We start from the raw sequence: 72,089 nt of genomic DNA, 5'->3' as shown, positions 1-72,089 counted from the left end.
TAACCTTTGACCCAGCCAGTTAAGTTTTTCAAGGATTCAGTGACATAAGATACCCAAGTACCACCTTCCTTTTTCTTATACTCTCTGAAACGTTTCAAATATTGGGCCGGAGTCTTCCCAAACTTTAAAATGACAGTTTGCTTTAACATTGCGAAATCAGCTTGCTCAGCCTTCGACATTTCCATAATGGCACTACAGCCAGAATGGGGCAGTCTGCTGAGTAACCAGGCAATCTTATCAGCATTGTCAACTTGTTGAACTTCGCATGCATACTCAAACGCATTTAGCCAGTCCATAATGTCATTCCTTTCTTCATACACACTGAGCAGATCTTTCGGAAACCGTGGATGAGAGGAAGCCCCAGACCCATGTCCAGGACCCTTGGACCCATTTGTAAACTGAAGCTTGGCCAGTTCCAACTGGTGATCCCTGTCTTTTTGTTTTTCTGCCTGTTCGATTTTTAGTTTGGCTATGCTGAATTCAAGCTCCTGCTGCCTAAACCGCAGCTCTTGCTTCTTGAATTCAAGCATAGCCTCCCCATCAGCACTGGCAGAGGAAACATTAGACATCTTGTCCTCCCTGTCCTCGTGGTCGCGATGGATCAGTGCAGCGGCAGAACCGTCGGTTCTACCAGTGAGAGCAGCCCCACCACCTTCCGCACTGTCCTCAGAAGTTATAGCGTCAAGCTGCGCTTCTTGCCACGCCACGATTCTTTGGATCATTTCCAATTTCGTGCCTTGAGAGGAAACACCTCTCTCCGCACACATCTTTTTCAATGTTTCTGATTTGGAAGCATTTAAAGTTAACAAGGTATTTGTTTCCATACTGTTAGATAGGACTATGGCCTTTTTAAAGTTATACTACAACAATTCACTACGTGTCCTGGTTGGAATAACCTGAAATGCCTTAGTTCGTGCGCAACACTGGATACCTTCAGTCATATCCCACCGCTGTACACCAATTTGTTAAGACGGATTTCTGAACTCTGTCCTGGTGGCGCAGAAGTTCAGAAGGCCAACCTAATTACTTGGAACAGGGTAACCTCTGGACGAGCCAGACCAATCAAGGTAGCGATCGCGGCGGTCAAGACTAGGTCTCAAGAGGGGTGAGGGTGACTGAAAGCCCGCAATGAGCACACAAAGCAAGATCACTTACAAACTACTCCAAACAGTTGTTATATTAAAAATATATACACATTTATTTCAAGGCCTTTAAAACAATGACCGTAGCGAGAAAATCACAATATAACGATAGTAAACCAACACATACCATATCAACACAATATATATACAAATACGACAGTCTCAAGCGTTAGATGCACGAAATGGGTAGTCCACCTAAAAGGGAAGGAAGACAGGCAGTGCGAAATAATGCTTAGACCCAGTTCGCCTTCAGAGGCACCTAACTAGATGGAAGTCCGAGCCCTGCGAAGAGTGGAGCCTTGTGCTCAAAAGTACCTGCACGCGCTGGTGCCAACGGTCAAAAGGAGAAGCTCTTCGAGGGAAATCAGGCAGTTCAGTTTAGTGCACAAAAGAAGAAGAACAAGTTCCGCGACTCAAGCGCAGCCTCCACAGTGGGCAGAAGCAGAGCGCGAGTACGGAAAAGGGTGCTGTTTGACACAGCGGGGAAAAGCAATGGGCTCCTGCAGGAGGGCGACCAGATCCTAGCTATGCTACTCACCGGTCCCCGATGCAAGCAGACCCAGGCTTCTCCGCGTCCGTTTCAGTAGCTGGCAAGTTCAGAAGAGCAGGGAACACCTCGTCGTCGTGTTGAGTAAAAAGACGTCCCAATCGAAGAAACCCGCACAGTTTGTTACCACAGCAGGGCAACGGAGCGGCCGTGTGTATCTGAGCCAAATGTACACTACTCACTTCAGACCTGGGAACGCCAAGTGTACGAAGCGTGTGAGAGTGACAAGGACTCGAAATACTACACAACCTGGCGGCGGTTACAGAGCAAGACTCCCGTGTAAGCTGGTCAGTCTACTGGATGGCCCAGAGACGCTTCCGAAGGCTTACTGGCAGGAGATGGTGAAGATGCCGAGAATAGCTGTTCCCGCTATTCCAAGGGTCGAAGTACCAGTACAGGCCTTCTGGTTCGATCAAAGGTGAAAAGGGTTTCACAAGGCGACAGCAGTGCAGAGGAGAAGTCCTTCAGCGGGTCACCAGCGATTCCTCGGTCCAGCCTCGTGGTTGCAGGATACTTGGCTCCTGTATTCCTTCGTTCGTGAGAACTCAGGAGATCGACATGGTAGTGGTGTTTCCAGCCCCCTCTTATCCACGGTTCCCTTCGCGCCAAAACGGAGGGGACCCAATGGGAGATCCGCTCATCAACACTCACACCATTCGTGGACCATTCACGGACCACTGTGGTCCCAGGCATTCACACCACCCTAGACTCTCTGGCACCCAGGATGTGTATTGGGACCAGACATCCCAGCCCACATCCCGGAGGCACACACAAGACATGTAGAAGCCTGCGAAAGCATCCGTGTTTCGCAGGAAAGTACATGCCCAAATAAGGGAGGCCCGGGTCGGCTCGGCCTGGGGAAGGTGAAGGGAGCAAGATGGTCAGCGGACAGGACAAAGGAGCCTCGTGGTCTGGCCATTTTGGGAGCTAGGCCACCATTTTGGGTTAAGCGCGAGAAACGCGCTTAGAACGCCAAAAGGAGCTCAAAACACAAGAAATGATCGCTGCCACCATTCCCGTCCCTGAATCACTTGCACCGATCAGATACAATCCTAAACGAGTTTCTAGGGCCTGTAGAAGGCTAGAGACCCAAGAGAGCTGTAACTTAGCTTACAGTGCCCTCTTGTGTCATGTTGCACGAAAGCCGCAACATGATAAAAGAAACTACGGGAAACAGCCTTCCCCGGTACTGACAGTCTTAAGGGCATGTCAGTTTCCCCGTAAGAAAGGAACGAAAGCCCAGAGGAGTGCGGCAGAAGGCTGCACTTCTCTGGCAAAGTCAAGAACAAGGTGAAAAACAACAGCAAAAAGTTTAGGGGTTGCCACATGGAAGGAAAATTACCTACAATTACGAAATCTTTCCTAACAGAAGGATACACAGTAAATAAGAACCCAAGTTCCTTCATATTTGTTCTCATGGTATAAGGGACACAATTACTTATAACTATTGAAATTACATAAGTATATGCAAGAAAAGAAATTAAGTATATGCATTTTCAATCTCCTACAATGTTTGTTTTTATTTGTATTGTGATACAGTGTCGTTTACAAAGTTTCAAGGCAGTGACAGCGTATACAACAAAATCACCACTTTACACTTTTTACAAATGCCTAGACAATGCATTCAATACAATTACACAATAAAATACAGATAAAATGACAAACATCAGGCAACAATCAATGTCAATAAAATTACCAGGTCATAAAGTACAGAGTGATAGAAGGACATCTTTAGGTTTTCTTTTAAAATATTGAAAAGTCAGTTCTAGCCCTTGACATTTTCCTGAAGTGCACTCCATAATATAATGCAGGCCACTTGTAGTGATTTGCCCCAGCCTGCATTTTGTTAAATCTGGCGACAAGAGGCTTAGAATTCTGACAGGTGTTTAAAAAAGCCACCGGATTAGTCAATCAAGTTTCCGAAATTCCCCAAACATCTAATTTCTAATGCTAGTCTAGCAAATAGTATATAAGACTACAATGTTTAATGACAGATCTAACGCGCAAGAGTCCCATGCAACCGGTTACAGTAGTCGATAAAGTAGGCGGTGCTACACGATCAGCTTGTGCCAACCCCTCTTTAGGATCCAGATCTTGCATCCTATGGACCGCCTCCATGATAATAATTTGTTTAGGACACATTTTAGACATTGAATATACTTTAACGGCTCAACCAGCCATGAGCACTCGAACAGATATGAGCGAGTTGCAGCGACCTTAGCCACTCTTTGAAAGGACACCCGGGGTAGACGCCCTGCGACGTACACTAAAATAAGACGATCAATACAGACGATCAAGTCGCATGATCACCCACAACCCTTCCACTCATTCACCTGAGCTGTCAGGGGAGCAGGAAGTCTTCTGCAGGAAAAGGCAGTGGTGAAGTCTGGAGAAGGAACCCGAGGTTGTGATGTGAAATGGGACGGGACCACCTTTAATTGGGAGAGCCACCTTAAGGAGGCAAAAGGAAGTTAAGGACACAGGGAAAGGAGGGAGGAAGAGGAGGGGCTACTAGAGCCTGGCACAAAGTCTGGAGAGGGACAATAAAGAAGGTTTGCTTTCACAGTGGCTCCAATATGATTATTGAGAGTATGGTGGATGAAGTATACAACGAGTGTGGTCGAGGGATAGCCTCCTCCAAGGTAACACTGGACACAACACCCGATATGCAGCATAGCAGCCGCCCACACAACTCATGATCCGCAACCCTAGTTCAGTTCAGAGGGTAACCAGAGAGAAGGGATGTGGGACAGTGAAAGCAGAGCCAGCAGTCCAGGTGGAAATAACTACAATCACACAGTAGCCCGTCTATGCTTTTGTTGACTGAGTTGTCAGGGGAACGGGCAGTGTGCTGCAGGAGGAATGAGTCCAGGATCCCCAGATCCAGTTTGGAGGATCACCGGACAAGAGAGATGCGGGACAATATTGACTGAATCTGTATAAATGCCATTTTCGAAGGGATGGCTTTATCTTAGCCACTGAAAAGGAGTGTGGGAGCCTCTCTACTAAGGGCCCCTGTTCGATGGAATTTCTTCAACTTAGTAGGGTCTTTAGCTCACTGCACCCTTCACAGAGGAGAAATACCCATTTTCATATCAGTCTTTGTGCCACCCACAACGGCAGACCATCAACAAAATGCTACCTCAGCCACTTCCTGGGGACTTCTCTCCCTGCGGATGGAGATGGTGGCTATCTTCAGCAGGTCCTTTGTGGAGCTGTGTGTGTGGGACGCAAGTTTCCCTACATTCAATTGTAGGAAACGATATATTGCAATTAGCTATGGTTTGCACTATTACATCTTTTCTCTGGTTAGGGCAGTGGAACGTGTGGTGTCCTGGACAGGGTCCAGGACACTGTTGCTGGGAGCACCCAGCAAGATCAGCTTCAGTGGTCACGGCGGGCTGGCTCATGGAAACATGAGCCAGCTCGAGGGGTGGTGGGTGCACCCACCATACTCAATTACAGGGGTCACACTGATGGGCCATGATCACACAGACCCGGACAATGGCCTGGGGGCAACCAGGCTATCGGAGCTGGAGTTGCCCAGCAGGGGCTCTGTTACACACCAGCGGACAAGGCATCAGGTACAGCGTTGGCCAGCAGAGGTACTGTTCAAGCATAGGGCCCTGCAGCAGCATGCCCTCCTCTGCCTGCCATGCAGCGCCAGCATCGCGCTGCAGTAACACACACACACTGCAGGTAGGAGTCAGGTTTCGCCGACTGACGAGATGGAACTGGCTCGTCCCTTTTATTATTTTAAATCACATGGTAAACGCCATGTGACCTTAGCACGAGCCCTCGGTGATACCATGCTCCCAGGAGGGGTGCCTCACCACAGAAAGGACCCTGCCTTGATCCTAAGCGTAGCTTTCTAAAGCTTTGGTAAGAGGCTGGTCCAGCTAGGGGCACTGCACCTGCGAAGCATGAACATGTGCCGCCATCACCTCACCTGCAAACCTTCAACATAATGCACTCATGTCGCGCAGGTGCTTTTGGCCCAAAGATGGCTCCCGTCAGGAACAGCTCGTGCTTTGCTGGCCAACCAATAAGTAGGGTTTTGCACCTCACCACATGCGCTTTTGGATGTTTCAGAACACTTCAATCCTCTCACAAGGTCACCATCCTAAGATGGGTGTCTGGCCATGGAAAGGAAAACAGGACTTCATTTCTAAATCTGGTAAAGAGAAAATATGCAGGTAGAAGGGTTAGAAGAGTGAATATTACTGAGACTTGGTTGGGGGAGAGGCAATCCGAAGCACAGTCAGGGTGGGTTTACAGTTGCCCGTACAAGTTACCATGGAGGATTTTTCACACAGTGCCTTTCGTTAGCTAGCATGCATTCCAGGCAACAATGGCAGGTGAATGCCGGGGATAGAGGGACAACTGCATACCCACACACCAAAAAAAGAGAGGAAGGAAAAAAACAGGGGTCACAGTTTTGTCTAGGGTGCAACTAAAAAGATCAAACTAAAAAACCCAAGCAAAAGCAAGGCAACAGAGAAGACATGCCTACCCGAGGCAAGTGAGCAAAGTGGGTGCACCCAGTCGCTGGCTCCAGAGCAAGGAGGAGCAACGCTTGAAATCTAAAACAAAAGAAAACAGGAGTCGAAGGGGGCTGAAGAGAGGCAATGAGGATGGAGAGGGTTATGGGTCGGGGTACTTCCTTTGTCTCTAGAGGTGCAGCACTTGCAGCGAGAACTAAAGAGGGGTCGCCTCTTAACGGGTGCCACTGCATGAAGGACGGTAAGATTCACCAAGCCGTACCTCCACAGCCTCCTCCTCTGTTTATTCTAACTGCATCTTTCTCTGAGCCCTCTGTCTTGTTTCCCTTCCACCTCCCCTGCTTTACTGTTCCCTCCATCTGCCCACGTCCCTTTTTAGGCTCTTCTATGGTTCTAGATCTTCCAATGCACTCTCTGGTGATGAAGCCCATGTTCAACTTCCCTTAAATAAATGCAAATGAAAGGGAAGAACATTTGTGGAAATTCCACGGTTGGGCATTTAAATAATAATTTGGCTAACCACTTGCCTTATACTCGATATTGCTTCAGGTGTGCAGATGACAGGGTTGCTGGACCATAAAGAACATTTGGGAGGAGTGTTTATATTCAAAAGATGGCAAGAGGTTAATGGACCATTACATAAAGTAAATATCACAGTTGCAGTGCTGCTTCTGCCAGAAGGAAGACAGCACATGTACATGATAAAAACGAAAATGTTCAAGGAGTCTTTGTGAACCTTTTTTATTTTCTGTACATGGCCTCCACTGACCGTTGTGCCATACGGTTTTCAGCTGAAGGCCACCCCAAAATAAACACCTGGCAAAATAGTATAAGTTGACAAGTGGGGGCCAAATTTTGAAAAGATTTTGCTCTTCTACAGCAGAGGTCCCACTACGAGCATTGGTCATCTAGGAGGGATCGAAAGCTTTGCAGTGTTGAATGCATGTCCTTTTACAGTCTTGATCTATTCCCCAAGGTCACCCAAGGTCTTCCTGACTATGCCCTCTGTTTAACTACCTCCTATACATTAAGGCCCTGATTCATGGAATTATTTGCGTGTAAAACAGGGATTTGCGTGCTATTCTGCCTGCAAATCTCTGTTCGTCAAACAGGGATTTGCTCGCAGAATGGCACGCAAATCCCCATTTTACACGCAAATAATTCCTTGAATCAGGGCATAAGTGTTTAAACTGAGAAAATTATGTTTTATATATAGCGCTTTGCTGTGGTAACACCCTTGTTAAATGGCTGACTACAAAGTAAAACGAGAGCAAGAGCGAGGAAGCTCAAAGCAAGCACTAACTGATGCTGACTTCCTGTGTGAATTGTCGATAGGGCATTCATGAATAGGCTTTCTGACCCCTCTTGAATGACAAGAGACTCCTAGTGGTGAGATTATAGACAATTCCTCACATGGCTTCGTCCCGAAGACTTTTTAGTCAAAATAGTGGTGATGTGCTTGATTGAAATATGTGTTTTGGGCAAGAAAAAGCAGGAGTGTATTCAAATGCCGCTCTCAAGTACAGTAATTCCATACTATGGATTCCTCATCGTCAGTGCTCTTTCAACATTTTGTAGAGCACCCGACACCCAGCAGTCATCCAATGTACCCTCAAACACCCACAGTCAACACTCTTGCACACACATTCTTAGGAGCACCCCACAATTTGTTCTACATACACTCCTGCTCTTACACTGAAACCCACAGTTCTTGCACAGCAAGCACAGTTAGGATACTTGGTTACAAAAGTGTTACGTGAAAGGCAGCTGATAGTTCCGGTAAAATGAGTCCATTCTGGGTGCAGTGAATGGTTTGATGTGATGAGTGTTCATCGCGCTGGTGCCCTATAATGCATTTATTTATGTGTGTTATACAGCAGCAACATGTTTACTTTCAAGGCCATTGTCATGGTTGTGATTACTGAGGGGTTATTACCTAGTGCAGCAGGCCAATACTGCCTGTAATGGCCCACCATCCAAGTTAATGGTCTTATCGAAGAAAGGGGCTCTTAAGACAGACGTCAGTGACATTTCTGAGAGGGTCAGTGTGTTGCTCTTGGTAATCAGACTACTAGCACCTGCAAACACAAGACCAGGTGCTAAAGCTTTGTATAACTCAAATAAAGTAAATAAAACATAACTTTTCTATTTGCTCTCCTTAAGTCTGTTTTCTGTGTTGATTAGGGTACTGTTATTAGCACAGAAAACAGACTTAAGCAGTGTGGCTGCTCATATATAAAAAAAGGTTTGATTTTATTTCTTTTTTGGAATACCATCTTTGTATTGATAAACAAAGTCTCGGCATCTGTCTCTGCTGTTTGCTGAGGCCCCTGAGGCCGCAGGGAGTGAGGGAGCCATGCTGGTGACTGTTGTGTGGGCAAGAGACATGCAGCTGACAAGCTGCTCTGAATAAGGACTTGTACTGGTGGATTCGGAGCAGCCGGATTGGCTTTGCCCCTCATCCTGGGTGCCAGTTATAGACAGTATTTTCAGATCATATTTGAAGGTCATGTGACCAGGCAGAGACTGAAGATTGTGGTCCATTGTGTTCCTGGTCTGCAGGCTCTTCATGTATCGTGGTTGCAGGCGACTCCAGTAACCTCTTGTGAAGAACTTTGAACCTGAACCAATAGGTCTTGAATTCAATACTCTGTTTAACTGGGTGTCAGTGAATGGTATTTTAGGCAGTTTCCCCTAGATGCATGCAGATGTTGGGTTGTGCATTCTTTTTAGCTTCAGTAACTCCTATTTGGCATGCCTGGGTAGATGACATGGCAGCAATTTGATTTTGTTAGTTTCAAGGCTGTGGTGAGTTCAGTGTACTGATATGATGTCATAAGTCATTTATAACACGCCTGTACACATGTGTTTCGAGGCACGACATGTAAGAGGATTCAATTCAACACTACAGCTAAGTCAATGCCTAGTCTGGGATACTGAATGGAAACACTTATTGATATATTTTTATGTCCAGTTCATGCGTTCTGGATGACTACCCCTATATAACACCCCTCTCTTGGAATCCTCCTGACCCCACTGAGCCAAGAAGTAGTTCTGTTTTGCAAGTTTAAAAGGTTTATTTGAGAATTTAAACAATATAGATATATATCACACTTTATAATAAATTAATAATTGGATATCACACTTAATCTGATCAGTAATCAATAATGGATAGTCTGGCACTAGCACACTTGTGAATAGGAACAGAAGAATAAGGTGGTAGAGAATGCTTTATATAAGTTCAGATGGATGTAATGTTGAATGAAAATGCAATACAGAAAATACTCAATATGATTTCAACAAAACAATGTAATCACTTTTCTCTGGCAATCCCCTCCCCCCTTTATGCAATGCAAGGAAATGGAAGGAAAGCACACAGTTCTCAGAAATGCAATCAACTGTAATTCAGTTCACCCCAGCAAGCTTAGACTACAGAAGTTGGAAACACAGGCCCAAAATGCTTTTATATGTGCTGGCAATGAAGTGAAAAATATGCTAAAATGCTTTTAATTCCCTCTAGAGGTTCAGGGTGAGTGGTATCAAGTTAATATTAGTCCAGGCTCACTTTAGCAAGGATCTAGGAGTAACTAGCAGGTTAAACGAATTTTTGGCAACTGAAAGCAAGAAAACTGCTGTTTTCACACGTTGAGAAATTTTCAAATCGCGGCAAATTCGCGCGTGCGTTTTTCGCGATTACAGGGGTCCTAGGACAGCCTAGGATCTCAGCTTCCAGATGAAAGTTACTGCAAGTCTCTAGGACAAACGGTTACGGAGATATGAGCGATTAAATAAAGGTAGTTTTTCGGATTTGGAATGTTAAAATTCAAAGTGACAAGTGCAGCTTGCAACTAGAAAATGACAGGTGACAGCTTTACAAATGACAGGTGACAGTTAGGAGACAGTTCTACTTAGATTAAAATAGATTGAATTATATTATTTTAACTAAGAGATTGGTTCTGCACAGTTCTGCTATGTACTCACAATATATTTTTGAATTAGAATGGGCCTCGCCACGGATCTGGTCAGATTTTCTTCACTCGCCACGGACGGTTTCTGCGCACAGCGGTCTGGGTCAGCTCTCCTCTGCTGGTCTAGCCTCTCTGGATTCTGGAGATTGATGGATTTGAAGTCTGGATCTCTGGATGTTGTATGGTCCGGAAGAGCGCGTTGCAGCAAATGGAATTGAATGTCCCTATCTGTCCTGACTGTCTGCTTTTATGTGTTTTGAAAATGGGTGTGTGTGCAGCATCACTAGGCTCTACCCCTCTCCACTTGTCATTGGCCACTTCATCCTCTTCCACTTGATTGGGGGAATGAAATGAAGTGTCATCATGATGAGGTCTGTTTATGGTACAGAGAACCCACCCCTGTCAAATTACACACAATCTATATTTTGACCCAAAAGACATATTTGCACAGGTACACATTTGTTTAAAATTACATGCACCCATCACATATCACAGGAGGTATACCCTGTCCAAATCTGCTCTTCCTGGGAGCTTGCATTCAGAAATGGCGACATTTGCACTTTTTAACTGGTTTCGCAATATCAGACATTAACCCAAATTTACAAACATGTGCGCAAGGAGTATGGACATTAATTGATGAAGTGTCAGATTTTTAACATGCATACATTTTAAGTAATACCCTCTTAACTGCTAGCTTGCCCCCAGATCATGCCACCGGTTCTAAAAACCTCTTAAAATGTGGGCAGAAAAATCACAAGAATTATGGTATCATTTAAATAATTTTCACAAGTCCGCTCTATGAGTTATTCATCTTTTTCTAAAACCATATTCTGGCTACAGGGGTGTGGTTTCCCCCCAGCACAAGGTTGAATTTCTGGTTTTTCCAGTTCTGCCAAGCCAGCTTGCTCTCACAGGCAGTGCTCCTCCCCTTTACTTCCAGGAGGAAGCCACTTTTTACGACCCCCATAATAAAACATTTGCCTGAGTCAGGACAGGGCTTTGTTCAATTTCCTGCAGAGCCCAGGTAATTCAATCAGAGAAGTGTCATATCCCTTTTGGTGGGAGCAGCAAAAGGGCAGCTAGGCCTGGGAACACAGCTGTTGTGCAAGTCTCAACTCCTGTCGGGGGTAGCTGGTGGGCAGAATTCAGTTCCTTAAACCAGGCCCCAGCTAATGTCACTTTTGTTCCCCAGTTTAAGCCAAGACAATTTTTTACATATGCAGCTAGAATGCTGATTCTAAGTTTAAAACTATGACATTGAAACAATTGCAACCTATGTGACACTCAAAAGTAGGTCACTCATTTGTTTTAAACATTTAGGTTTTTAGTGTCTTTCAGTCCAAATTTACTTAAACTGCTGAAATCCACAGCTCAGCCAGTGTTGTTATAAACCTTCAAGTCACTTCAGAATATAACTTTAGATTGTATCCACCTCTCAGTAAGTCTTTCTTTGGCTTGCCTTGAGTTCATTTATTCAGTTTTAAACAAAATCTGGTGGTTTTAAAACGCCGGCTTTCTGATAGTGGTGAGTACTGGTACTGCACCCCTTTTTGGGATTTAAGAAAATGAATTCCCCACAATTCTAGGTTGCTTTTGGAAGTCAGCATTGCCATTCCCAATGGTTTCAGACTACTGTGTGGGTAGTCCAATGGTGGTTTTAGGCAGTGCCCTTCTGTGCCCATAACATCGGCAAAATGGGTGGCAGCCTATTCTTCATGCATTTCCCTGTGCATTTTCTGGGAAGCTCTGGCCATCATGATGTTTTCCATGTCAGTACTGCACAGTTTTGAGGTAGGGCTTGGATGCATGGATAAAAACATCCCACAAGCCCCCCTCTTGCGATGGCCATTCTGTTTCACTGATGGGACTCACAAGACCTGGGATGTTTCCTCATCTTCTTCCAATAGATGGCACAGTTCAGCATCTTTTCCTCCATCCGGTACTGATCGATCGGTTCTCCTCGCCGGTCCTGATGGGAATATTGGGCGGTACACTGGGCCCTCTTGCGTCTCTGCTCCCGGTCTCCGGATCGTCCTCCTTGGCCTGTCTCCAGGTTTTCTTTCTCCTAGGACGACAAAGGAAGAGCGGCAATACCTATTCATAGACATTTTTCCCCCACCATTGATATAGTGGGGTGGCATATGAATTTTAGAACTCAACAGATATGCACATGCACATTAATTTTAAATTAAGAGACAGGAACACATAAACTTGAGAAACACAGAATTTGATAGGCTATATGTAGGATCTTTTAAGTTAGAACTGAATTAATCTGAGACAGTACCATCTAGGATTCCAGAGGATTCCTCCAGTTGTTGCAGAGTGTGCCTGGGATGGCAACACTTCAACTGGTTAATGTGGACCCACTTGTCTTCCCCCTCTGCCAAACCGCCTTTGGGGATGCGGATCTTGTAGGCCACAGGGGAGATTTTGTCTATAATCTCAAAGGGTCCTTTCCATGTAGGCAAACATTTTCGCTGTTTGGCCTGGTTCCTTTTGAAATTGTATAGATAGACCCGGTCCCCCACCTGATATTCCTTCCTGGAACTTTTCAGGTCATAGTGGGTCTTCATGCTATCAGCTGATCTTTCTAGATTCTGCTGAGCATAAGCAAAAGCATGTTGAAGGTGTTTCCTTAAATTCTCCACATACTCATGAGTTGTGGAGGCATTTATCAGTGTCTGCTCTTGGGTCCTGTAGAGCAAATGCTGAGGAAGCACCATCTTGCGCCCAGTCATCAACTCAAATGGTGACATTTTGGTTGCAGATGAAGGGGTAGATCTGATGGCCATTAGGACCAGAGGTAATCGGATATCCCAACTTGGCCCAGAATCTGCCACAAACTTCTTTAATATGCTCACAATGGTTCAGTTATATCTCTCTACTGCCCCAGACGAAGCTGGCCTGTAAGCAATGTGTAGCTTTCTCTTGACCCCCAGTATCTCCCACATCTTTGTCATTACTTCACTGGTGAAGTGGCTACCTCTGTCTGACTCAATCCTTTGAGGTAGACTGAAACGGGAAAAGATGTGGTTAATCATCAGGGCAGCTGCAGTTTCTGCCTTGCAGTTTGGGGCTGGGAGACATTCCACCCACTTGGTAAACAAGCATGTCACAGTCAACATGTACTTATTCCCCCTAGCCAAGCGAATCACGGGGCCTACGAAGTCGATTTGTAAATCTGACCATGGCAGGGTCATCCCCCTCTTTTGGAGAGGCGCGCAGTGTGTGAGGGACGTCGGCTGAAATTGTGCACACACAAGACACCCCTTCAAGTATTGGTTGAGGTCCTGGCCCATGTGTGGCCAGTATGCAACCTCTCTTAAGATTTCCAGTGTTGTGTGAAACCCCCTATGACCGGCGGTGGCCGCATCATGGGCGTGACTTAACATCAGGCTTCGGAATGAGGTAGGAACCACCCACTGATCGTGGCCAGCTTTGGATTTCCTTACCAACAAACCGTCTTGGATCCGGAACATTTTTGGACATTTCATCAACACCCTTAGGTCCTCTTTCCCAGTGTAATCGGTATCCGTCAGGGGAAAGTTCTCAGGGTCCTCAAGGTGTTGGTAAAACTTACCAATAATTGGATCCCCCTTCTGAGCGGTAATCAAATCAGCATCAGGGGTCTCCTTGCTCCATTGTGCAATTGAAAGGTCGTTGTGAGCATTTGTCTGGGACCTAGTGATAGCAGTGACCTGGATTTCCCCCAACAGGGACTCAATCTCAATTAGATCCCCTTGGATGGCCCCGGTTTTGGCCAGCTGATCAGCTAAGTCATTTCCAGTTTTGTCTGGTCCCTCTACTTTGGAATGACCCTTGATCTTTTTCCAATAGATGGTCATCTCATTCGAGGTGACCAGATCGTCAATGTTTTGGATCAACTTCCCATGTTTCAAGGGTTTGTTGTTAGCACATAACATGCCTCTAGTTTTCCAATTAACCAGGTGCTCCACGAACCCGTTCCGTCCATAATCCGAATCTGTGATTATGACCAGTTCGTGGAGTTGATGCTGGACAGCAGTGAGGATGGCCTGATGCACAGCCATCAATTCTGCCACCTGACTACTTCGGGGACCAATTTTGTACCCAGCGGAGGGTTCTGGGAACTCCTTCACCCATGCATTCCCTACGCCAGCCACCAGTTCTTTCTCCCCGTCGTTGTCAACATGGTAAGAGCATCCATCCACATAGACAGTGGGCATTCCCTCACACTTGTCCTCTTCAAAGACTTTGTGTGGGGAATTAAGGTATGCCTCCGTGTTGTCCTTCATTTTTAGACTTTCGTCCTCGAGACAGTTTTCTCTGGCACAATCATGCAAGTCAGCCAGACCTTGCGCGAGGGGACTCTTCTTGTTTTGGCCATATCTGACCTCCACAGGAAAGCCTTGCATTGACAGAATCCAGGAAGTAATTCGGGAATTACTCACATTTCCGGCCCGGATTCTGTCACTTTGGAGATATTGCAGAGGCTGGTGTGGAGTCTCCACAATGATGTGTTCCCCCTGGATAAACGGGCGGTAATTCTTCAATGCCCACACCGTTGCCAGGAGTGCCTTCTCACAATCGTTGAATTTTTCCTCCACAGAGGATAAAGTTTTGCTCGCATAGGAGATTACTTTATTGACCTTGTCATGCTTTTGGTATAATACTGCTGTCAAGCACGTATTAGAGAACCCCGTCTCCAGGAAGAACTCCTTGTTTCTGACAGGGTAAGCTAGGCAAGGCGCTTGTGAGAGGCTTCTCTTTAGTCATTTTACCGCCTCGGCATGTTCTGGACCCCATTCCCACTTGACCCCCCCCTTCAGGAGATGAATCAGGGGTCTGGTGATCTCTGCGTAGCCCTCAATGAACTTTCTGCTGTAATTAGTTAGTCCAAGGAGGCTCCTTAGTTCCCGCAGAGTTGTGGGGTCTTTCAATTTTTGGAGGGCTTCCACTTTCTTTTCCTGGGGACAGAGACCCTGAGGAGTGATCTCATGCCCCAAGAAATTAACACTGGTTCTACACCACTGTGCTTTCTGAAAGGAAAGTTTTGCTCCGGCGGCCCTCAACTGGGTCAGAACATAACGGATCTCCGCTACGTGTTCCTCCACAGATGAACTTTTGATGAGGACATCATCTACATAAGCCAGGTTACCCTTCGCACCCAGGTCGGGCATGTCCTTATGTAGGAAAATGTTAAACTCATTACCGGAGTTAAGGTATCCGAAGGGAGTCCGGGTCCATGTGTACTGCTGGCCCCCAAAGGTAAAAGCCAGCTTGTATTGGTCCTCCCTACTGACAGGCACAGTCCAGTATCCATTGGTCAGGTCTATTGCAGTGAATACCTGTTACCCCTGGATCTGGGCCAGCCCTTGGTCAATGTAGGGAAGAGGCCATCGGGAAGTATGGACCCGTTTGTTGAGCTCCCTGAGGTCGGCGCAGAGTCTCCACTGGCCGTTTGGCTTTAATATTCCCAGCACCGGATTATTGAAGGTGCTGTGGACTGGACGGATTATTCCCCGGGACTCAAGGTTCTTAATTATTTCAGTAAGGGACTCCATTGATGCAAGAGGCAAGCGATATTGCTTCACAAACACAGGAGTCATGCCAGGGTCCGTGGGGATTGTTGTTGTGTGGATGTCAGTGCGACCACAGTCATATGAGTCTACCGCAAAGAGATCTTGGAAATCCAAGAAAACTTGTTTCAACTTTTGCTTTTGTTCCAGAGTCACACAGGTTGACTCTCTCTTCCACCATCTGCCTGAAGCCTGGAAAGACTTCTGGTTTGGCTATCTCCGCGGCCTCCTCCAGCTGGGTGGAGAAGTCCCTGGTCAGAGTGCTGATTTGGACTGGAGGCTTCATGTGGGAAAGGCAGCCCTCATGGACCTGGAAAATCACCTCATCCCTCCTGAAGTCACAAGTCACATCTTCCTTACCATAAGGGCAAGAAGTGTACACCAGGAAGTTCCCCCCATGGCGGGTAAAAATCCTGTCTGGTGTTGGATTGTCATCACTGTCACTGTCAAAGGAGTCCTTGGGGATTGGCCCTAACAGTTCATTACCTAAATCGATGGAAAAATGTCGGTCATCAACCGCCATTCCAATAATGGTGCCTGCGGCTAGAGTAATACTCTTTAAGTCGCTGTTATCCACCTCTATTAGAATGGTGTCATGTTCTATGTTGACTAATGGAGTTGGGTTTACCCCCAACCCTTGCTGTTGGAGAGAAGCATTTAGATGTATGTAAGCATCAGGGTTTTGCAAATATTGTCCTCTTTTAACTTTCACTTCCAGGGAGAATTGTCGGGTCCTTTCTGGGATGGTGACTTCCTCTTTGATCTGAATTTCAACTGCATAAGGTAGCAATTGAGCTGACCTAAATGCTTTTTCTGGATCATCAAAGCCCATGGGATTATCCGCTAATCGGGACCAAGCTTTGAAGTTTATTAGGTCCAAACTAATGGCAAAGCGATTGAGAATGTCACTGCCTAAGTAAAAGGCGGCAGTGACGTCTCGCACGACCCAACAATTATGGACTATGCTCTTGTTGCCAATGGAGATTTTGAGCATACACCTGCTTGGCAGGAGATGTTTGGAATTGGGTGCTTCCAGGTCCATTTCCCATTTGTCTATCAGTTTGAATGTGGGAATGGCTGGATCTTTTGAGAGTTGGCGGAACATGGCTTCGCTGATGAAGCTCTTACCGTTGTTCACACACACTCGAGCGAGAACAGAGTCCTTCCCATCATTTAATTGGACAGGGATGAACAACTGCTCTCCAATTTGCTGAATATCAGCCAGGCTCTGAGCTGATTTCACATCTTTCTGGACTATAGGAGTGGGAGTTTCTGATTGTGGATTAGTATAGAATCTCAGAGTGTTTCCTTCCAGCGTGGAGTACCACTTTAGACTGGAAGGAAGGTTGATTTTCAGAAATAGAGAGGACCCTCCATCACCAGTCTGTTGTCCTACTGCTATTACCGTCACGTCTGGAATTTGGCTATTCTGGAAGTGAAATTCTACTTGGTCAGATTTTTGTTCAACCATGTGGCAGGTGCCGTTTAAACTAACATGGTTGACACTCTGTTTTAATTTTATTGGTCGGCTAGTCTGGGTCCAGAGGACCTTGTTTACGCAATCTATTAAGGGTGACAACCTCCTCAGGAGGTCATTCCCCAGTAAACAAGGGGTGCCCTCTAGAGTCACTACTATGACCGGGTGTTTCACCTTGTGTCGCCCGATCTTAATGTCCAAGTCTGCAGTCCCCTCAACGGGAATTTCCTTCCCGTCAAAGTTCTGCAGTTGTCCAGGAAGTGAGGTGAGAGGAATTTGGTAATTCCCTCCCCTTCCTGCATTCAGTTCATCAAAGGCCCTTCTGGACAGAAGGGTAGCTTGAGATCCCGTGTCCACCAGCGCTGAAATCGTACCCTGCCCCTGTACTTGTACCGGGGCATAATATCTTCCCTCCTTCTCCTCAAGGAGGCACAGATAATGCACATTTTTGGACAACTGGTGGGCTAACTTTCTGGTTTTGGACATCGCTAGCGAAGAGATTTGGGCAGAATTCTGTGGAGAGCCTTGGGAATCTGAAAGAAAAAATTGGCAACTGGAGATCAGAGTCATTGTGGGTTCCCCTGGCTCCGGTTCTGGGCCGCCCTTTTTGGAGGCAGTCATCAGGATGGGTTTGAACCAGGGGATTTTCTTGCGGTTGGTTCTGGGATGAGATGGTGGGCGGCGGTAGCTCAGTCTCCACATCTCCCCAGTCTGGATTTGCATCCCTAGGGACCCATTTTTCTTTGGGAGGAGTTCCCCCCTCTCTGAAGGAGAAGATCCTTTTCCCAGGATCCTCTGAGGATCCCTCTCCCTCAAATTGGAAGATCTGTACCTCCTCCTCAAACTGAGTCTGTTTGGGTCTTTTGTTTCTCCTACCCCCCCTCTTCTCCTTAGGAGGCAGACTTTTAGGGGCAAGAGATTTTGTTTCCGGTTCCTGGGTTTCCAGGGGCTGTTTACAAGTGAGGAAGGAAGCTTCCTCCAAGGCTTTACACCCCCCTTCCCTTTGTGCCTCCTCCCTGGGAACCGGTGAGTTATCGGGGTGCTACCCCCGTCATTGTTCTGGAGCACCAGGTCCAGAGTTGGGTGCGTTCTGCGCCGGCATGCCGATCTGAGGGTTCTGCTGAGCCCTCAGTATGTGACCCAGATCCCGCGCCATGTTTTGAACCTGGCGCTCTAACTGGGAAACCCGCTCAGGCTGATACGGGGCCCTGTTTTCTCCCCTGGGCTGATCCCGGGAAGGGTAGCTATCCCTTCTCTGGTAGTACCCCTGGTTGGGAAGATTTTGGTACCCCTCCACCCTTGGCCTCCCCTCTCCCGGATTAGGTTGTCTGGGCTCAGGGAATTGGGGAAAGAAGGATGGATGATTTTGGGGTTGGAAATTGGGTGGATACCTGGGGAAAAAGTTCTGCCCAGGATTTGGAGAATTTCTGCCCTCCTGTGGGAAGTTGGGAGGGAAGTTCCCTGGGTTAGGTGCTTGGCTGGATCCCCCCCCCCCTTGGGCTGGAGGAGTCCACACATAACCCAGGATGGGTTGACTTCCCTTGTAACGGGGACTTACATAGTCAGGAGAGCGAGGGACCCCATTTGTGGGACTACCTCCTTGACTCCCTGTTTGTGACTGGCCCGAGGACCTTCTGGGCCTAGCATTATTAGGTGCAGGTAGGTTTTTAGGCCCCCCCATCTCCAAATCCAAAACGGGGGTGACCTTTACCTCTGCCACCTTGGCAGCAGGAGGGGTGTTGTTGGCTTTGGGGTTTTTGGGCGCATTATTTTTATTTTCTATTGGCTTCTGCACCTCATAGATCCGGGTCGCCTGTTCAATGACCCAGTCTAAAGATCTTTTCTCGTGAAAATCCCTCACGAGCTGGGTCATTATGTATTTGGGCAAGGCATGGAAAAACGTATTAATAAATTCTCTGCTATCCGTGCGCACCCTTCTTGTGGTCTGTGCAAAAGCACGCTTTAACTCCTGCACAAATTCTTGTGGGGCCTGATCCTCCCCACATTGTAAATTGTAGGCTGCCTTGCGAGCCTCTTGAGGATTTCGGTGCACAGAGAAATGTTTCAAGATGGCCGCCTTATAGGTGGACCATCTTAAATGATTTTGGTCCTCCAGCCCCGCAAAGAAACTGGAGTATTCTGGGGAGAATGTCCATTTGACGTACTGGATGCAGCTACTGCTGTCCTTCAAATGGAAAGTCTCCATCATTTGCTCCTAGAGCTCCAAGTGTTCCCAAACAGAGTACTTGGCGTTCTTATGATAAGGCGTGATGACACTCCTGATTGCCTTAATCTGCTTCAATGGGTCCTTAAGCAAGGCCCTTTTTGCCTTATTGGCCTTTTTGGTCCGCGTAACCCTGGTCCATTCATCCTCTGACTCAGAGGCACTGCTCCCAGAGGTTCCTGTCTGATCTTCCAGGTTTTCCCGGATTCTGCGAGCCTGGGAATGGCTGGCAGAATGTGGGGACCTGGTCTCCTGTGTCCTGTACCGTTCAGAGGAGTCTTCAGATTCCTCTTTGCTGCCAGGATTTGATGGGTACCCCCCCACTGACCTAACTGGGCAGAGGTTTTCAGGATGCCCTTAATGGGCCTACTCTCCTGGGGTTCCCCACTAAATTGCACTGTGCTTGGGTGCCCATACCCGGATTCCTGGGAGGTACTGGCCTATGAGCCCCATGCTTCTGGCTGGATAGTAATCTGCCATCCTTGTGGCCCGGTGCTCATGTGCGCCAGGGGACATGGGGGTGGCAGAGTCCAGGGACTGAGAGAAATAAAGGCCTCTGGTACTAGGGCTCCTGGGGTTATGCTCAGGAGTTTCTCTTTCCCAGCGAACCTCATCTCTATCCGCCCCTGCTCCCTGTTGCAATGCAAGAGCCTGCGCCTTCAGTTCCTCAGTTAAGGCCTTACTAGACTCTATCAGTCTCTCCTGCATCGCTACCTGTTGTTGGAGCCTATCATTGTGCTGGCAGAGAGCCTCATTCTCTCTCTGCGTTTCCTGATTGGTCCTGGAGCACTGGGCCAGTCTTTGCTGCAGGAGGGTTACCTCCTGAGCTGTGTCCCTATTGGCCTGCTCCTTTCTTGCCAGAGCATCCTCCACCTTCCTGGTGTGCTCTAACAAGTTCTGGTGTTCTTTTTGGAGGTCACCCAGTCCCTGGAGGGCCATGTGATTTTCTTCCATTTTCCTTTTTAAGTGGCAGACTTCCTGGCCTAAGGTATCCCTTTCCTGACTAAGAGCCTGCATCTGTGCCGCCAGGTCGTCCCTTTGCCTTTGGAAGGCACCAGCTTTCTGGCGCTCCTGGTCAAATTCTGCCTGGGTATCCAGGTCTTTCAAAATCAGTTTATTGCTCTCTGCCTTCTCCCTATCTAGGTGGCTTTGCAGGGTGACTACCTGCTCAGCACATGCCCTATTGAAGTCTAACTGTTGCTCCAGCTTTTTCTGGCTCTGCAGTAGGGAGTCCAAACCTTCTTGGTACTCCTTCTGCAAGGCCAGAAATCTGGTATCCTGGTCAGCCTTTTCCTGTTGCAGGATGTCCATATCCCTCTTTATTTTAATGGTGTGCTGTCTACTCTCATTTTCTGACTCCTGGCTCCCCTGCAGCCTCTGCTCGGAAGAGACCAGGTCAGATTGGACCTTCTCTAACGCCATCTGTCGCTTATTCGCGAGATCTTGGCTTTCAGTACATTTATCCTGCATGTCTCCCATATATAGGTACAGGTATGCCGCTATCCTAACCATCTTGTCTTGTTCATCCTTAGCTTTAGGAGCCATGTATAGTTCACTCAGGGCCACATGTAGGGGACCCTGATCTCCCCATATATCTGACCCTGTTTCCGTGATCTGGGGTGTGATTGCTTGCAACCAGACCGTCTGGTCCTGATGAGTCCCCTCACCTCTCACAAATAGCTTATGTAAGAAGTGCTCTCTGGCTATTTTCATGTCTACTAAGGTCGTCATTCTGGAATTTGAGTTCCTTCCTGACTTACAGAAGTTTGTATTTTATTTTTGCAAAACAGACCTTTTCCTTAGAGCGTTCCTTTGAGGAGTGCTTTACAGCGTAACACAGCATGGTGATCCGACCGAATATGTGTATCTGGTCAGCTGGCACACTGTATTAATCTGCACAAATGGTAGATCTAACCCAAACGTCCGGCACGAGCCCCCAATTTGTAAGAGGATTCAATTCAACACTACAGCTAAGTCAATGCCTAGTCTGGGATACTGAATGGAAACCCTTATTGATATATCTTTATGTCCAGTTCATGCGTTCTGGATGACTACCCCTATATAACACCCCTCTCTTGGAATCCTCCTGACCCCACTGAGCCAAGAAGTAGTTCTGTTTTGCAAGTTTAAAAGGTTTATTTGAGAATTTAAACAATATAGATATATATCACACTTTATAATAAATTAATAATTGGATATCACACTTAATCTGATCAGTAATCAATAATGGATAGTCTGGCACTATCACACTTGTGAATAGGAACAGAAGAATAAGGTGGTAGAGAATGCTTTATATAGGTTCAGATGGATGTAATGTTGAATGAAAATGCAATACAGAAAATACTCAATATGATTTCAACAAAACAATGTAATCACTTTTCTCTGGCAATCCCCTCCCCCCTTTATGCAATGCAAGGAAATGGAAGGAAAGCACACAGTTCTCAGAAATGCAATCAACTGTAATTCAGTTCACCCCAGCAAGCTTAGACTACAGAAGTTGGAAACACAGGCCCAAAATGCTTTTATATGTGCTGGCAATGAAGTGAAAAATATGCTAAAATGCTTTTAATTCCCTCTAGAGGTTCAGGGTGAGTGGTATCAAGTTAATATTAGTCCAGGCTCACTTTAGCAAGGATCTAGGAGTAACTAGCAGGTTAAACGAATTTTTGGCAACTGAAAGCAAGAAAACTGCTGTTTTCACACGTTGAGAAATTTTCAAATCGCGGCAAATTCACGCGTGCGTTTTTCGCGATTACAGAGGAACTACAAGGACTAGCAAGTCTCTAGGACAAACGGTTACGGAGATATGAGCGATTAAATAAAGGTAGTTTTTCGGATTTGGAATGTTAAAATTCAAAGTGACAAGTGCAGCTTGCAACTAGAAAATGACAGGTGACAGCTTTACAAATGACAGGTGACAGTTAGGAGACAGTTCTACTTAGATTAAAATAGATTGAATTATATTATTTTAACTAAGAGATTGGTTCTGCACAGTTCTGCTATGTACTCACAATATATTTTTGAATTAGAATGGTCCTCGCCACGGATCTGGTCAGATTTTCTTCACTCGCCACGGACGGTTTCTGCGCACAGCAGTCTGGGTCAGCTCTCCTCTGCTGGTCTAACCTCTCTGGATTCTGGAGATTGATGGATTTGAAGTCTGGATCTCTGGATGTTGTATGGTCCGGCAGAGCGCGTTGCAGCAAATGGAATTGAATGTCCCTATCTGTCCTGACTGTCTGCTTTTATGTGTTTTGAAAATGGGTGTGTGTGCAGCATCACTAGGCTCTACCCCTCTCCACTTGTCATTGGCCACTTCATCCTCTTCCACTTGATTGGGGGAATGAAATGAAGTGTCATCATGATGAGGTCTGTTTATGGTACAGAGAACCCACCCCTGTCAAATTACACACAATCTATATTTTGACCCAAAAGACATATTTGCACAGGTACACATTTGTTTAAAATTACATGCACCCATCACATATCACAGGAGGTATACCCTGTCCAAATCTGCTCTTCCTGGGAGCTTGCATTCAGAAATGGCGACATTTGCACTTTTTAACTGGCTTCGCAATATCGGACATTAACCCAAATTTACACACATGTGCGCAAGGAGTATGGACATTAATTGATGAAGTGTCAGATTTTTAACATGCATACATTTTAAGTAATACCCTCTTAACTGCTAGCTTGCCCCCAGATCATGCCACCGGTTCTAAAAACCTCTTAAAATGTGGGCAGAAAAATCACAAGAATTATGGTATCATTTAAATAATTTTCACAAGTCCGCTCTATGAGTTATTCATCTTTTTCTAAAACCATATTCTGGCTACAGGGGTGTGGTTTCCCCCCAGCACAAGGTTGAATTTCTGTTTTTTCCAGTTCTGCCAAGCCAGCTTGCTCTCACAGGCAGTGCTCCTCCCCTTTACTTCCAGGAGGAAGCCACTTTTTACGACCCCCATGATAAAACATTTGCCTGAGTCAGGACAGGGCTTTGTTCAATTTCCTGCAGAGCCCAGGTAATTCAATCAGAGAAGTGTCATATCCCTTTTGGTGGGAGCAGCAAAAGGGCAGCTAGGCCTGGGAACACAGCTGTTGTGCAAGTCTCAACTCCTGTCGGGGGTAGCTGGTGGGCAGAATTCAGTTCCTTAAGCCAGGCCCCAGCTAATGTCACTTTTGTTCCCCAGTTTAAGTCAAGACAATTTTTTACATATGCAGCTAGAATGCTGATTCTAAGTTTAAAACTATGACATTAAAACAATTGCAACCTATGTGACACTCAAAAGTAGGTCACTCATTTGTTTTAAGCATTTAGGTTTTTAGTGTCTTTCAGTCCAAATTTACTTAAACTGCTGAAATCCACAGCTCAGCCAGTCTTGTTATAAACCTTCAAGTCACTTCAGAATATAACTTTAGATTGTATCCACCTCTCAGTAAGTCTTTCTTTGGCTTGCCTTGGGTTCATTTATTCAGTTTTAAACAAAATCTGGTGGTTTTAAAACGCCGGCTTTCTGATAGTGGTGAGTACTGGTACTGCACCCCTTTTTGGGATTTAAGAAAATGAATTCCCCACAATTCTAGGTTGCTTTTGGCAGTCAGCATTGCCATTCCCAATGGTTTCAGACTACTGTGTGGGTAGTCCAATGGTGGTTTTAGGCAGTGCCGTTCTGTGCCCATAACATCGGCAAAATGGGTGGCAGCCTATTCTTCATGCATTTCCCTGTGCATTTTCTGGGAAGCTCTGGCCATCATGATGTTTTCCATGTCAGTACTGCACAGTTTTGAGGTAGGGCTTGGATGCATGGATAAAAACATCCCACAGACAAGACAAGGGAGGGTACAGAGGAAGGACAACACAACGATCTTACTATGCCTTGTATCATTCAGATCATGCAAGTGCGGAATGCAAAGTGCAGGGGGAGGGGACTGGGGAAGTGCAAAGGGGAGGGGAATGAGAAGTGCGGTCAGGGCAGCATTGCTCTGGGTAACTGCAAGGAGGCGGGAGACTGTAGGGGCTACAGTTACAGCTCCTAGTGCGTGACAGGCACATAGGCAGTGCGGGCGGACTGGTCAAAGTGTAGCCTGGTGCCCAGTGAGACTCTGAGTGTAACCTAGCAGCCATTCGGTGCAGCAGACAGGTAGGTCAGCAGGGGAGCGAGGTAGAGAAAATGGAGGAGAAAAGGAAGGGCTTGAGCTGCTTCTGAAACTTCAGGTGGTCCGGCTCAAGTTTGAGCGGGGCATGGAGGTCATTCCAGAAGGGGCACCTGCAGAGGAAAGTGATCCACCCCCTACTCTCTGCCTGGAGAAGCATCTGACACTAACAGAGTTTGAAGCAGCAGAGCAAAGGGTTTGAGAAGGAAGGTATTTAGAAAGAGAGTGGTGAATGTAGTGCAGGGCTCAGACCCAGAGAGCCATGTCAATGATGCAGAAGGTCTTGAAATTTATCCTTGCTGCCATCGGGAGCCAGTGGGGGGATTTCAGGGCTGGAGAGATACAGTCCCAGGGCTTGAGGCTATGGATAAGTCTTGCAGTCCTGTTCTGGATTAGTTGCAGAAGGCGAAGAGTAGAGCCGGGCAGATTGAGAAAGAGGCTGTTACAGCAGTCCAACCTAGAGAGAACCAGGGCTCTGGAGACAATGAGCTTCTGGGGGAAAGTGAGAAAAGGCCAGCAAGACAGAGATCCTTCTCATTGGGACACCTGCTCTCTACCTTCTGCTCCAACTTTCAGTGTTATGCGGATGACACACATCTCTCTTTCAGGGTCCCTAAAGCCTCATCCACTCTCTCGCTCATTCCTGACTGTCTATCCGCGATTCAGGATTGGTGTGCCTCTAACAATCTCTTCCTGAAGCAAAGTGATCAATCTCTGTGCATTGGCATCTATTTAATTCTACCTGAGACTCACACTCTTGTGCCCAGTAATGAGTTGCACACGTTAGGCTCCAGTTGAAGTTCAAACCAACGCTAAAATGTGAAGGCTACAATGCTGAGTATGAATGTTAAAATTCGGAGCCCATACTCCTACAGGGCTTTGGGTGCATCCTCTAACAAAGTGGCCTGCCACCTGCTCCAAAGGCAATACAGACTCTCTATCCTGTCCAAGAAGAGAGTCCACTGTGAGCCGTTTAGCTAGAGAGATTGAATGAATGTGCAGTATTTCAATTGCATACTTTACATTTGTTGAAACTCAGCCAAAAGGGCGTAGTGTGGTATTGTACATAAGGTACCACAGGAGGGCATGAGCCATCTATTCAGAGTGCATCAAGTCTAGTATTTTGTTGTTGTGGTGACCCTGGTAAAAATAATCATTATGGCAGCATTCTGAAATCAGTCGCACCACTATAAAATTACCACCAAATACCACCATAACAAAAAAATAAAAAAATACCACCAAAATACAAATATATCACAAAGTAATAGATATAACCCCAAAATATATCTACCAGCCCTCCAATTCCTCTCAGCCACCCTGCACTTGCGTTTCAGGGCAGCGAGGTCAGAGTTGCACTTAGATGTGGGCTTCAAATGGATTCTCATGGCAGGGGCAAGGATGTCCAGAGTGTTGGAAATGGCAAGATGCAGGTTCGAGAGGGCTGTGTCAGGGTGTGAGTCAGCCACAGGATTAGGAGGAGCAGAGAAAGTAGAGGCAAAGGCTTCCACTGACCCAGGCTTCATGAGCCGAATGACCGAGAAGGTAGGTGACAGTGCTGGGGTGTGGAGAGGTCAGCCTACTCTGAGAGGAAGAGGACAGCCTGGTCATGTGGCCTGTAGATGGTGGCCACAGCTAGAGAGAGACCAGGAGAGATAAAGAGCCTGCAGATCAGGAATTTAAAGGAGTATGCCTGCGTAGGAATGACAGAGGCAGGGACCAGGCTTTCCCCTCTCTCCAGGGAGGAGAGTGTCAAAACTTGTGACAGAGCTGGCCGTGAACCATGTCGCAGTGAGAGCTAGGATATCCAGGTCAAGCTCTTCGAGGGGGTGGCAAATGTCAGAGGAGTGCGTGACAGCAAAACAAGAGTTGAGAGTGGCCACGTGGAGCAGGTTGCCAAATTTGAAAAACTCTGGGGAGGGGCTAGAGGTACCTGTGGAAGTGGTATAAGGGCCCTAGAATGGGCAGAGGTGATAGCAGGTGGTGGCAATGTAGCCAGAGAGGAGGAGGAGGAGGGCGCCAGGGAGGAGGCAAATGAAGGAGGTGGCAGAGGCGCCAGAGAGGTGCTAATAGGAGTAGCGGGAGAAGGAAGGAAGTTGATAAGACGCAGGAGACACCTCTCAAAAAGGAGGAGCTTGAGCTGAGGGCCCTGGACCAAGACTGTGCCATTTAGGTAGACATTAATGAAGGTCTTGGAGGACTGGACGAAGGCCAAGTGGACCTCCCATTGAGTGCCACCATTAATGGGAGAGGGGAAGATAGGAGAGAGAGCCGAGATAATATGAGGGGTCCATAGGTCTGGTGAGGGACGACAAAGAGGATGTCGGTGAGAGTCTGTGTGGAGGAGGCACTGATGTAGGCATCAGCAATAGGGAGGCCAGGGTTGGCGATCAGGATGTCCCTCTTGAACTTCTTCCTTCCAAACTTGGTGAGAGGGATAGGATAAGAGATAGAGTAGCAGTTAGAGAGGATGGGAGACAGAGAGCAACATAGACGGTGCGAAGGAGGAAGGTGGGATGGGGGGGCATGAGAGAAGAGAGAGAGGCACACAGTCCAGCGTCACCAACACAGGAAGTGCAGAGGTAGGGGGACTAGGTCACAACAATAGGGAAAACACAGGAGGAGAAATCAAGTGACTGAGAACAGTACAATGGCCCCTTTGCGGGCTGGGGGACCTAGAAGTGGGTGAGAGTCTAATGGGATGTGCAGGGGGGGTCACACAGTAGGGCATGGGCAGAAGGAGCGGAAAGGTACACTCGGAAGTACAAAGGTACTGCCACGGGGTGGGAACCAGGAGAGAGCCTAGAGAGACACAGTCTGACTCGACCAGTGGAAAGGGGAAACTTTATGAGCGTCATGAAATCAAGTTTATGCTTTTGATCTCCGGGCATGTCTTTCAGCTAAAGGAAAGGTCAATATTTGCAGAGACACTGATGTCCCTTACTTTGTTCAAGAAAATCGTTACCTTATGAGGTTGACCTCGCTTACCAAAGATATAAGCACTGGTAGACACCGCTGGATTTGGGTGCCCCCTGTGTACCATATAACAAGGTTAGTGGCACCACCCCAAAAAAATGGGAAACGGCACACTGAATTCGACTCATTGTACAAAGCCAGTGGACATGCCGAGGAGCGTTGAACACCAGGGAGTTGTGGGTTCTGATGGAGAACAGAGGTTAAGGCGAGGAAGCAGATGGTGGTAGAAGGGGCATAGGGTTCACCAAAATGTCCCGTAGGGTGGCAAAATTCAAGCAAGAGTGAGCGATGCAACACTAAAAACCCGTAATGGAGTAGAGATACACCATTTTACAATGGGCTGCGCTAAAATGATCCAGAACTGTTTAGACAGAGATCATATCCCTGTATTGAAAAACATATGTGTCATAGGAACTCAGTGATGATTTGGACCTGCTAGTCGACTAGATTTGAAGGCTGCCAGCGTCCATTTGAAATGGGACCTTGCATTGGGTAGTCAATTGTGCCAGGAGTCGCATACAGACATTCAATTGCTATACAGACAATGCAGAGCCTTGGGAAACCCTGCATGATATTATCTTGACCTATGAGTGCTAGTTGCCCATCCTACTCTGCTGAACGTGTCCAGCTGGGAAGAACCCAATCCCGTTCAAGGCCAAGGTCAAGGATTGGCCACCATCTTCCAGGCGGATGAGTAGGCCTTGCATAGGTTTTTATACAGGGAATTAAAGATAAGGAAAGAGTTTCAAAAGATGGCATGTTATATATAATCATGTGTTGTGTTAAATTTTGTCTTAATATTTTTTTCATTGTGTAAAAAAGAAAATGCTGAATTCGATCATCATCAAAATTGTTCATCCGGATTTACAAACCCATCAACATACAAACGATAAAACAAAACACAGAATTTGAATGTATGCATTTCCATTTATTTTGTTTTTTATATTTTATAATGTTGCACTGATTTGATACTAATGTTTGCTGTGATTGTTTTGTTTTATTGACAGCAAATGGGAGAAATAAACATGAAACTTGTAACATGGAGATTGTTATTGACCTTGCCTAAGCCAATCAGAATGTTTACAGTGCAGTCAATAACTACTGGTCTTGACTGCATTCTGAACATTCTGTCTTCAAAAGCAGACAGGGAAACAACAATGCAATTTCCAGTAAAGGTTTCTTTCAAGAAGACACTTCCTTTCTGGGAGGATCTTTTTTTCAAAGCAGCATCCGATTTTGCACATAAGTGAGACATCTAAAACATGGATATATGCTTTGACCTTCTTAGAGGTAAACGGTTTACTTTTACATGACACCCAATGCATGCTCATGTTAAACCCACTCCAGTTTAGCTAAGTTTGCAATTAAAAGACTTAACTTAGGAAGACAACTGCAAAAGTAACGTTTTTACTTCACCGCCAAAACATTTATGGCTACTACCACCATGTGCTAATAGCCTTATAGACCTCGCATGAGGACATTATCGCTTGGGATAATGACCCTTCTCATCTTATGGCCCTTGTTTTTGTCTCAGGAAACAAGTTGGTGGCAGGTAATTATCCTGAGTTAACGACCCCCCCCTTTTTCCTCTCTTCTAATTCCTCTCTGCCCTCTCCTACTACACTCTCTCTCCCTTCCCTTTTCCCTCGTCCAATCCATCTCCTACCCCCCTCCCCACACCTATTCCCACTCCCCTTCCCCGCCCCCTCAGTTAATTGCTCTTTGCACTGTTTTGTTGAATGATTCAAGATGTAATTTTTGCTCCCAATGTTATTTGTTGTTGTTACTCTGTATTATGTTGTTCCATTGTACAGCACCTTGGTGTAAAGCGCTCTATAAATAAATCAATCAATCAATATTATTACCCTCATTTGCAACAGTGATTTTGGTTCCCCTGGTTGTTGGTGTTCCTGACTGGTGGTCATGGAGGAGTTGGATGGATTTGTTTTGAGATCCCTCCTTTCGGGATCTTGGTTGGAATGAGAGAGTGTCTTTCAGTTGAATTTGAGAGATGATTGCGATCCACCAACCTTATTGTTTTAGGAGTGGGGCCTTTAAGGGAATGACTCTACTTTGACAATGACAACAACAATGGCCCTGGGTAGTGCAGAAGAGCCACATTCTGAAGGGGTCAGAATCCCACCATAGTACCTTGTCAAAATGCTAGGCGTAAGTGAAAATACTGTGTATACTAGAGGCAGAGCTAAAGGTATACAAAAAGGTAAGGGAAAATACATCTGCCAGATAGGTAGTACCTCAGGGTGTAAAGGGGGCACTTTGGGGTGGTCCTCAAAATGATATGTGTAATGAAAGGCCTGAACAATAGCCCACCCACACAAGGAGGGCAAGCAGAATGAAGCCCACCCGCACAAGGAGGGCAAGCAGCATGAAGCCCACCCGCACAAGGAGGGCAAGCAGCATGAAGCCCACCCACACAAGGAGGGCACACAGCATGAAGCCCACCCACACAAGGAGGGCACACAGCATGGAAGTGCGGCCGGATTGGTGGAGACGGTGTGGTGTGTGACATTGACGGGGCATGGTACGGGATGATGGCGGGAGAGCCAATGGCACAAAACCACGACCGACACATTCTGTCGCCTGCCAAGGAGGGCGAGGGAGCTACATCACGTGGCCCAAGCTGCGACCTGCATGACCTCGGCCAATTTGAACAGTGCAATCCATAAGGCATGGATTATGGGCGCTCAATAAGCGAAAGGACGCCCTCAACATTTGCATATTTAACAGGATTGACCAGACCTGTTAATTCCGGAAACGGTTCAGCCGTCGGTCACAGCAGGCCGGGCAGCCTGGCCATGCTTTCCACGGCTGCCTCCAGCATGACGAGACGAGACGGCAGGAAAGGGAGATGCCCTCCCCGCTTCTAGATCTGAAATGTGAGCGCCCGTAAGCCATTTATTTTGTTGGCAGATGATTAAATGCAACTGTCAGTCTGCGCCCTCAGTGCCTTCTCTGGCTGCCGGGGGAATGGCGAAGAGCAGTGGATTTGGTTCAGTTTGTGTTCATTAGAACACCCGCCTATTCCTGTCGGACATTGTTTTGCTTTTGGCGTTTTATTCGCATTAGTGGCTGATTACTTTTTAGTGGATTGCTTTGTGGCACTAAGCACATGGACGCAGTATTAAACAAAAAAAAAGAGACTGGAACAGGGGAGGCCTCATAATACGGATTGTTAAAGGTTAACATTGCTCAGCCTAGCAAACCATCTCTAAGGTTGTCTTTGGAACTGGATAATGTGCTTGGCATTAGGTGCTGTGCATTTTACGGAACTTGGGATAGCTGACTTTATATTATAAGATGCAATGGGGCCCATTCCCAATAAAGGTCACTCAGAACCTGCCTATTTGCCTCATGGAGGGGTCATCATTGCAGTGTTTTAGTTTGGGGTATTAGGTGCTGCTTGCGACACCTATAACCCGAAACTATTGCATTAGAGTACAGCCAGGGGGAAATGGCTTATGAGGAGGGGGACACAGCTTGTAGGTGTTGCTTGGTTATTGGCCCACCCATTCGCTGCCCATGGCCCTGCTAATCCCTATGGCCATTCCCACCCAGTTCCTGGCCCTCCCTTCCCAGAACAGATCCTCATGGGAACTCTTTGAGCTCACTTTAATCATGCCTTGACATCAAACCTTGCACTCAAGTGCCAACCAGTGTTTTTTTCAAAGCAGTCTTCTGAAAGTTAATGGCTTAATTGGAGTTGTAAAACCGCTACTGGTGTAATGAAAATGTCTTAACCTGGTCTGCCTTCAGCCACTCGATTTATAAGCATTCTGCGTGCCCTTCACTGAAGTCATGTTAAAAACAAGCACTGGCGAAGCTAACAGCTTTGGCTTGTGTATGAGTACTAGGCATTTACCAGGCACTGCTATTAGATGCCCAAGTACTCGCACCATTTTGTATCTGTTACCATAAATGGTCAGTTAATACCACTATACGTCTGTGACTGACAAGGGCCTTTCCCATGCCTGCACAGAAGCCCAAACTGTTGGTATTTCCATTGAGTATTTCCATTGTTTCAGTAAGAAGGTGTAATTTGATAGTTGGATTGCCAGCCACACATTTTCAAATCTAGTTTGCAGTCCTGGCTTTTCTACTTGTGCACATTGTGCGATCGTGGACACTTTTCTAAGCAAGTGCTATGAATCATAAGGTGCATGGATATGCAAGTTAATCAAGCTAGATGATAGGGTTATGATGACTACATTTAAAAGCTATTGGGTGATGTTTGGTAGTAATATGTCACAATTGTTTTAATTTCTTCTCTTTTGATCCCGATATATGTATATGCAGCATAATGTATAGTGTTGCAAGGTATCTTGTAATGTGAGTTTCTTTCACCTTTATAAAATTTCACAGACGTTGTCATTGTGGTATCTAATGAAAAATAAGATAGTTGGGTACATTATAAAGGTATTATATCTAGTTGTTCACATTCAAATAATACATCCTCATAATGTTACATTCTAAACTGAAATGTGAAATTCAGATTTATTTATATGATAAATAATATGAATTCAAAGGTCAATTGTAACATAAGGTCAGTAAAACACCACACATACAAAACATCAAATACCATCCGTTAATCATACACTAGGGAGATTTCTAGAAAAAGAAAAGGAAGAAGAGCCCAGTAGGAGAATGTATAATCCAGTAGAATCCACCTGTAGGTATCAGATGTGGATTAAATGTGTTTACATTGTCAGCTGCAGAGTGAGGAAATCGGGCCTCCGACCTATCTGCAATGCTTGACCATATTGTGTGATCCTGTGCAAATGACTTATTTTCCGTGAAGCCCATTTCTGTATTGAGACTGTGGCTGCTCTGCACGGGGTTAGACTTTAGCATAATGCGTTGCTTCTTTTAGACTAGGGGTGTCCAACTCTGGGCCTCGAGGCCCAGTATCCTGACGGTTTTTACTATGTCCCTCATTAATGTTCATGAGGAAAAATGTGCGCACGTTTAGAATCATTGTATGCAAATGTGTCTCATGAATATTTACGAGGGGTATCCTGAAAACCCAACATGGATCTGGCCCTCGAGGCCTGGAGTTGGACAACCCTGTAAATTTAGACCACTCACACGCTCCAGTGTGGTAGATTTACTGGCCTCCTTGCAATAACAAGGTTATAGGGACTCGTAACCAGGTGACCAATCTGTTTTAAGAGCGTATGTTTCCTGTTCGGTTGTTCAGACACCTACCAAAGACAAAAACGACACTATGTTAATAGTATACATTGTATTTAAATTAGACACAATATATGTCAGGAGGCCTAGTGTGGGTTACTGAATATCCTTGGGATTTCTCCTAATTAATGTTCTTATTTTCAAGTGGTTTCAAAGGAGAGTTCACCGGTCCTCACAATGCTGTGGCGTCACACATGGCACATGTGTGCGTTGCTTGGGGTCTGTTATCTCAGCGGTCATGTCTGACTGGCTGCTTCCCCAGTTGTATCATATAGCGGGTGTTTTTTGGTCACTCGTGCTGGTCTATGGCGCTGCCCATCGTGTCTTCTGTAGGGCGAGAGGTCGTCTTCTGCCTTGGTTCCTCTAACACGGAACGCCAGGCTGCCACCCGCTCTCCTTAAGGTGTCTGGGCCAGAGCTGAGACATTAGCTGCGTTGGGCGTCCGTGTTGGTGTCCCGAGCCAATGCCTGCAGAGACTGAGATCCGATATAGAACAGTCCTTAGGGCAGGGGTCTGACACCTTTGGCTCGCCGCATGTATCAGCCCCAGCAGCCAGCACAGTGAACGGTGAGGGCTCATGGGAGACGTAGTCCACAACATCTGGCGAGACATAGCTTGAGGACTCCTGCCTTGTGGAAATAATAGTCATTTGTGCCCTTATGTAGTGCTTCGTGCAGAATTGTTTGGGGTTTCGCGCCTTGAAACACTTGTGTTTAGGCACGTTATAAATGGCATATCATATATCATAAGTACTGTAATTACAGGGGTCATTTTTTCTGGTACTCAGTTTATCAATACTGGAAGAAGGGGCTGAATTGGACTTCTGTGGCACTCAAACGTGTTAACTGCTGGCTGGCACCATGTCTGAGGTGAGCGATTAACTTGTGAGCTATCCCCTAGATACGCATGCGAGTTACGCACTGCACTATAGGTTCCAAGGACGATATGCAGGGGGATGCTCCTTTGGACCATGCAGCCCAGGTCCCATAAGCAGGGACCAGAGACCACTGGGGTGGGGGTGAGTGGGGCTTGGGGAAGAGGCAGGACCAGGCCAGGATGCTGGTCAGATGGATTGTTCCAATTTGAACAGGTCGGGGGTGTGACCCAGTCTGTAGGTAAGGAAATGATTGAGGACCAGTACCAGGTATTCTACAGCACCCCCTTTTCTTACAGCGCCTGTTCACTGCTTGTCCACCTGGATTTTGAAGCCCCCTGTGCGCTGCATTCTGCGGGAGAAGTCGTGCAGGGCGATGGTGATGTTGAGAAGCTGCTCTTGCAAGATGGCCGGTGATGGGCTATTGCTCTGTTGAAGTTTGGAGAGAAGATGAAGTTTATGTGATGGAATGAATTGAACTGCCAATCCCCTGCGAATTGTTCAGCATGTAAAGCTGTCCCTGTTGATCACCATTACTCACCCGCAGCTGCCGCTTCTTCCTCTTTGAGCATGAAATGGAGGGCAGAGTGGTGCATCTCAGCAAATATGACAATGGACATGGCGGGAAGCCAGGCCTCGGTGGTGCAATTCACTTGGCACTTTCCTGCTTGCGGTTGAGGATGGGTTTGCATGGAGTGTTTTGATGGCCGGGTGCCATTGTTCTGATCTCGATCAGAGAATCTCTAGGAATTGGCTCTTGTGGGAATTTGACTAATTTACTGAGTTCTTCAGCCGGTTGTCTGGGCACAGTTTGGATGTTTTGGTCCGGTATCGTACGGCTGGATGGGCTCATCGGCTTCGAGATCAGGTGGCCTACAGGCGGGCGGCTTCGGACGTTCTAGACTCTCTGGCAGGGAGACGGTTTCAGACTATTAGTTGAGTTTGAGTTTTTGGTCGATCATGGTCATGTGTCCTAGTTTCTTGCATTTGGGGTTAACACTATGTCTCGGGATGATGGCTCAGGGACAACGTGCTCGTCCTGGAAGCAAAACGAGTGGAGCACCACAGGTTTGATCCCTATTAGGTGTGTTATCAATAACCAATTACAATGACAACCTTCAGGTAGGGTGGGTGTGGTTAGGTATAACCAGTGTGTTTCTTGATAGAGGGCTGTTAGTCAACAGGCGTCACCCGCCCCCATGCAAGATGTCCTTCATGTGGCAATGTTGGTGTTTCCCATTGGGATGTGTGATACCCAGGTGTGTCTGGCTGCCCTTTTGCTAGGATTCTTTACAAGCTGCAGTTATAAGCTCATTAACATCCCTGTGCATCCCTTGATGCTTTGTGGGCTGTGATGGGGGTGAGGTGGTACCCCTGCGATTTGCCTTTGGTCTCAGCAAGTTTAGGAGATGAAAAGAGATGTGACGCTGCTCCCACTTTGTATTGTTGGCTTGCAACTCGACCGTGACACTTTCACATGTGCTTTTAGTGTGTTTGTTGGAAATTGAGTATTTGCTTGTCATTGTTGGTCTCCCACTTCTGGGGATGGGCTGTTTCCGTCAGAGCGGGGTGACGCCATGCTATGCTATTTTATTTATTTATTTTCATTTTTGTACCGCGCCGCATGCCTGTAGGCCTCATAAAACCAGACAAGACGCACAGACACCCAGGATGTCGGTGGGCGGAGATAGGTGATTGGTTTTGGATTTCTTCATTCTTGTATCGGAAAGGTGGGCTACGATCAGTGTCGAATCATTGTCCCGGGTAGAGAGGGGTGATGATGTAGCACAGAACACCTCAATTTGCAGCAGCATTTCACAATTTTGGATTTAGCGTCAGCTGTGAAGAAGATTTGGTAGCTGATGGCACAGGGGCGTAGACATGGTAGGGCCTGAGCGGGCAAGGCCCCACCAAAATCTGTAAATGCCCACTCAACATCTCTGTGTGGGCATTTACAGATGGTAGTGTCACTGCAGTGGGCCCAACTACATTAGCTTCAGGCCCCACTTGTTAGACAATCCTGGCTACGCCTCTGTGATGGCACCGGATTTTCAGAGGTTGGTGCCTTGGCAGATCGTGACTTGTTAATCCTAATGCCACCTCCTTTGTGGGGGAGTGGGCATGACTATAGGCCTAAGGCCCAGTCACTCATTGGAGGTTTGTATCTTGACCCTTCGCGGGGCCGGGGTCTGTCCAAGGTACGTACAGCTGGAGTGTGTGGTAAGCGCAATTGTTTGAAGGAGAATGGTAGGAGGGTAGGGAAGGTAAGGTCAGGCTTGCCAGTGTGGCCGGTGTGGCTTGACCAAATCTGAAGGAGTACGTTGACCAAGGTTGGACATGCAGTTTGCAGCGGTAGGCAATCGTGCCTGATGCAGTTTATCTGGCTTGCTCGATGGACTTGGAAAAAGATGTGCAGCATGGGAGGATAGCTCAGTATAGCCCAGGATAGGTGAGAATAGCTCAGGGGCAATGTGCTCGCCTTAGCAGCAAGACGATACAGAGCAACACAGGTTCGATCCCCGGGTCCGCACTTAGAAACCTCTGGGTAATAAGGCCATTATAAATAACCTAACATATCATCAAGCGAAGGGAAGGTGACGGAGATGCACGCTGGTTTGGCCAGTCTAGCAATTGTGATTAATGACCCCCATTATTCACCATGGAATTGAAGCAGTGTGCTGTTGCTTTTTCCTTCTGCCTCTGCATGTGGCCATACTGTAACAGAAGTATTGACGGCAGCAATTATGCAACACGTGCCACGAGCAGAATTTTCTATTGGAGCTTGAATAATATGCGAGCTTATTACCCAGCTCAAAGGCTCTCACCTTATGGAAAACAAAATGATCAATGGCTGAGTCAGGCAGGTTGGGATGTAGTCATGTGACCTGCTGGTTACACAGCTGTCTCGCGGAATGATATATTTGATTAGCTCTATGAAGCGCTAGAATGCCACCTTAAGTCCACGTCAGAACCACCTGGGCCATACAAAGATGTAAGTCTCAGTTTGGACACTTGCCGTGTTCAACTGACATCATAAAAAGGCTAACAACAGTAAGACATTTGTATATAAGCAGTGCTGGAAATGGAAAAGATTTACTGGGGGAACTCTCTCATTCTTGGAGGGGTGGGCCATAGGGAGGAGGGGGTGGGACCGAGGGTTGTGGCTCCAGGCAAGCTCAGCAATGCAGTGTCTCTTCATAGAACCCAATGCTGGCAATTTGCATCAAAAGCAAAGAGCATTATGTCCACAATGTTAACGTTGAAACATGTCTTATAATGAGACAGTAAGAAGCCCTTTTCAGTGAATAATGGAAGTTGGGCTCTGTAGTTTTTATTGGTCACACTACTCACCCTAAGAAAAAGATGTCTGTACATTGCAGTACATATATACTAGTTCGGACAGTTTCAACAAGCAAGCAAGGCTTTGACTGTTTCTGTATTCAGTTTCCAGTGCTGAGTCTACTTAAAGGGTCTGCTTGATGAAAAGTGGGTTGCTCATGCATGTGATAACTCTGCTTTAGGACAGATCTTGCTGGGCGTGTCCTGTTCTGAAGCAACCAGTGCTTCAATAAGCAGACTGCTGTCAGAAGACTTGGTAGTGCTGGAGAGTCTTCTGAAAGCCACCTGCTTGTTGCATGTTGGTATGATAACGTGTCTTTAGAGCTGGTCCATGAGTGTCATGGGCAAGCCCCTGGATCTGGGGACAGGGCAGCACTCCAGAAAGACTTGTCTTGCTGTTCCAGCCCATTTCCTGCACTGTATATAAGACTTGTTGCTGCAGTTTTATGATGTTCAGATGTTACTATTGCCCCAAGGTAATGGTGCGTTGATCTTTCTCCTTCAGTCTTTTTCTATGCACTGTATGTTTGGAATGTGGGGGAGGGGTGATACTAGTTGGTTTCACCCCAGATCCCCGGGACTAACTGGGCATTTATTCTGACTGGGAGTGTGTGTAGGGGTGCAACTAGACTGAAACTTGGGGAGGGCCTAATGTTTCAAATGGCAGGCGAGGATATAATGTCAGTGACTTTTGTGGGGGGGCAAAGTTACTTGCATGGGGCCCCTGTGATGAATCAACTTTCGGGACACAAGTGGTCCAGGGATGAATATCAGTTTCTAAATCATCAATCAGCCCCACACCTAGAGGGGATCCAATCAGATTGGAAACAAAAGCAAATTATTAACCTTCTTGTACAATTTTGGTAACGTGGCCGGAACAGCAGACTTATCTCTGCAAGGTCGTGGATCGTTAGTTAGTTGCAACACAGCGGAAATACAATTATTACTGAATGATAAAAGGGACTGTCCAGTCAAGGTTGTATAATAATATATACTTTATTATTATCACAACAGAAGGAATGCAGAGGACAGACAGTTTCAAGAAGGAAAAGAGATGCACTTTGGATACTGATAGGAGGATAGTTAAAGTAATTAATTGCAATAGTTCAAGGATACACAAAGGGAGCAATGGGTCATAAAATTTCACTAAGGGCCCGCAGAGAAGGACCAGGGGTTCAAAACCACAATGTACCTTGTGCTTGTAGAAATTCTTTGTGCTCTACAGTCTAGAGTCGGTTTCAGGGCGCTTTGCAGCTTCAGCGACAGAGTTCAAGATGGGAGACAGCTGCGGTTATCAGACGGCAGGCAGTTTGGCAACTGAGGCTGGACGGACGACTGCAGATGGCCTTCACGGCGACTCCGGGTCAGGAATTGTTGTCTCAGTGATGGTTGGCCAATCTGAAGCACTGGTAGAGGTGTCTCGGACGGCGTTAGCGACTGCGGCATGACAATAGTCAGGGGTGCAGTCGGTTGCAGGTCAAGAGGCTCAACTGGCTCGAAAATGCACTTTAATGCAGACACTGGTTGATGCTTTTTGACACACTCCTCCCAGCATCTAGACTGGGCTTGTGTTGTACTTTAAGGCAAACGGCCCAATGCTGAGGAGAGTGTTGCAGGCACCCGCCTTGTCCTGGGCTTGGTTCAGAGACTATCTGGCACTTCCCACTTAGGAATCTTGTTTGCAGAGTCTAGCAGGACATGCTGTGTGCTGGCTGGGCACCTGTTCTGGAGCTGCTGGAGGGTCCTCTGGATTCAGTATCTGCCTCTGTTTCCTGGGAGATGTTGAGGGGCGAGATCTTGCTTCTCTCTTTGGAAATCTTGGCCTTCCTTTCCTGGCAGAGGCTGTGGTCCAAACAAGTTATTCTTGTTATTCCTTGCAAAGTCTTCAGATGATCTGCCAAAAGAGGGGCTTGGCCCTCTTTTAAAGCGAAATTTGCCCCAGTGATTGGTGTAGGCTAAGCCTACCTTAATTAACCAATCCTGTGTCCCCACCAACAGTCTCCTGTATGCAGAGTGCTTTGCAACAGAAAAGGTAAAGGGGTGAAACATGTAATACTAAGTCCCATCCATCTTCCTGTCTGTTATGGATGAAATGGTCCCACTGTTTGATTGAGCGCTCTGTGGTTCCCGATTAAAGAAGCAGCTCTCCCGTGAAGCTGCAACGGGACCAGACATAGTTCCAGACATGACAGTGTCGCCCGTGATACTGAGAGGCAAGAGCTGGCTTCAGGTTGACACAGTTCTTATCAAATTTTGTTGTGGTTTTCTTTCTCCTTTGTGCACCTCTGTAGCTAGGCCCCATGTCGGTATGTTTGAAGTATACTCTATTAGTATGCTAATTAAGTTAATTGCTGCCACCATTCTGCAGTGCTTACACAAAAGGACATGACAGATCCATGTAGCCTTTGATAGTTAATTAGGTTGGACATGGCAGGAAGAAGGTTTTGGCATTCCCCCTTCAGTGATGCTTCATGTACTCCACCTGTCAGATCACAACTAAATATGACAGGTAGGACTATGCCTGTAGGGTTTGTCCACCCAGAGTACACAGGCCTATGTGTATGTCATGCAGTGAGCATAGGAAAATGTCTGCGGATTAGCCCCACACATTTTCCAGAGGTTAATCTACCATCATTGATTTTCATATAGAATGTTTTTTAAACCCAGGCGAGCATACTCGCACCGTGCGGATGGTCGAATTCCTCAAAGCCCCATTTGCCGTTTACCCCAATGTTTGGGGTGGCAGAGCTACATTAGCACCAAATGGTGCCATTTAAAGAACATTTGGCAGGTGACATTGCACAAAACATGACAGGGTGTAAAGTGCAGTGCACGGTTGGCTTAGTCAGTGGCAAGCTTATTGTGCATGTGCAGTTGCATTTTATCACAAACACATGTAAGCCTGAGTGGTGCTACAGTCCTGGGTCTTTGAGGTGTCTTTGGGCAGTCAGAAGTGCACCCCAGGCAAGTGACTACTAATTGTGGGCCTTCAGTTGTGCTTAATATTGCATAACATGAGAAAGGATGCTGCAGCCTACCATCACATAACATACTATAGCATAAAAGGGCATACAAGCTTCAGAAATAATGTTTTGTATGCATATAAATGAATGCAAATGATTTCATGTTTCTAAAGTCAAAAAGCTTTTCCGTAGTTTGGTGGTTTTGATGGGTAAGGACTGGCAAAAACAACCAGCTCTCCATCACCCTATCTTCCATCCTAACTGACAACACATCTCAACACACAACCTCAGCACCAATACAACACAGATTAACACAATGAAATGGACACGCCTGAAGAACTGTATGTTAACACTACATTCTCCTAAACACCACACTAACCCACCACAAATACACCATCACAACTCCTCACACCAGGGATCGAAATTCCGATTGTATAAGTAGGAGTTAAACATAGCTCCTGCGTGTGCAGCATCATGGCGCTCTGCAAATCGAACTTTCAAATAAAATGCAAACCAAGCATTTAGTTTATTATTTATGTTCCCTTATGCTTTGAATTGTGTATAGATCTGTCCTAATGTTTATTTATAGATTGCCCCAGACGCACAGATTTAAATTCTTATTGGTGTGTTTGTTCGACAGCAGTTGTCCTGAGGAGCCAAAAGTAGGTCCTGGTAGCTGTTGGTGTCAAGCAAACCAGGCTCTTCTAGGCAACAAGCAGGAGCTAAATAGCTCCCATCTCCCCTCAAGTTTGGACCATGCCTCACACTCTCCTTAAACACCAATCTTCCAGCCACCACAGACAGCCACACAATGTACATTACCAATCTGGATCACACATTAACCACTGCGACAGACAACTAGCAACATATCTCAAATGTACACCCCACGCAAGTCATAGCAAAGAGATCCCCTCATTCTCTTGCCGGGCTGAGCTCGTCCGGGCCCAAACAACTCTGTTGATGGGCAGTAGCAGGGTAGGACATTAATGTTGGTTCAGCTGCAGTCTGTCTGCTCTACTAGAATCTCTGGCGCCCTGACTGGCTGGTTACATTATGTATTCTGTTGAATTTATTGACATGGGACGGAGTCTGGTCCAATGCTGCACTTCTAGGGGACAGCTGTGGGGGTCACCAGCAGAGGCTTATGATGGGAAGCACCATTTTGTCCCTAAAAATATATATGGCCTCTTTGTAAGGAGGTCTTTTTTAAATAGCGTAAACTCAATCCCTTTAGATTATAGCGATTTTTTTGCAGAAAACTACTCAGCTTGTTTAATTAGTGAAGCCAGATGTTTAACTCATTCAACAATTCAAGCCCTCGACCACATACCTTCTGAGCTCCAGTTGGTAAAAATATGTAAGGTTTCGCCTTCAGTAGCTACAATACTGTTTTATAGAGTTTACTTGCAAAGTACACAAATCACATAGTAAAGTAACCAATGTACAAACCCTTATAGAAACATGTTAAGCACGAAGAGTATCATTGCAGCTTTATTTTCCACATCCTGAATGGAAGGAACCCTACAAGTTCCAGAATGCAAAGTGATGTGAACTTGAACATTTCCCTCTGTTTTACACCACTATACTTTCAGCACTTGAAGGCACACGATAAAAGACATTGGGCCTCATTACGAGTTTTGAGGTAGCCATGGCGCTATTAGCGTCATGGCTGCCTAAAACCCGTGTCCGGGTAGTCGGAATGGGGACTTACCGGGTCATTCCAACCTTGGAGGACCCAGTAAGTCCCCATTCTGAAAACCATTCCCCACTCCCATTCGAGCCCCCATAGGTGTAAAAGGAAATGGGGAAGGAGCTAATAACGGGCCTGCAAATAGCGGCCCGTTATTAGCTCCCTGGTCCCTTAGCAGGCCCCGCAAAGGGCGGCTCGTAAAACCAGCAGGCCTTAGTGGGACCCACTAAGGGACTTCGGACTGCGGCGGTAGGGGATTAACGGCACCGGCATCCTTACCGCTGCCGTTAACCCCTTACCGTCGGCCTCGTAATGAGGCCCATTGTGTGATAAATTCACCTGTCTGTAGTAATTGTTTGGCACAATCTCCCCATTTGTTGTTACGTGTTGTTAGGTCTGGAAAAGATCCGGGGCTAAATTAATTTGGGGACTGTCAGGACTGGGGGCTAGCTAGTCTTTTTGGTTGTAACCCCTGAGCTTCTATCTGGGGCTACAACCAAAAGACCCAGGGCTATAGCGCCTGGCGCTTCCCAGCCCTGCTCTGCCACAGATCATTCGGTTCCAGCGGAAGACCCACAGGAACGTCTGTCATTGCACCGAATCCTGCCTTGCTGCAGGCCGTTCTATTTCACCCGGAAGATTCACACACACGTCATTCGGTGCATCTCTGTGGCAGACCATTCCATTCCAGCAGAAGTACCACGCACATCTCTACGTGTACACCTCGACCCTGTCCCCTGCACCCCCAGCTACTCCAGCAGCAAGGCGCACACGTGTCCACTTAGAGTTTTCAAAACAAACTGATATATAAAAGCAAATTCCTTTTTCTTTCATGCTACAACCAGTTTCGTTGCGTGGCTCTCTTTAATTGTCTGTGGAAGAAGTCAGGGTGGCACCGCCGATAACTGGAGCTCAGGTGGAAATGCGCCATTACACTTGCAAGCAAGCACTGTCACGTGCAGCTATTACCTAAGAAGGTCCTGGAAATGGTTTGTTTTACACTTGCCTTTGTACTCAGCATTACTTGTTTAACACATTTCTGAATGTCTTTCTCTTCGAGCACGTTCCCCAACTCACTGCATTTTTCAGTAAAATTCTAAATTCGGAGCTCATTTCTCTCTTAGCTTGAGCGGGCAATTTATCAGAATGTTTTCTGGGTTCCGTGTGACGCACCTTATTATGTCTTGACATGATCTCAAGAAAGGAAACCCGGCACGATGAATTAGCGCAGAGAAGGAAGCTGGACAGGGCCAGCTCTTAGCAGAGACCCCCCCACGCTTTCTAGTAACCAGTTTATGAATGTTGGAAAGAGACCAAGAGACGCCATTTCTTCCATTATCCAGTCAGTTCCTGTTTAATTAATTACTTGTGACTCACACACCTTTATTTGAACGCAGGCGCTTAACAAGCAAAGGTCACTCACAGTGGACCTTGTGACGTCAAGGTGTCAACAATCACCAATATTATACATGGGGTCAAAAATATAATCTAGTAGAGATTTACTTAAGCCATTTGTCCAGGTACTTTCTTCGGGGCCATCACCTCCTACCCAGCATTTCAATATAATCAGTCCCCAAACTTCCAATACCTCTGCCCACATAACTCCTTGCACATTACACTTGTCACCAATCATCAATGCAGGTTCATCTCAATAGTCTGTCCCCCCGCCTTCTTCCACTACTTTGTTTAGATTATATGAACACATAGCGTTTAGGTCCCCATTACAAATAGATCAGGAGTTGGGGACCCTTGTGACAGCAAATCTAACCAAATAATCAAAGTACACCTTATTATTGCTGCCTTCATCCTCAATGATAAACCCAGGGAAATCACCCATTGGCTTTGCCTTAGAAAACATCCTCATTACAATCTGTACACTACATGTCTGCCGCAGACGGCCTAGGGGGTATGGAAGCCCTCATACAGCATTTTGATGTTTGCCCCATGAGCACCATGCATCTTCAGCCTGGCTCTGAAATCACATATGAGAGAGGCGAGGGGCCCAAATAGCACAAATGTAGTAACATGGCTGCTTTGCATAAAATCATACAGCATTTTAGAAACGTAGAGATGGCATCACATTTTTATATGTGACAAATATGTCTGTGAGTAATACAAGCCTGCAATCTTTATGACCACATATTACACACTGGCATTGCTGCTCATTTCGTTTGTGAAAACACCCTAACAGTTAAATGTCTGCAATTAATGCAGCATATATAACCATTTGAATGGCACCTACAGCTGGGCATCCTGTCTGAGTGCATCCTGTCTGAGTGTTTCTACAGCCTGTTATTACGAAAGCTAGCACGTCTCCCATGTATTCTCAGTATTGATTGATATTTTATTTCTATCGCGCTCGTACACAAGTGTTTCAGAGCACGACAAGGCAAGGAAGGGGAACAGGGGAGAACAAAAACAGCGATCTTACTAAGCCCAGTGACATAGAAAACGCACAAGTGGATGGGAGAGGGAGAGGGGGAAAGTGCACAGAAGGAGGGAGAAGTGGAAAGTGTGAAGCAGAGGAGAAACAGATACATAACAATAAATAAATAATAAAGGCAACAAACAGTGGTAATGCAGCCAGCAATTTGTAAGTGCTAGGTTTAAGGCAGCAGACAGGGTAGGTCTGATAAGTGCAGGAAGAAAAAGGGGGGGGCTGTATGGGTACAGATACAGACCCTAGTGCAAGGGGTGGCCTGGAGGCAGTGCGGGAGGGTGGCAGGGTGAGGAGGTACCTGGACCCGAAGGACAGAGGGTGGCCTGGTGCACAGTGCCAAGAGAGAACAGATCAGCAGGGGCGAGGGGGGGCAAAGGCAGAAGAAAAGAGGAAGGTCTTGAGGTGCTTCCGGACCCGGAGATGGTTCTCCTCAAGTTTTAGAGTGGCAGGGAGACTATTCCAGAGTACAGCTGCTTTTTGTGGGGGACTACCTCGAGAGCAGTTTTTGGAGACAACCGGGGCTCTGCCTTGGCCAGCCTCAGCCCACTTAGAGCCCTGCTGGATTTCTACAATTACAACGAACACTCTGAGTAGTAAGGATACTAATGAGCTAGTGTTCCTGCTCACAAAAAATGTGCTCACTTTGCATGAGCTTTTGCTTGTGTGGTATTTCTGAGCATTCAAATGTTGAAAAGCGGTCTGGAGAACTACATCCAAGAAAAAGGAGCCATTTTATTTTCTATCGATTTCCTATCACCATTTAGTCAGAGTTACTGTTGGTAACTTCTTTGTGAATCACTCCCACAGGTGTATCATGGTTTCTAGGTGTTTTGCAGTGCTAATAGTAACTCTCCAGTATATTCTCCGAGTGTGTGTGTTTGGGTTCACACTTCACAAGAAGGCATGTTTTCCTCAACTTCATTCTAGCTGAAAGCCCACCAGGGTGTTTTCGGATCAAACGTGTTTGTCACTCTAAGGTGAGCTGTTAAAAGACGGCCATGTCCCTATTGGAGTCCCCCTGCGTTTCCTCCCATCGGCTACAGGATGAAGAAAAACCTTCAACTCTTCAGGAAGAAAACGAAAAGCTTGCCCGTGGGTATCTGTCTTTGATTTTCTTTCATCTCGTTGCCAGATACCTGATTATTCCATTTCACACAAAATGGGTGAGTTTCAGGGGTCTCTCGTCCATAATGGTCGACGGAGCACCTACCTGCTACACATTATGGAGGTGCGTCCAAAAGCAGGAACACGTGGGTTACCGTTTCATTTCAGTTCCCCACAATGAATGCCCAAAGGGCCGTGCAAGGCTGTGGTGTTTTGCTTCCCTGGTCTTGCATGGTCCATTGGGGATGCAGGCTGGGGAACTACAGGCCTAACTGTGAGTATGGAGTGCTCCTGCACACCACTGCACAGTAAGGTAACTTTGGGCCATGTGTTGGAGGCGCTCTGCCTTTACTATGCATGTCAGGAACCAGTAAGCTTTCCCTGCTTCCTGGTTCCTGTCTCCTTTGAGAACAGGAGCCAGAGGCCTGGACTGAAGAGCAGCGCCTATTCCGGAGCTGGTCAGAAAATAGGTAAGAAAAGAAAAGCAACTTTGCATGTGTGCCTTCATGCGAGAATGTCAGATGTGTACGTATATATTAAAGCATACGTGCATGCAAGAGACTGTTTAAGTGTGCATATGAGCACACTGTGAATGGGGTGTAGGAGTGTGAGTGTACGTGTAAATGAGAACGTAGTGTGAATGTTTTGGGTAGGCGTGTGAATGGAAGCTGGATGGGTGCCTGACATCTTGTGTGAATGGGTATGAATGTGTGCGTGCATGTGAGGAAGGGTGGACCTTGGTGCACACAGTCAGCAGTGTCATATTTTCTTTCCGTGGCATGGCATTATACACTGGCGTTAAGGACAAAGCCAACATGATGAATGTTCTTATACAGGGGAATATGTGCAGCCAGTAAAGACATGTTTTCTTACTGTAGTATGGCATTTGTTACTGGTGGTAAGGGCAAAGCCAACATAATGAGAGTTCTTACATGGGAGAGGGGGCATAAGTGCAGCCAGCAAAGCAATGTTTTTCTTTACACTGGCGAGGTATCTTATGCTTATGTAAAGGGAAACGCTAACATGATGAGTTTTCTTACAAATGGGAGGCATTTGTGCAGCCAGACGGGACATGTTTTCCTACTGGTGCTAGTTATTTTATGTTATGTTAAGTTGATTTATTCTGTGCACCGCTGCCATTCTCATGGTCTCCAGGCACTTGGCATTTTAGAGTGGCATTAAAGGCAAAGCCAACATGATTAGTGTTCTTACATGTGGGGGGCATTTTTTGCAGCCAACAGAGACATGTGTCCTTACCCTGAAATGGCATTTTATGCTAGTGGGAAGGGCAAAGCCAACATCATTGGTATTCTTAAATGAGGAGGGGGCGGGGGGTGGTGGACATATGATCAGCCAGCAAAGATATGTTTTCTTATTGTGACTTTGCATATATTTTTGGTGTAAAGGGCCAAGTCAACATGATGAGTGTTCTTACTTGGCCATATTACCCTACATTGATGAAACCAGTCTGGACAGATTTTCTAACTATGGCATGTCATTTCTTACTGCCCTCAAATGTACACCCAAAATAAATGTTCTTACATGTCCATACTGGCCTCCATTGGTGCAACCAGTCCAGAAAAGTTTTCTTAATGCAGCATGGCACTTTTACTCATGGTAAGTGCTAATCAAGCATGATGAGTATGCTTACATATGGGGTTCATTTGTGCAGCCAACAAGGACATGTTTTCTTACTGTGGCATGGAATATTTCTACTGACATTAAGGGCCAAGGGGACATTACGTCTGTTCTTACATAGCAATACTGGCATACATTATTGCGAACATTACAGGCAGGTTTTCTTACTATGGCTTGGCATATTTCTGTGGCATCAAGGGATGAAGGCAACATGAGTGTTCTTATGAGGCTTCACTGGTTTAAATTGGTGCACACAGCCTGGGCATATGTTCTTATTCAGGAATTACTTTTTACTTATTTTACTTGAATCAACAGTAAAACAAAAATGAGTGTTCTTACGTGGCCAAATTGACTACATTAGTGCAGCCAGTGTGGACATGTTTTGAAATGTCCAGACTGGCTGCATCAGTGTAGCCAGTATGGCCACATAAGAACACTTTCTTACTGTAACATGCATTTTTTTATTGGCATCAAGGGCAAAGTGAACCTGATGAGTGGTCGTGCATGTTCATACTGGCCTACATTGGTGCAGCCTGTTTGGACATGTTGTCTTATTATCACATGGCATCTGTTACTGGCATGTGTTGGCAAAGTCAGTGAGGACATTTTTCTTACTGTATCATTACTGGCAATATGTGAAAAGCAAAGATGAGTATGTTCTTATGTGGGGATACTGTCTTATATTAGTGCAGCCAGTAATGTAATGTAAGTGGCTCATTAGTGGAACAGTGGGAAAGAAAGATGCAAAACCGATGATGCTGATGGGTGCAGGTCAGCAGTTCCTGGTTCCTGAGTGCTAATCCTCTTTCTATGTGTTTTGCAGAAGAAACTTGGTAGTATGTTATCCATAGGGAAGCTCACAAGTCTGATAGACTACTGCACTGTGGGTCTAGTTAGCTGCTGATGTGGGAGAGTGAGAAAGGGATTAGAGGAGAGCTTAGTAGGGGCTCAATTTGTGTTGATGTGCTAACGGCTAGGCCTGTGATGGCCTTCTGTGGGGGGTTTGTGTGCTTAGTGTAATGTAGTAGGAGATCTTAGAGGCGATTTGTTTAGTTGGGGGAAGGCTAGAGTAGGCCTTATCATGGTAAAACAACCTGTACCCTGCATACCTACCCTTTGGCATTTGCAGACAGGTTGCTTTTCTCTAGCTCCCAATGCCACTCCTCTTTCTCTTTCAGTTTCTCCCTCTCTGTCTCTCTGTCTCTGTCTTGGTCTCTCTCTCTGTCTCTCTCTCTCTCTCTCTCTCTCTCTCTCTCTGCTCCAAAGGCAGTATCGGCTCTCCGTTCTCACCAAGAAGAGAGCCCTTATCCAAGCCCACATCTCTGCGGCATCTAACAACTCCGCCGAACTCTTTAAAATCTGTAAGGAGCTGGCCAACCCTGCTGCAGTCTCTACCTCTCCTGTCCCCTCCCAGGCCCTCTGCACTGCATTGGCCTCTCACTTCATCTCTAAACCTCAGGACATCCTGTCCTCGCTCTCCTCCTTTCACCTCCCTCCCTCCCTTCCCGGCTCTTCCTCTGGCCCTTCTGCAGTCACCCCTCCTCCCTCTTTCTCTGCCTTTCCACTTTTCTCTGCTGACGAGGTTTCCAGACAAGTCCGATCTATGAAAGTCTCGTCTAAACAGGTTCACCCCTGTTCCTCCAAAACTATCAAGGACCACATCGACTCCCTGGCTCCTGCCCTGGCTGACTTTTGCAACCACTCCTTCGCCTCTGGAGTCTTCCCTTCCCCCCTCAAGCACTCCCTTGTGCACCCTCTTCTCAAGAAACCCTCTTCCGACCCCTCCTGCCTGGCTAACTATCGCCCTATCTCCATCACTCCCTTCCTGGGCAAGCTCCTGGAGAAACTGGCCATCTCCCAGCTTAACCTCCATGCTGAATCTGTTGGTAGTCTTCATGACCATCAATCTGGTTTCAGAGCTGCCAGAAGCACGGAAACTGCTCTCCTGAACATCCGTGAAGACCTGCTCTTGAACCTCGATTCCAACACTCTGTGTGTTCTCATTCTGCTCGATCTCTCCTCTGCCTTTGACACTGTCAACCATGCCATCCTGCTCAACCGTCTCCGTGAAAACCTGGGTATCACTGGTCAGGCTCTGGCGTGGCTGACCTCTTTCCTTTCAAATCGACCCTCCCAGGTCCAACTGGGGTCCTTCCTCTCCGACATCTTTTTCTCCACATGCGGTGTCCCCCAGGGATCTAATCTCTCTCCCTGGCTGTTCAACCAGTATCTGGCACTCCTTGCCCACCGCATCGCCGCTCTCTGCCCTAATTTCCAGTGCTATGCGGACGATACCCAGCTCATTTTCAGGCTACCCTCAGTCTCCCCTTCTCCTTCCCTCATCCCTGACTGTCCGTCTGCTATCCAGGAATGGTGTGCCGCCAATGACCTCTGCCTTAATGCCAGTAAGACTGAGATTCTACTCATCGGTACACCCACTCCCTCCTTCCCTGCAGCTCTCTGGCCTGCCTCCCTTGGCCCCCTCCCTGCTCCTACCTGCAATGCAAAAAACCTTGGGGTCATCTTCGACTCCACACTCTCCTTCTCTCCTCATATTTCTGACGTCGCTATGAAGTCACACTACCAGCTGCACCTCCTCAGAGGTATTCTTCCCTTCCTCTCCTTCCCCCAGAAGCTCACTGTCTCCCGAGCCCTGGTTCTCTCGAAGCTGGATTACTGTAACAGCCTCTATCTTAATCTGCCTGCCTTCACTCTCCGCCCTCTGCAACTCATCCAGAACAGAACTGCGAGACTTGTCCTTGGCCTCAAGCCCAGGGACCGTATCTCTCCAGGACTGAAATCTCTACACTGGCTCCCAGTGGCTGCAAGGATAAAGTTCAAAACCCTCTGCATTGTCCACAAGGCCTTCTGGGGCCTTGGTCCTAAATACCTTCAACTCTCTCTTCCCAAATATCTTCCTTCCCGAGCCCTTCGCTCATCCGCCTCCAACTCCCTCAGGGTCAGCCGCTTCTCGAAGCAACGAGCTGGGGGTAGATCTCTCTCCACGGCAGGGGCCTCCCTCTGGAACAGCCTTCCTGCCTCCCTGAAACTTGAGGAGAACCATCTCCGGTTCCGGAAGCACCTCAAAACCTTCCTCTTTGCTTCTGCTTTCTCTCTCCCTCTCCCCTGCTGAACAGCTAATATTCTTCACTGAAACTGCACTGATTCTCCAACTGGACCATTCTTAACGGCCTCGGTCCTGGGCCCAGCCACTCTCCACTTGCACTGATGCCCTGGAATCCCCTCTGCACTGCGGGACTGTCTCTGTATCCCTACAGCCCCCCCCCTTTCCAGCACTTGTTCTGCACTTACCTTGCACTTGCCACCAGCTGGCCCTATTTATGTATTACTTTACGCCACTTACCTTGTACTGCACTTCCCCCCCTCCCCTTCCCCTTGCACTTTTCCCCCTCCCCCACCCCTGCACTTGCGCGATCTGAATGACACCTGGCCTAGTAGGATCGTTGTCTGTCTCCCCTTGTTCCTCCCCTCCCTGCCTCGTCGCGCCTTGAAACACCTGTGTATAGGCGCGTTATAAATGCCATATCATATCATATCATATCTCTCTCTCTCTTTCTCTCTCTATCTCTCTTTCTCTCTCTTTCTGTGTCTCAAATAGATACATTGTACCCCATGAGGAACAAAACATGCATCTGCAAGTTCGCAAATGAGGGAAAGGGTTGATATGCAAACTGAGATATTACCATAACCTGCTAAGTCTGGGAGACGAGAAACTATTGTTCAGTTGAAGGGCACCTTATAATGTGAGGATCGCAGGCACCCATTTCACCCTCCATACTATGTTGGTTAGCAGGCCGAGAGATGCCTCAAACTTTGCTCAAACATGCTCATTTGGTATGCTCAGTGGCCTGCTGGGATGTTTGCCCATTGAGGGTAGGGACCGTCGAGGCGGGCAAGGTGCTTGTCAGGTGTTCGACAGGGGATTGGTCAAGGCAGGTGCTAGAATCCCTGCACATTTTAACCGAGAGGTCTACCCTTCTCTCTCCCATAACCCCCATACTCGACCCAGACAATCCAAAATGAACCCCCTCCCGCTACCAAGAGCCGCATGCAGCAGTCATCCTCTTTGTAATCGAAAACTGGGTTTCTCACAATTAACAGATACAGCACAGGGTGCAGTAGCACAAGCACCCACCTACATATGGAAACAATGAGCCCCAAGCACTCTGAGCTTCCCTTGCATGCAAAAGTAGGCAGGAAATCAGCATAAGCTTTTTACTGCTTCACTCACACAGAACAAGTTAGCTTGAGTGTGAGCCAAGCCACCATCCCTCACACATGCTCAATAGGCAAATCAGGACCACAGCAATGCACGCTTTCATCATGTGGAACACGTGGAGTGGATGAGTGCCAGGTAAAGCAAAGGTAGAAGATTCCCACGATAAGGAATGGGTCTCCGCAGTAGAAGCTTGTTCAAATAGAACAGGTGCAATATAGGTTTCAGGAGTGCACACTCCCTATCTAATATGGCAAATGTATGCCATGACCCTCAGTACATCATGCTTTCCTCAAACATAGCAGGTACGTCGTGGGCCTCAACAGTAGAACACATACAGAACAAAGTCATTTTGTTCTGCAAAAATACACTTTGCACTGACTTTGCACTGCAGAAATACACTTTGCACAGTTCCATGAATCAGGGTTTGTGCCGGCAGTGCAAAGTCACTTTGCAGCAGTGCAAAGTCACTTTGCACCGTGCAATAAATTCCAAGAATCGGGCCGAAAGCCTATCAGAGCGTTCACCAACAGCTTAAATAATGAAACATGTTTTCAATAGTGCACCTCTGGCTCCAGGAGGGGAACACCTCACACCCTTGCATATATGCTAATCCATTACAGTCCGCACCAGCCTTACAATCTGGGGGTGAATAAAGCATGACTGTTTTTGCCCTGCTCTCCTCATTTTCTCTGTGGTACGAGTAAGGACCACCAGCCCCGTCCCCCGAGACTCCTAGCTAGCAAGGAGCTAGAGATACTGCAAATTCCTGATTGCAGCCTTATTGGAAAGTCCATCATATCCCCCACCCACCAAAGCTCCTGCTGTCACTCCCAACACACTGCTCTTCATCTGTTCTCACCTCCATGTGCCCTTTTTTAGGCCAAGGTGCTGCACCTTTTTTTTAGGAATTCATACTCCACCTTCCATCTTTTCTGATCCACTGGAGGTTTACAGCATCACTCAGATACTGAGGGCCTGGCGCTGCTTCAAAACCTGGTGAGTTGCGGCCAGGCCTCCAGATAAGGGTCGTACTAGGCCTTTTTACGCATTAACTCTGATCACGCCTGTAGTTCATGTAGTCTGTACCTGTAACCAAGAGACCTCTGGTACAAAGGCAAATAAATAAATAAATAAATGAATACGATTAATGCTTGTATAAAATGTACCTCCTACGTTTGCCTATTGTACCAAAAAGCTGTGATACCCCAGAGTCTGGGAATTACAAAAATGTTATGAATAAATAAATATAAATAAATACCACCCCATAGGCCTTCATCCACTTGCTTGGGCAGGTAAGTGCCCCCTTGGTCATCTTCGTTTAGTAGCTGTATTGGTTGAATCACGGGGGTTGTAAGCAGCAAAACAGGGGAAGGAATTGCTACTACGAAAAAAGGACATGATTATAATCCAGACTTTCTGGATACGAAGCATATCCTTTAGGAAGCCACCATACCTTTACTCACCGGCCTTTTGGGTGTGATATTGACCTTTATAGTATTAGTCAATGGTCTGCAAATGATTACACCGTTTTCGTCTCATTGGGAATCCTGGATCTTGAGGTTCTAAAGATGGCAACCTCACGACTAGGCTGAATCTGCCCCTTTTCCTCTCATAGGTTTTTTGATTAGATGTTGCACATTTTGTTGATGTTACGTTTATTTCTAAGCCCTCCCACATTATTGGATAAGGAAACTAGAGTACAGGGAGGTAAAGGGAGGTCAAGTTGGGAACGTCAGGATTAACGCGCATACCTTCTATTTGGAAGTCAACAGCTTAGCTACTAAAGGTCATCCCTCCTCTTTTAGCTTGCCTTTTTTTTTGTATTATAAGGCGTTCTAGGATGATGTTCCGTTTACTTCTAAGGATGGACATATTTAGCATAAGAGCAAAACAACACAGGGAGATATTATGATTTGACAAAGATCACACAATGTTGATGCTAATCGGGGGAAAGAATTAAGTATTTATAATGAAGTACAGCGGCCATTCGCGGGAGGTGAAAGGTAGGAACTAAATAGGGGCTATGTCCAAGACGAGTAACGTCTTGTGATAGGCTTGCAATGCATTCTGATTGATTGATTTAAGCTTTATTCAGCATTCGTGCCATCAAAGTCAATTCCATAAAACATACAAAAACACTACCATGTAATGACATATCAAATGGATTTGCAAGTAAAAACAATCCCATGCAATAAACACAAACTCTCGTTCATTTACATTCTGAAATAGTGGTTTAAATAAAGCAAACCGGAAGATTAAAATACAATTACACAGGTTTGTCCCCCCAGGTGCGGATCTCTCTTAGCCTTCGTAAAAATGCTCCATGCAGGTATTTTACAACAAAATAGGATACATGTATCTCTCCAGTATTTCTAGAGGCCCACTGCACCTACAGCCTTCAATCTAAACATTGGTTTTAGATACTTGGCTCCAAGGTCATTGTAGCCAAGACAATCCAGTATGAAGTGGAGAAGAGAGTCCGAAGGAGCCCCTCATGCCAGGCATTCAAGACTGTATCCAAGACAATCCAGTATGAAGTGGAGAAAAGATTCCAAAGGAGCCCCTCATGCCAGGCATTCAAGACTGTAGCCAAGACAATCCAGTATGAAGTGGAGAAGAGAGTCCAAAGGAGCCCCTCATGCCAGGCATTCAAGACTGTAGCCAAGACAATCCAGTATGAAGTGGAGAAGAGTGTCCGAAGGAGCCCCTCATGCCAGGCATTCAAGACTGTAGCCAAGACAATCCAGTATGAAGTGGAGAAAAGATTCCAAAGGAGCCCCTCATGCCAGGCATTCAAGACTGTAGCCAAGACAATCCAGTATGAAGTGGAGAAAAGATTCCAAAGGAGCCCCTCATGCCAGGCATTCAAGACTGTAGCCAAGACAATCCAGTATGAAGTGGAGAAGAGAGTCCAAAGGAGCCCCTCATGCCAGGCATTCAAGACTGTAGCCAAGACAATCCAGTATGAAGTGGAGAAGAGTGTCCGAAGGAGCCCCTCATGCCAGGCATTCAAGACTGTAGCCAAGACAATCCAGTATGAAGTGGAGAAAAGATTCCAAAGGAGCCCCTCATGCCAGGCATTCAAGACTGTAGCCAAGACAATCCAGTATGAAGTGGAGAAGAGAGTCCAAAGGAGCCCCTCATGCCAGGCATTCAAGACTGTAGCCAAGACAATCCAGTATGAAGTGGAGAAGAGTGTCCGAAGGAGCCCCTCATGCCAGGCATTCAAGACTGTAGCCAAGACAATCCAGTATGAAGTGGAGAAGAGAGTCCGAAGGAGCCCCTCGTGCCAGGCATTCAAGACTGTAGCCAAGACAATCCAGCATGAAGTGGAGAGGAGAGTCCGAAGGAGCCCCTCATGCCAGGCATTCAAGACTGTAGCCAAGACAATCCAGTATGAAGCGGAGAAGAGAGTCCGAAGGAGCCCCTCATGCCAGGCATTCAAGACTGTAGCCAAGACAATCCAGTATGAAGTGGAGAAGAGTGTCCGAAGGAGCCCCTCATGCTAGGCATTCAAGACTGTAGCCAAGACAATCCAGTATGAAGTGGAGAAGAGAGTCCGAAGGAGCCCCTCGTGCCAGGCATTCAAGACTGTAGCCAAGACAATCCAGTATGAAGTGGAGAAGAGAGTCCGAAGGCGCCCCTCATGCCAGGCATTCAAGACTGTAGCCAAGACAAGCCAGTATGAAGTGGAGAAGAGAGTCCGAAGGAGCCCCTCATGCCAGGCATTCAAGACTGTAGCCAAGACAATCCAGTATGAAGTGGAGAAGAGAGTCCGAAGGAGCCCCTCATGCCAGGCATTCAAGACTGTAGCCAAGACAATCCAGTATGAAGTGGAGAAGAGAGTCCGAAGGAGCCCCTCATGCCAGGCATTCAAGACTGTAGCCAAGACAATCCAGTATGAAGTGGAGAAGAGAGTCCAAAGGAGCCCCTCATGCCAGGCATTCAAGACTGTAGCCAAGACAATCCAGTATGAAGTGGAGAAGAGAGTCCGAAGGAGCCCCTCATGCCAGGCATTCAAGACTGTAGCCAAGACAATCCAGTATGAAGTGGAGAAGAGAGTCCGAAGGAGCCCCTCATGCCAGGCATTCAAGACTGTAGCCAAGACAAACCAGCATGAAGTGGAGGACAGATTCCAAAGGAGCCCCTCATTCTAGGCATCCAAGACTATTTGCTCCCTCCAGTTCTTTTTGAAAGCGCAACTCGCGAGCTACCTGCTCGTCTGAATTCACACTTTTCAAAACAGTTCATTGCAGTTTTGTATTTAGAATTCGTGTCGGCTGACAAATTCCAGCATGCAGAAGCCTGCAGGGAAGCTGCTGGCGCACAGCATGGCGCAGGCCTGTAACTGCTACCGGAACGCAGGTGAGCTGATAGCCAGACCCGAATCCTGTCACATACAGTTAGGCGGGTAATACAAAGGGGGGAAGGAGTAGGGTGGAGGAAAACGGGGAGTGGCTAACCCTGTGAAAGAAACTGTAGCAGAGAAAAGCCCGGGTCGGACTCCGCAAAAGCAAGGAGTTCAGGAATTGTTCTGGCATTTCGTGGGCTGGCATTTAACTGAAAAATAAATAGGAAAACAAACAGGTCATTGACTTGCTGCCGGCACTTACCCACTGGCAATGTTGACCGCCTGTGTGGAAAAAGTGACATTCAGACATAGGTGCAGTAGACTGTTGACACCATGAAGCATCACAGTCACACTGAACTCTGGAACTTGAAGTCCACATCCTTTGAGACTGAGGAGAAACTGAGCTACATTGAACCGTGGGGCTTGGCAGAAGAATGCCCGGAGACCAAGAAGCAACTAAGTAACACAGCATTAAAACTCAGAGTCAAAGTCACTTAAGAATGAGAACTCATTGAGCCATATTGAGCTCTGTGGCTTGGAGACTAATTTAATTGTAACTAAGAATTGAATGAGTAGCTTTTTGTGACATCAAGGCCAGGTCCATAACACCCTAGCGACTTAAAGGCTAAAAGCCTCATCACGAGTTGGGATGTAGCCCTTAAATACGGCGGTAACGGTATTACCGCTGCATTTAAGGGCTGGCCCTATCACGAGTTGGGCGCTAAATGGCCTGTTTTACCTTCAGCTTTTTTCTGGAGGTTAAAATCCCATTTAGCTCCCTATTTTCAGCTGTATTACCGCCGCCTGTATTAGCCGGCAGTATTAGCGCCAAAAATGCCCCATTGGACCCAATGTGGAATGGGGATTTACCGTTAACGCCCAATCCATGATCCGATAGTAATCCCGCCAGGCCGGTCGGTCCTAAAACTATTACAGTCTGGCGGTATTACAGCCGGGATACCGCCCAACTCGTGATGATGCCCTAAGTCTCTCCTCTCAATAATGGAACGTGTGTAAACTGTGGCTGAGCAAAACACAAAGGCTAGTGTTCATGACCACGTGACAACCTCTAATAAACTAAACATTGCTGAACTGTAATTGTTAACAGTTTAATTCAAAGAGATCCCCACACTTTTTTCTTTTTCTACTGTGGTGTTTAGTGTCTGAGGGCAATGACCTTACTGTAGTGCCAGCTCTATCATACCTTCACTGTAAACAAATAAATCATCTTTTGTATCGCGCTTCATGCCAGAGACTAGCTTCTAAGGGGAGGGGGGTTGAAGGGATGCGGGGTTTCGAACCCATGATGCTGCGCAATACCTTGTTTCCAAGGAAAAGGGGCTGCCTCTGGGCTCTCCTCCCAGTGTATCACTTCAGGTCTATCAGGGAAAGGATTAGTAGTTGGAAATAGATCCCTGGCTTCGTCACCTGGCCGATAATGCCACCTAGTTAATTGACTGTGCATCTCCTCCTGCGCAAATCTTTTTATCGCTACCAGTGAAGCAATGCATTCTGCACTCGGCTTACGCTGCTTTAAAGTAACATGCATTTAAACATGTGTGTCAATTGTTTACTGTTGTTATACAAAGTTTTTTTAAATTGTTATTTTTTTTAGAAACGACAAACATGTTCATTTTAATGGAATGTGTCACCCACACGATGGAATCGCGGCGCGATTGTTATATTTCATGCCGGTCTAGCTAGGCCCCCTGACTGTACCAGAAGCCTCAGGGAAAACATGATCCTGAGCTGAAGGATGCAAATGAACCCATCCATCCCCACAATAGTTGGACTTTATAATTGCTCTTTGAAATGACAATTATGATCTTAGTTAAGTCATTATTAAACATCTTGGGGTGGTGTGAGAAATAAAAGAGGCACTGAGTCTGGAAACGCAACAACTTTGCTGGCTCTGCCTAGAAACACTCTGCTTATAGTATTGGCAACACTGTCACCTGGCATCTCACAATTAAGTGTGGTAATATAATCAATATCAGGGATTTCATGTGTTCCTGTGATAAGTGATGCAATCTGTTTTTAAAATGGCGGCAGACTTCATGGGAGATATTTTTTCTTAGCCTTACTCATTATGCCATATGTGCAGATGGATGTCTCGCAGCTTTCTCTGTGTGGTGGGTGACACTCACCAGCACCCTTGTTTCCGCACCGGCAAATTATGAGTCTGCCTGCTGTGGCCGCTGTGCCCGACAGGTCTCTGACCCTGCCGGGTGCAGCGGCCATGGAAGGCAGACTCATCACGGGAGCACCGTCGCTAACGGTGCTCCCGTGTCCCCACTCCCATAGAGTCCCATAGGACTCTACGGGAATGGGAATTAACAAATATACTGGCGCCTGACTTCCCGGCCGCAGACTCATAATGAGCCGGTGGCACCGGGAGGTCAGGTGCCAGTAAATTACTACAGGTCCGGCGTCAACCTGCCGGTAGCACCGGCAGGGTTACGGCTGGACCAGTAATGAGGCCCAATGTAATTAAAGGGGCAAGTACACCAAGGGGTTCGTTACGAGTTTGGAGGTAGCCATGGTACTATTAGCGCCATGGCTGCCTGCAAAGTCATGTCCGGGTCCGCGTTCCCTGAATGGGGACTTACCGGGTCATTCCATCCTTGGAAGACCCGGTAAGTCCCCATTCAAAATACCCATCCCAATTCCCATTGGAGCCCCCATAGGGCTCAATGGGAATGGGGAGGGAGCTAATAATATTAATAATAATATTAGCTCCCTGGTCCCTTAGCGGCTCCCGCTAAGGACGGCTGGTTTTACAAGCCGGCCTTAGTGGGACCCGCTAAAGGACCTCGCAATGCGGCGGTAAGGGGTTAACGGCACCGGCCTCCTTTCTGGCGCCATTAACCCCTTACCGCCGCACTCATAATGTCCCCAAAAGTGTTTTATGTTCATCCCCAAGATGGTGAAGTGAAGGATAAGAGTGCACATTCTCCGTAGCGCAGATCCAATCAAAAGTATAAAGAAGACCTTTAAAGGAGTCAGGGCGGTGAACTAATTCTTTAGTAGAGCTCCCTAGCTCCATCAGAAGCTTTTCCGAAAAGTTGTACATTTCTTTTATCCACACAGTTTCCCCTTTTTCTAACAGATCACGCAGATCGACAAACAAGGAATCTGACGCTGGGCAAAGAATTTGATGTAGAAAAGACAAGATTTTACAGAATGCTCTTCCCTTAAGAGAGACAATTCCCAGGTCGTAGTGAATAACATCAATTGGTACCAAGTGCGGCAATTTAAGTATCCATCTCCATATTAGAGCCTCAAGGAGTTGGAGGGATGCCAATGTTCGCAAGCCATAACACTCCATTCCATAAAGTCATTTGGGAACAATTTTCCACAAATAATATTGAAATGCGGGTGTGATGGAAAATGTACTGAATTTGGAATCTACCCTTTGAAACTAGTGGCCATTGCTGATGCTCTATCAAGAAGCCATGCGTAATATGTTTCTATATTGGGTTTAGAGGTCACCAGGAAGACTAAATAGATCATGGAGCAGATTGTGTCCACAGGGTCACTACCAATATGCCATGTGAATTTAGAATCTCTCCTTCCTCTCATACAATGAAGATCCTTCATTTTAATTGGGTTCATCTTCAAAGAGTGTTTTTCCGCGAAGAACATAAAGGCATCCAATAAACGCTGCAGACCAGTGGGAGTGCAATCAAGTAAAAGACAATCATCAGCGTATGATAACGGCACGTTCTTAACTTGGACAATCATCAGCGTATGATAACGGCACGTTCTTAACTTGGACAATCATCAGCGTATGATAACCGGCACGTTCTTAACTTGGACAGTTTAGGAGAAATAAACGAGGCGGGTTGCAGATAGTTGCCAATATCTGCCATATAAAGATTACAAAGGTGCGCCGCCAGGACGCACCCTTGCCTAACACCCCGATAAGTACATAACTCACAAGCCAGTCCAGGGGCTCCCTTACATCTCGTATTCCATCATGCCAGTATACATTAAGGATTAACAGGTCCTAGCCTAGTTTATGAACAGGTCTAATATGGGGGGCCAAAATACCCAAGCCGGAACCTTCACAGCCCACAGTCTCAAGTGTTTTACCTGATCATAGTTAATAGGCTGCCAGAAGGGCGTCGCACCAGGCCACGCATTCCAGGTGGGGCAGATATAACAAATCCATCGAAAACTGGAGGGTTTAATAACCATGTTTCCTGAAGTATGACAATGATACAGGACTGAATCAACCAACCCAAAGCAGGATTAGAGAAAGGATGTGTATGACCCCTTGAGTTCCACCAAAGAATGGAAAGTTGATAATTAGAGGTCATGTTTTTACATTCATTAGAACCTGTGTTAAAGACGCGTTACATTCAGCAGCCAAGACCAGTCTTGGGTTGCCTCAGAACGCTTCATTTTTTCTCTCAAACATTGAATCTCGCCCTGCATGGAGCGGTTGTTATCTCGTCCCTTAACATTATTAGCCAACATTAAAGATCCTTGCATTCGGGAAAGATCCTAACCGAACACTCTTAGATTATCTCTCTCTTTCAATACGGCATTGAAGAGCAACCCTGATGTAAAATACACCAAGGAGTGATCTGTTCTAAGTCTGTCTAGGAAGAAGACCCTCTGGGTGTCTCCCGAGGAGATACCAGTGAGAATCAGGATCTCAGAACGGAGACACAATATTGAATTCCATTTAAGGACTACAGAGCTATTATCGGGTAACACACTTTCAAACAATATTGCGTCAGGGCAATCACGGCCTCTCTGTCCCATATAAGGTTCTCTTGGAGGGAAGTATGAGGATCCTGCACAAGTTTAATCTCTCTTAGTAAAGAGATGTACAGGACCCAGTGGTGCTCACTCTAGTGATCTCTCCTCTTGCCCAACCCTATGATGGCAATGCCTGTCGATAGTATCTTGAGGCATCCCATCATGATGGAGAGAGCCACCTTGGGTAGTATACAAGGGACAGGCACTCCCAGAGCAGACTCAATCCTTGATTAACTGTACCTAGTGTAGGGAGACCCCTTATGGGAGCATTTAAAGAGGCAGCCACTGCCGCTTCACATATGCCCCTCCCAGTCACTCCTGCTTGCACACCCTCATGCAAGGAGTAATCCACCAGGAGGGGACCACATAAAACAACATCAGGTGGTATTGCATTAGGTGCGGCAGCTCCAATTGGTCGCTGCGTATCACAGGTAACATTAGGGGGAATTGGGACGGCGGGTCTTACGTCTGCCATAGAGGTCATGGAGAGTGCTGCTTTTACAGGTGATTGTGCAAATAGGTTCTGAAAAAAGTTTTTTGCAGATTGATTTTTCTGCTTGAACATTGATCGTTTTTTAGTTTTCTTCAAATGAGCACCCTTAGATGATGCCCTCTTAGTCATTGCTGACACAGTGGGAACTTGAGACAAGTCAGGGACATCCACTGGACCATTTGCCTCAGTCGGCGGATCGAAATTGATTATAGTGTCATTCAACAGAATCGGCTCAGTCATTCAAGTCGTTGCAGGATTTCTCACATGACCCAGGTCTGGCGAGATTGTCTTGTTCTGATAAGCAAATAACAAGGGGGGTCCTGTGAGACTCTCTGCCAGACATGAGTCCTGGTTACAAGAGCCTTACACAGAGTCTTTAGCTCACTATCTTTCACAGAGGAGAAACATCCTAAACATATCAGTCTTTGTCCTGGTCTGGGGCAGTCCAGCATCGAAATGCTAGGCAATTCTCCTCTGAACAAGAGTACCAACAGCAACCCCATACACGTGTTTCAGCCTTGTTGGGCATCATCATTGAGGTGTAGCTGTGCCTCTCTAAGAATAGTGAGCAAGGGGTCCACGTCTGGATTCCCCTAGTAACCTAGGCTGAGACCCAAAGTTACTTGAAATATGCAAATACCAAGGGGGGTCCTGGGAGACTCTCTGCAAGACATGAGTCCTGGTTACAAGAGCCTTACACAGAGTCTTTAGCTCACTATCTTTCACAGAGGAGAAACATCCTAAACATATCAGTCTTTGTCCTGCCCTGGGGCAGTCCAGCACCAAAATGCTAGGCAATTCTCCTCTGAACAAGAGTGATATGTTTAGGATATTGCTCCTCTGTGAAAGACAGTGAGCTAAAGACTCTGGGTAAGTCTCTTGTAACCAGGACTCATGTCTGACAGAGAGTCTCCCAGGACCCGCCTTGTTATTTGCATTGTTCTGATAAGTACTGTTATTTGCAGTTAAAATAGGTCCCTGAGCTTCCCTTAACCAGAAGGGAGTACGGCATTTTCCCACTCCTTAAGTCAGGCATCAACTTTCCACTGACTCAGCTAAATTGTATCTTTAGCAGTAGAAGACTCGAGGATAGTGTGTTATCAAAAGTTGAGTTGTTGGTGATATGTCACCCAGTAGTGCACACCGGCCCCACAAACCGTATGCGCTGTGCTGGACGACTGAGCAAAACACAAGTCAGAAATCAGGTGATAGTTCGAAGAGGCTCAAGGAGTTAGCTGGTGACACTCACCACGATACATCCACCGTTTTGCTCGAAGCTTCTGCATCAGGTGGCTGCAGCCTCGCAACCCCGAGCGGACAACTGCAGACCACTTTCTCTTCCAGTTGCGTGCCGTGCGTGGCGCTCGGACTGGCAATATGCACACGTTGAAACCTAAATGCTCCGCCTTTACTCAGTAGGGGTGGAAAAAATACTGGGCTCTAGATGCTCCACTCCAGACCATTTTCTCTGCCACTTCCACCTCATAGAATGTAAAAGTTAAGTATGTTTCAAAGTGAGTACCTGCAGGGATTGTTTGTAGGTACCCTGTATCTAGGGCTCAGGGGCCTTCTGTGTCAGAGTTACTGACAGTTTAACATCTTTGAAACCTGCCACTGGATGCTCCTCTGTAAACTCCAAAACATCATCTTGTCCACTGTCAAGTACTGCTGGTACCAGGGGATGTATACCGCCTCACCACCACTCGTCATCCCGTGGTAATGCCAGAAGGCAGAGTGGCGGTTACCGAGTTTGTCAGTAATTCGGCAGCTTGACTGCCGGATTACTACCCAACTCGTGATGACGCCCTCAGTGTTTCCTAAGTGAGCACAGATTCCCTTTGACAATCACAGTGAGTGTGCTCGGTTGAGCAGTTCTACTTTTCTCTACAAGCACAGTGTCAAAATAAACCTTCCCATCCTAGCAACGCATAACAGCTCATTCATGGATACGTGCATGGATGTCGCACGTCATCACACCCACTTATAGTGCAGCTTGCATCTTATTTTCCAGACATCTGTCCTGAGGCCTCTAGCTGTCTGGCATTCAGGTTCTGATCGCTCTCAAGTGTCAATCAATGCATGAACAGCTGCCTTTCCCCAGAGCCACTGGGGCCCTACACACTTCTGTGCAATACTAAACATGAATGGGTTCAAGATCTGCCTCTGTTGTATTACCCAAGACTAAACCATCTCTTTCCCTCTTGTGGCACATTGGTGCCACACTATTACCTCTCTCACTGGGCATGATCCAAGCTCCCCCGCAGTGAAGTCTCTGGGAAGCGAACTGCCTAGCTAATTATTGCTTTCGTTCTCCCAGGCCCCTGGCAATAAGTCTGCCAAGTCATAGGGCTCTTCTTTTGGCCTGTATACTGTATGGTTGCCACCCATCATAGCTTTTGGAGAACTCATATTTGGGTACATGATATGGATGCGTGAGGGCAGTGACCTCACTGTTCATGTTACAGGGGTGGTCAAGCCTCTGAGCTACCACGCTATGCCTCTGGGCATGAGAAGAGATCCCCTGCAGAGAAAAGATAGGATTGGTCAGAGGCCAGTGTCCAAGTCCACTCATGCCTCCATTGGGAAATGGTGGGAGCATTTGTGGGTGACTTGTTTGTGTTCCCTGGGGCAAGTGACTTCCTCCCAGAAGGAAATATCTTTGAAGAGAGTCGTACGATCTTTGACCTGCAATCCAGTCCATTAGAAGCACAACATTGGGCCTCATTACGACCCAGGCGGTAAGTTACCGCTTGGGTCGTACCTTTACCACCATGGCGTAAACTACGTTTACGCCATGGTGGTTGGCGGACTTACCACCCCATTCCGAGGTTGGCGGGGCGGTAAGTCCCCAATCCCCATTTACCCTTCCCCATTCCCATTTTTGCCCCATAGGGCATAATGGGAGTGGGGAAGGCGTTAATTACGCCACCGTAAATTACGGTGGCGTAATTAACAACATGGTCCCTTAGCGCCATGGATTTTAACACCTGCTAAAAGCAGGTGTTAAATCCGCCATGGCGCTAAGGGACCTCGGAATCAGGCGGTAAGGGTCGGCGCTGTTTACGCTGCCGTAAACCCCTTACCGCCTGGGTCCTAATGAGGCCCATTATGTTTTCTGATCAATATTGGAGATTTTAATTAAGCAATATAACCCGAGCAGGGTGGGCATTACCTTCCCCGGTATTCCAGCATGTTGTACCGGGGTACGAATAGTGTTTTTTTTAAGTTGAGAAACAACGTGTTCGCCGTTTCTTTGCTTGAAAAAAAAAAAAAAAAAAAAATGAAGTCCACCATGGATATGGGGGAAGGGAATTAACGTATTACCGCCTTCTCCCTTCCTATGGTGGCCCTTTCTGGGTTGGTGACTCACCAGGAGCACTAGTGTTCCCGGTACCGGAGAGGGTCCAGGCCGCGCAAGGTAAGTGGGGTCGCGGTGGGGGTGGAGCAGAGATGTGGAAAAGAGGGTTTGTGGGTGGGCGGAAGGGGAAGCGGATGCGGGCGGAAGATGGCAGCCTCCAGCTCTGAGGAGGCTCAGAGCGGGGACTGTACCGTGTGGTAAAGCCCCCGTTGTGAGCCTCCTCATTAGCTGTGAGTCCTAAGCCACGCCCCTGTCGGGTACTAAATAAAGATAACAAGTTTGCAAGAAAATCAGGTCTGTCTTGATCTCTTATGTGTTAAAGTTCCTGATCAGATAACTCAGAATAGGTATTGATTCTACACTTGAAGGTGGGTTTGCATGGTGTGCCGCTCATGCTAAGAGGGCCAACGTTACAGGCACATTTAGGAAACATCAGAAGGTATGCTTTGGGAATGTTTTCTCAGATGCATACCAGGGGCATTTAGCTTCGTAGTGCACGTGTGTAGAGTTAGGTACTGGCTTGTTTCTTAAAGATTGATAACTGCTTCAGTGCATTCCTTATTTGGGGTCCCTTGACACTCATGGATCGGTCAGTGCCTCCTGTCCTTTCATATTTTGCTTCTTTGCTTAGTGGAATGCCAGGGCCTACCTATCTCGATTTCTGGTGGATGTATGTTGACGTGCCAATGACTGCAGGTATCTAGAACATGACACCTAGAAGGACTTGTGTGCCATGCACAGGTCTCTGAACATGACACTTTGACCACCCGAGAGTCAAAGAGGAAATGTAAGCACTGGCCTTATGTTTTCCTGTCTCCTGCTTCCTCTTTGAACTCTTAGTTGTGTTTGACTCCACCTCCAGCACCCTCAAGGTGGCCTCATCATCATTGGCACCGTGCTGAACTGGTTCACGTTCTTCTTGCTGTTCTGCACCCACCGGGTGAAGCATTGTAGCTTTGTGCACTAAACCACCACCATCACCTGTGGGATACCAACGGAATCAGCCCACTTGACTTGGTCCTATTATAACTGCATGTCAGCTATGGCTAAACCACCAATAATTACCAACCAAAGCTGCAGTAAAGGCAACAAGATCTACGTAACCTTCAGGAGGATGCGTGGGGGTATTCGAGAGGTCGAAGCTTAGGTTGCTTTCACCACACCCATATTTGGGTGCCGCAAAACTGGCAATGCTACATTTCTACATTTTGATTTGCTAGCTTCTGTGGGTCTTCCCCCTCTTCCAAACAGCAGATGAGTAGCTAGGAGCCTCTGGCACTAGGGGCAGGCAGAACTTGGCTCTGGCAACTGGGAGCAGAAAATAGAGCGGGGAGGTCTCTTCATGCAGAACTTCAATCACTCTGACAGACCAGTAAATGATATGCGTTCATGTACACAGCTGTGCACGGGTGGGGCATGCTTTGGCACATCCACCTGACACATTCACTGTGGCGGGGCAGGGGCGAGGGAGAGGAGAAGGACGGTGGCACCAGATGTGGTCCCATTTCTGGGCTAGGGTTCAGCACCGGAGAAGTCTTTCTGGTTGGTTGGTTGGTTGACTATGGTGTGATGGGGCTGCAGATATTGGCTCAGGCATCTTCCTATTCAGTTTGCATGAGCAGCAAAGTTCCTTAGTCCCCTTCTTGGACACATACCGAGAATAAGTCAGAGGAGGATGGAGCGAAGCTGTGGCGCCCTCTATCACGTTGAGCAGGGTAGGTGCACGTTTGTGTATGTGAGTACCTGATTGTATGTGTATGTATGTCTGCCTCTGCACCTGCTAGCATGTGTCTGCAAGTGTGGTTCCCTGCTTGTGTGGCTGTATGTGCGTGTAGTATCAGTACAATCCTAAAAGTTACGATGATAATCTAGCAGGTATTCCTTCCAGCTCAGCGCTTCATCCTTATCCTTGTGATGTCGATATCCCGGATGGGTATTCCAGTGGCATCATTTAATGGGTTATCACCCCTAAATGACCTATAAATCACCCCGCGGACAGCACTCCTTTTTTTCTTGAATTCCTTGTTGGGAGGTGAGCACTGGCCTTTTAGGTCATTATATTGTTTGATATACCAGTCTTTGAAATTCAAAGGTTTTTTCTTAGACCATCCGATTTTTTCAGTTTTTGCAGATACGGCCCCTATTTGTGTGTCTGTAAGATTAATTCCTTGAAGATATCAGGAATTCCCATTACAGATTTTGTGAAATGTACCCATAACCACCCGAGTGAATCAAAGTTAATAGACATGTGAGAAGTGCCCCCGAATTCCTCCCGTGGCCAGGAAGGAAAACCACTTTAACATTTTTTTTATTTATTGAAGTTTTTTTTACTTAATTCTTTTGGAGTAATTTTTGTATATAGCAAACATTACAGATTGAATGCATCTTTCCTTTGAATACTGATCCTAAATCTGTTCCCGATGAAGGGATCTCTCCCGAAACACAGTGTGCTTTTTTATGAAAAGATTCAATTTTCTGGACTTCTTAAATAAGATATTTGAATTTTCTTGTGAAATTGCCTAAACTATTGATTGTTTATCCAACTTAGAGAGTGTGCAGGGGACGGGAGGGCCCAGGACCTTTGGACACATTTGGTTGTGTATTCATTAAAGAGACACAAAAATGTGTTCTTTCATATCATTCACTGCTACCATTTCGCAAAGGGCTCCTTCACCATTCACTATAGCTCCTCCCCAGTCAGCACTTCTGCACCATTCATTCATTCATTCATTCATTCATTCATTCATTCATTCATTCGTTCGTTCGTTCGTTCGTTCGTTCGTTCATCCATTCATTCATTCATGCATCTATTCACTACAGCTCTTCCATGTAATGTCTCCATGACTAATCACTCCATAGCCTCTACTCAGCCCCGCTTCACTGATTACAGCCTCAGTGCAGCCTTCCCTGCTACACAATTGACTATAACTCTTAAAGTCAGCACTCCGCACAACTAACTTCAGCTCCATGGCAGCCAGTGCTCTTACGGCATTCATTTCAGTCAAACTGTTTACATGTACTCCGAAGTAAACACTCCTACTCTATCCATTAAATCCCACAACCGATAATGTTTTTAAGCCATTCACACCTGCCATAGTCAACAACCCAACACTATCTGAGCTCCTCCACAATCACCACTTATGATTGTCTATGGACTCTTGTCAAGGCCATGGACATCTTTCATACACCTCTCTATCAATTAGTCTTATTTGAGCTGAAAGCTACAAAAGGATGTGTCTTCTTGATTTTTCTTAGTTTCAGTTACATGAAGGGTTAGAAAGTGCATTCATGATGGCACTCGCCAGCAGCGTCCTCTCTCCAGCATCACTCATTCAAACTTCATAGATGAACAATCCACCACACATGGATTCCCTGGAAGCATCACCCTTTCAAAGTTCTACATTCATGCAGGCAAGGGCAACACCACACATTCTCCTAAACATGCTATGTCTACTCCTCTTCTGAGAGAGCCTAGCTTCATCGGGGTATGACTGTTTGTAAGTCATATTTCCTGCATAGTTTTCTTTTGGACCACTTGCTGGCTAGGTGCATGTGTGCAGTTGTATGTGTACAGTCACTGGATTGAAACTCACACCCTTATGACCTCACCTTTTTCTCCCCATTCTCTTCATATTTCTGTATCTCGTTCCATCTCAAACCTTGTCTTCCCAGCCACCCCCTCAGGTCTCACTACCGCAATCATCACTCCTATCCCACACACAGATTTGCGTGGTATAGACGCTTCTTTATTAAACAAACAGCAAACAGGCCTAACTCTCCCTATTCTTAAGGGAATCACCTGCCCAACTAAGGGAAACTCAGCTGCTCCTCATCATGGTGGTTGCCCAAATGAAAAAGTCCTATCCTCTGTCCAAAACTACCTCACTCTAGCCCTACCACTAAATACACAAGAAACATAAAAAAACACCAGGAGAAGGATTCCCTTCTCCTAGTTCACTGATATCCACATTGGTGACTGTTTTTAAAGAGCCTCAATTAAGAGTTAATGTTCCACAAGGATATAGAATAGCAGGGGGTGGCTCACTCCTCCTGGTCCAATCAGTAAGTATATTTGACAAATATCTTTGGCAACCTTTGCCCAGTTTCTTAATCAACTTCTTATTTTTAAGCCTTGTACTTCTTTACTGACTTCTGTTGGCTTCCGAGTTAGCAAACTGTGTAATATAACCAGGAGAATGTCTCCCCTCTCCTGGTTCACTAGATGCCTGGTAACCATTCTTATTTAGAGGTGAGCTTCTCTCCAGGCGTCTCTCACATTTAGTTTGTATGTTCCACATCCTCCTAGTTTCTGTGTTTCAATGACACTTTGCTAAACTTTGTAACAGGTACTGGGATGAGGGAGACCACCCCTGAGGTTTACTTCACTTTGATTGACATTGCCACATTCCATGAGACAAGGGAGATTACTCCTGAGGCTTTGGCTATTTTTACAACGGTTACTGAGATCAGGGAGATTACTTCCAAGGCTTTGGCAATCTTCACAACAGTTACTGAGATAAAGGAGATTACTCCTGGGGCTTTGGTTATCTTCATAACAGTTACTGAGATGAGGGAGATTACTCCCAATGCTTGGATCAGCTTTGCAAGTATTACTAAGATGAGGGAGATTACTGATGCATTTCTCACTGCAAATGTCACTCTTGGCACTTCTCCTCCAACCTCTGTAATGAGGGAGATTCTGCCTGATGTTTTGATCAGTTTTACAACAATTACTGAGATGAGGGAGATTTCTCTTGATGCTTTGATCAGCTTCACAACAATAACTGAGACGAGGGAGATCATTCTTGATGCTTTCGTTATCCTCCCCCAAGCCTTTATCGGGTCTATTGTGATTCATGTTACCTCTTTCTTCTTGGGACTATGTTGCCTGTTCTTCCTGGGATGTTGGGGCTGCTCATCTGTATTTGTCATTTGTGTTGCTCTTTTCTTGCTTCTCTCTACCCTGCTCCGGTTCTACAGGGCCTCAGGTTCATCAGCATCAGCATTGTTAAGGGACCTACCAGTCCACCCCGCTGAGGTCACTCCACTGTTTACAGGTTTAGCACTTCAGCATTTGTCAGGCCTCCGTCTAGCTCCCGAGGCTTCCTCTGACCTCCCAGCCATGTCCTTTCGACCGAGGACTGGTTTTTCCATCTTGCCGGGTTTGAACTTCTTGGGCAGGTGCGCCTTCATGCTGGCTTCTCTTTGGTTTCCTTGGTTCCCTTTAAGGCAGTCTGTTGTCTATTTTTATGGTCGGTAATTGCATTCTGCCAAGCGCAATGTCAAAGTCTCTTGTCTGTATCGATGATGCACTCTTCAGGACTTCTCAGGGCCACCACTTCACAGTACTTTAGATGTCACATGTAAGAGTAGTTTGTATAACTCCTTTAATCTTCTTCACAGTATTTCCATAAAACAGTAAATTAGGTTTTATAGGAAGAAAAGGAAGAGTGTCACAATAACATAAAGTGGTACTGTAAGAGGCTCTTCTTACAGGTCTTATGGATTTCGGGGTTCCTGCTGCTTTTTACCATCCCTAGGGGGGAAATTGGTAACAGCCTCACAGGGAAGAGCTCCCCCATGGGATTAAGTGACGTGATCCTACGATTTGTAACTACACACACACAAACTCACACTCTCTGATGAAATTACATCTGCCCTGCAGGAGTAAAAAGGTGAGTAGTGGGTAAAGCGCCTACCCCGACCTCAAACTGCTACAAAACAAGAGTGATCACAATCATAAAGGTAAAACAGGCACAGTTAAGAGATATACCTCCTTCACCTTTTGTGGTAATGTGGGCAGAGGGGTGCGAATGTGATTCAATAGGAACCAAAATACCAAACATCAATAGTGCAACAGTCCAAAATAAAGGCTCTACATAACAAGATATACTTTAATCAAACACACCATCTGCAAAAGAAACAAGTAGGAAAACACTACACAAAACCTACCCCAGAGGAAAGAACACAGAATATGTACAGATAGAAAGTTGTAGCACTCTGGGCAATGAATCAGGCAAGGCAAGTAAAAATCATAATGTTTGTGAAAAGCATGTATTCTGATGCAAAAAGGGATTAAAGGGGACCTAGCATCTCTCTAGGGCCTAAAGCTGGCGCAAGGGGCCTGTTTGTCCTGGGAGTAAGGCAATACAGTGCAACACAGGTTCGAATCCTGATCCTGCGCTTGGAAACCACTCGCTGGTATTAAGCGCGTTATAAATTAACAATAAAAAATAAATGAAATAAATATCATCTGTAAGATTGGTGATTTGATAGTGTCGAACCAAGATTTCTGGTGCTGTTCTTGCGGTTCAACAAGGTTAATCTCCAGCGGTTAAGTTGTTCTAGACGGGGAACCGAGTTGAACATGCTTGCTACTTTTCGAAGGCCTGGGGTTAAAAGGGCGGAGTGTGAAGGCCACAAGCTTGGTTTGATGGTCGGTTCGACGGACAATATGCTGATGACTGGATTCATGGTTCGATGGGATTGGTTCGATCAAGCACTCAAGGGGCTGTGGTTCATGAGAGCCAACATGGTTGGTTTGACTGCAAAGAGGCTGGAGACTGGATGAGCAGCCCTGTTTGAGCGGTTTCATGTGGCGTCTGAATTTCAGGGTTCAATAATCTGCCAGCGTCAGTTTGACTGGCGATGAAGATCGGCAGCAAAGCGGTTTGAAGGGGGCAGATGCAATAAAGAGCTTGCAGTTCGAGCTGAGACAATGACGTGCTCAGTTAGTGCGGTTGTGCAGTAAACATGTTCGAACATGCAGTTCAGGGGTTCGGGACAGCAGCCACGTTGTTCAAGACTGGAAGCGGATGTTGAGCAGAGATAGAACAGGAGCTTGTGCAGTTCGAATGTGATGCTCGAAGAAGTGCGGATCATAAGAGCCACCAGGGCCAGTTCAACAGTTGGTTCAATGGAGTAGAGGCTGGTGACTGAATGCACAGTTCGAGTATAGTGGTTTTGGTGCGTGTTCGAAGGTCTCGATTCGAAGGATCCACCAGGGTTTGGTTGACTGATGATGAAGATTGACAACAAAGATGCTGGCCAATCGAAAAGGCGGTTCGATGGTGGTGGGTGCAGCGATGAGCTTCAAGTTTAAGCTGGGACATCGATGCACTCAGGTAGCACGGTACAGCAGTGAACAGGTCAGAATGTGCAGTGCAGCTTTTCAAAGGGCAGGTGAGTGCCAACGGCAGCTCTGGAGGGTCCTGATGGTTTAAGTCAGTCGAACAAGCTCAAATTACGTTTTGATGATGAAAAACACAGCGATCCTGGATGCCTTGATTCTTGGTTGCTGTGAGCCCCAATCCAGGGACTTAAGTATACTTTTCAGTCCTTGTACGCATGCTCCCACACATAGGGGATGCTGGCCCACAACTGCAGGTATTTCAGCAGATAGAGGTTCTGGGTATCATTGTGGCTGGTAGAGAGGCAGGTCTTGTCCTAACAGCTGTTCACCCCAATGGTCAATGGGTATTGTTAATAGATAGAGCTCATCTCTGCCTTGGACACTCAATCTTTACCTCACTGGTGGAGCGCTTTGGAAAGATCAACTCTCCTAAAAAGGCTACAATGAATTCTTCCTTAAGTACTTGTCCAAAAGTGAATCAGAGAAGGGATGGAAGGCCTCTTCTTTTAAAGGTAAAAGTCGATAGGTCATTGGACTAAAGCTAGCCTGCTTTAGGGATCCAATCCTCATTCTTGGAACAAGTGGAATTTCCCCCCTCGCATCACACCCAACATGCTTTGTACTACAGGAGGTGGTGGGGGCAGGTAGGAAAGATAGAGGCAGAGAAACAAGATGGTAGAACCTTCCTCCAGTTGTAAAGAGCTCCCTCTTTCTACACTAACTCCGCCACTTTTTCTTCTCAATATAATCAAAGGACTTTAGATATGCAGCATCATGGTGGAGGCTACAACTGTTGGATGTGCCCTTTTATTCCCGTTCCTAGGTCAGCTTCCAGTGAAGTAGCTGTCTTTCTGGGAGGGTGTTACCTGACAGGAAATCCCAAGGGCTACCGTCCTGCTACCAGTAACAAGGACAGCCTGTCTAGGGAGTATGCACATAATCCC

Source organism: Ambystoma mexicanum, chromosome 2p (genome assembly GCF_040938575.1).
Source record: "Ambystoma mexicanum isolate Mex_15411 chromosome 2p, UKY_AmexF1_1, whole genome shotgun sequence".
In the NCBI taxonomy this organism is placed as follows: domain Eukaryota; kingdom Metazoa; phylum Chordata; class Amphibia; order Caudata; family Ambystomatidae; genus Ambystoma; species Ambystoma mexicanum.
This window is presented reverse-complemented; position numbering follows the sequence as displayed.